Raw genomic sequence first — 70,782 nt, forward strand, 5'->3', positions numbered from 1 at the left:
CACTGCTCAGAAGGTAGTGATGTCTTCACGGCCAGGTGTCTGCTCACAGCACCTGTCATGGAGGCTGGAGACCGGCTATGTCACTGAGCGTGTGGACTCCTAAGGTGATTTGCTGGATCAGCATATCTAAATTCTGGAAGTTTTGGAGAGTATGGTGAGACGGCTGGAGATAACAGAGCGCTCCTCACTGTGGGCTGACTCGTGTTCCCGTGGCATCAGTGTCCCCTGTCACGAACCCTCATCCACTCATGTGCCCGCTGCCTCAGGCACAATCAAAACCTGAAGGCCTCCTGGCTTCCAGAGCAGCTGCCCCAACAGCCCAGTGAGTTCTGGGGGGCAGAACAGGGGGTGGGCAGTTTGGCAGTTGAGGGAGGCAGCACCTTGGTGACTGCACTGCCTGCAGGACCAGACAGGATCCCCCGGCCAGAGCTCTGCTGGAGTCTCCCACCATCCACTCAGACTCAGACTGGGAGGGCAGAACAGGATTGCAGGGGAAGGAGAAAGAACGGCTGGGGATGGGAGGTGGGGGAGAAGAGCTGGCTCTCGGACCTCGCATCAGCCTCGCCACCTCGTTCACAAACTCCCACGCTGGACTCGGCCAAGCGCGACGGTTAGATACACATGTACTCCAATCTCCTGACCACCCAGCCCCAGGATTCAGTGGTTGGAGGGGCCGTGCCAGTCTGACTCCTCTATACCTGGTTTTCCTTTAACCAGCAACACTTCGGCCTTCTTATCTGCCAACAGTCTTTATTTGCTGACTCATCATTAATTGAACTTCTACTATGTGCCACATTGGGAAGACTGAGGAAGGAGGACAATGAGAAAGGAGATGTAGAGAAAAAGTTCCAGTAGGAATGAGGATATAAGTGTTTGCAAAGTGCTCTCTGAGCCCAGAGCATCCATGGAGGAGGTGACCTGGAACGGGAGAAAAGAGGGGCAGAGGGAAAAGTGTGAAGGCCAACGCAGAGGCCGGGGTGACCCCGGCGGGTTCCGTTGGCTCGCAGGTCCTCCTCTCTTCCATCCCCTTCCGTCTCTGCCAAATTAAATGTGTCTCAGTATCCTCCCCCTACCTCGCCCCGGCTTACACGTACCTTTTATCACTTCAAAAAGGAGACTGAGTTGGAGGACAGTGAGGACGGAGTCCCAGAATACAAAACAGCTCCAGGGGCAGATGACAGCTTTGTAGAATTCAGTTAGTGAGACGGAAAAATGGGGGGAGATTATAGACCTATGTACATAAGGGGAGGTTTGGGGGTTAAAAAGATTCTTGGGTATTTTCCTGAGTGTCTGGATTAATGCACACACACGCACATCTCTGTGCGCAGACGTATACCTTCACATACACACATATAGATGTACACACACACATTTCACGGGAGAGCAGTGACTTAAACCACAGGGCCATAGGGCTTCGCACTTGACCGACACACATTAATGTTTGCTGAATTGGAGAAAACTGCCGCTATGCCCAGCCTGCTGTTTTATCTATTTTTTTTTTTTTCCTTTTTTATCATTGACCATTGCTCTCAGGAGTTAATATTTGAACCTGGTCATAAAGGAGTCGACACCTACTGACCTACGGCCAACACTCGAAGCAGAAGGAGCCCCTATAAAACAGCCCACGCTGGCACCCGGCCGGCAGAGCTGTGAGCAGCTGAGGACGGACCCTCGTCGCCACCATGAACTTCTCCGGCAAGTACGAACTGCAGAGCCAGGAAAATTTCGAGGCCTTCATGAAGGCCGTCGGTGAGTGCTGGGCCGGGGGCCGAGGCTGCGGGCCAAGGGAAGGAGGGTCCGGCCCTGCAGGTGGAGCCCAGGCAGGGTCTCCATGTAGGGATGTGGGGAGCGGTTCAAGCTGTGCACAGACTAGGGGGCCTTGGCCTGCGTGTGGCTTTCACAGCAGGGCTGTTCCTCCCTGGACAAGGCCACGTCACAGGCGCGTGGAAAGAGCACTGACCTACGGTCTGATCTGGATTGAGGCCACCTCTGCTGGTCCCTCATTGTGTGACCCTGTCCATTCACTCACTCATTCATTTCTTCATTCTTCTAACAAACATCGATTCAGAGCTAACCATATGCTGAGCTGGATGCTGTGCTGGGCAGACACCAGGGAGACAGGTACAGTGAGCCCCACGCTCAAGGTCACAATTGAGAGAGAGAGAGATGAAGAAATAAATGCACGAAGTATCTCTGATCGTGTCCTGAGTGCTGCCTTGGCCCCAAGCCCTGGGCTCAGCCCTCCGTAAGGCAGCTTCCTGTCGACTCCTCACAAAAAAGGTCTGAGTTGGGTACAATTATTTTTCCCATTGTGCAGCTGAGGCAACTGAGGCCCGAAAGTTCAGGTAGTCCCAGCTGAGGTCACACAGGGAGCAATCCTACCTGAGTTTGAAGGAGGAACTAGTTTCCACAGACCTTGTTTTAAATGCCTGTGAACCGATCTGACCCCCATTCACCTCGCCCCACCCAAGTAACATCCAGGAGGATGTGATGCTCCCAGAAGGACCTCAAGGGAAGGCTTGGTGGTGGTCAAGGCGAGCCTTGGCTGAGTCGTGGAAGATGAGCAGGTATCCACGAGGGGACAGGGGGAGGGGAGCATGCTCCAGGCAGAGGAAGCAAAGGAGCAGAGGGACCAGGAAGGGAGCTGACAGGGAGAGGATGCAGAAGACAGCAAAGGCCGAGAGAGGAGGCCCCTTCGAGCCGGCTGAGAGCTTGGATCTTCTCCTGTAGGGCAGTCACGGCCCCACTCTGGGCCTTGCACCGCTCACCTGTGCAACAGGACCCTCCCCGCTGCTGTTAATGCACATGGTTTTCAATCCTCAATTCATGTGATGGAATAAACATGCTCCGAAATTTGTAAAGCTCTGTCCCGAGTCAGGGACTCGGGGCACATCTGACTCCAGGGCCCTGGTGGCAGAGGACTTGGCAGGGGTGGGGCACGGAGGTGTCCCAGGCACAGAGCTGGAGGGTGCTTGTCGTCTGGGCGTGATCATTAAGAGCTCCCTCTTCCACTCTCACGAGGGACCTGGCTTGGGAGATGAGCTGTAAGGTCACCCTGAGTGTGCAGGACGAAATGCTAACACTCAAAGAACAAAGTCTCCTGGCATAAAGGAGGAGGGGTGAAGATGGAGAGCGAGTAAGAAGGAGGTGCCGTCAAGAGGAAGGCTTCCTCGGGGCACAGGAGTGGTTTTTATAGACCAGCTGGCAAGATGCCTGGTGTGGGCAGTCAGGCCAAGTCAGGGCACTGACCTTCCCTTCAGAGGTCGAAGCCCATGTCACTCACAGGACGCCAGTAAGGGCCATGGTCTCCGCGAAGCACAGCACCTCCCTCCCCGTCCAGGCTACAGAGTCCCTCTTGTAACCACCGCCTTCCAGCTCCCACCTCTGCCCACCTTAAACCTCAAATGATTTCCACCAGGTCTGCCCGACGACCTCATCCAGAAGGGCAAGGACATCAAGGGGGTGACGGAAATCGTGCAGAATGGGAAGCACTTCAAACTCACCATCACCACCGGGACCAGAGTGATCCAGAATGAGTTCACCCTGGGGGAGGAGTGTGAGCTGCAGACCATGACCGGGGAGAAGGTCAAGGTAGGAGCTCCCCTCTCAAACCCCCCTCTGCTTCCGGAACCTTCCCTGGAGCCTGGCCCCAGGGCTTCCTCCCCCAGGGCTCCCACCTCACAATTCCCACTGCTGAGACCCTATCTCTGAACCCACTGCTGGAGGGAGAGGCAGAGAGACAAAGCTCTTAAGAAAGATGCTCTTCTGGGAGATCCCAGTTTCCTGAGACTGTCTGGGGGCACTCTGGCCCAAGAGTCTGAGCTCCCCCATACGGAGGGTGCTGGGGAAGCAGGCACACAGCAGGAATCTAAGACTCAGATTCTCCCAGGCCCCGCAATGGGCCAGGGGGCGCCAGTGCAAAACCCCTAAAGGGCTCTAAGGTCATCCTTGAGCTAAAAGAAAACAGCCTTAGAGCTGGTGGTCACAGGGAGAATTCCTGGAGGAGGTGCGAGCAACGCCAGAGTACCCAGGCCCAGGCAGGCCCTCAGACCAAGCCTTTGGGGATGCTCACTGAGTCCCTGGCCTCAGCTGCCTCAGCTGTGAAATGGGTGCAGTCCCCCTTCCCAGAGCAAAGGCAATGGGCAGGGCAGCATCACCTCCAACGGGCCGTGTCAAAGGTGTGTAACGGGAGGTGGGTGCTGGCCGTCTGCGGGGTTGGCAGGCAGAGGCAGGGAGATCCAGGCAGTCGGGCCCCTCACCAGGAGCCCCTATTCACCCCTCCAAAACTCAGCACACCCCAGCACAGCCAGAGCCCCTGAGCGGCGTTTCTCCTCCACACCCCCCACCCCCGGCGATAACCGTGTGCATCGGGCTCAGCTGGCTGGTCTCCCCCTCCCCTTCGGACGGCTCTCCGTTTCTGCTTCTCCAGACGTAGCAGCACAGGTCGGAGGTCGGTGATAAATCTGAGGAGGGACATTCCCTTCTACACCCCCAGTTAGGGGGGGCAGGTCCTCAGGGGTTTCACCACAGGCCTTTCCTGTTGTCCATCTTGGAGGCAAATTGTTAACCTTGGCCAGTGTCTTCTGCTCCCTGCTGGCTTTCTGTTACTCTTCCTGGATGCACAGAGCTTGAACAGGAGAAAGATAAAGGTGCTGGAAAGAGCAATACAAACCAGAGCAAAACCACGTGCTCGCCCATCTGGCCGGGATTTTGAATTTAGCTGCTCCCTCCCTCCGTGGACTTGGAGAATTGGGACTTGCAATTTTATCTTAGTGTTTGCATTCGAAACACTCAGTGGTCCTATGCTGATTTCTGGATCACATCCCAGAAGTGAAAAGTCTGACAAAAGAAGCCCTGGTTTTTTCTTTAGTTCTTTTTTTTTGGAGGAGTGGGAATGATTAGGGTTACTTATTTAATTGTTTTTTAAAGGAGGTCCTGGGGATTGAACCCAGGACATCATGCTTACAAAGCACATGTTCTACCACTTGAGCTGTACCCTCCCTCCTTTTCTCTAGTTCTTGAACGCACCTCACTTCTCTTTAGAGCCAGACGAACGGGGGGAGTCAGGGACGGTTACACATAGATGAACAGTTAGGTATCTGTAAGCAGAGACCCCTGCAGGGGAGTCAACCCCATTAGCAAGGGTTTCACCCCCTCCCAGACCCTTCCCCTCAGGCCATTTCTTCTGTCCCCCGTTGCAGGCAGTGGTTCAGCTGGAAGGTGAGAATAAACTGGTGACAACTTTCAAAGGCATCAAGTCTGTGACTGAATTGAATGGTGACACAATCACCAGTGTAAGTTGGCCCTCGGATTCTGTATCTCCTAGTGCTGGGGTTGAGGGGCGGGGAGACAGGACATGTAGCCCTCCCTGCTGCCTTCCCCGTGGCCAGTCTCTGCTCCCTCGTGCCCTGGCAGTGGCCCCAGCTGCTGCTTCCCCGCACTCTGGGTTCCTTCCGGTGGTCCCTCCATCACCACTTTCCTGCCTGGAGTCCATCATTCTATAATCCCCACCCCCACTTCCTCCCTCCTCATTGCCATCCCCTGCCTCCTCTCCCCTTCCTTCCCTAGCACCCGAACAGGATGGGATAAGACAGGAGCTTGTAGGAGACACAGGGTCCTGGGGAGCCACCAGCACAGCTCACCCTTCATGGTCTCCAGCAGGATGTTGACACAAGACTCACTCACGGGCGGGAGCATGGAAATCCGTTCCCGCCTCCTGTGGTCCTCTGATTCATGGAGCAACCCTCCCCGTGACCCAACCAGCCCCCCCCCCCACAGCCCAGGAAGGCTTTGGCCAAAAGTTGGGCTCTTTCCTTCCTTTTTCTATTTTGTGACTTTGCACTGCTTGTCAGCCATAACCCTTCCCTTCTGCCTCACTCACCAACGAGCTCCAGGGGCCTCCACCTGCCCTGCCAGCCCAGGGCACTCAGTCAGTGCCTCTGCCCTTTGGCATCTATAAGGAGAATGATGTTCTTGGCCATTTCACGGCAGCTTTGGAATCCGGCGCTCCGGTGGTGCGTGCGGCATCATCCTCGGTGCCTGGCTGTCGGCCGTGTCCTGCCCCCGTGTGGGGTGAATAGTACAGCGTTTCTCCTGCAGTTATGCCCCCCTGGCTCTTCCTTGCCCCCAGGCTGTGTTTTGAGGAGCAACAGAAAGCAGAACACTGCCCAAAGGGCCTGTCATCTCCCCGTTCAAGTGGAGAAATCCCTCAGCTAGGGAGAGACGGAGGGTCAAGCATGAAACCCGCGGTCCCCAGCCCCCGTCCCGGCACGGTCGCAGCGGAGGAGGGGCACCTGCAGGGCAGCAGGAAATAAGCCGTGCAGGACTGCCCAGGCCTGGCCAACGTCCTTTGATACGTCCCATCGCCCCTCATGCTCCCACCTCTTGTGAGGGAGGCAGGATGAGGGATGCAATGGACAGGCTGACCTGTCCTAGGTCACCCAGGGAATGAGTTGTGGAACCAGGGTTCAAACCTTGATCTTTTCATCCCATTGCGACACTGCTGAAGCTATGGGGCTCCTTTTCCACCCTGATGACATTGCCCTCCCTCATTGCCACAGTCGTGTTCCCGAGAACTAGCACGAGAAAGGGACCTGGGGGAGAACAGAACATCCCTCAAAGACTCAAAAGTGTATGAATCTCAGGAATCTAATGCTTTCATATGCTTCACAGCTTTGGGAGGAGAATTACTGTGTCCCAGGCTGGGTGCCTACGTGTTTCCACATGCATGAGTCCTAGGTGCTCAGCACATATTGGTTCATAGTAGGTGCTCAATGAAACTTTGAGAAATTGGGTTGGATTGGCTGGTTGGGATGGTCTTGCTCTAACAGCCATTGACGTAGAAAGGAATTCAGTAAAGGGCGGACAGCTCTCCACGGGAGGAAGCAAAGTGACAAAGACCTGGCGCGGGAATTTAGAAAAGATTGCCAGCCCTTCCTCTGGTCCAGAAGCAGAGGAGCCTTTGAGTTGCTTCACATGTTAGCTATTGGGGGCTTCATCATCATTTACAATTCAACATCACGGTAACATTTTATGATGTTTTTTCTGACTTGCAGACCATGACTTTGGGCGACATTGTCTTGAAGAGAATCAGCAAAAGAGTTTAGACTAGTCTGCATTTCATATTCTTTCACTGTGTAAAATTAATGTAATAAAGTAAACTTTCTTTAAAAATACGCCTTTTTTCCTTGATGGGTTTTCATTGGCGGTGCTATTGAGCACTGAGCAGTTCTGTTTTTGTAAGCCCTGACAATCTGCCTGTTCTGTCCTGCTGGGTCAGGTCTGAAGAGTAGACCCCAGGCTGCCCACTCAGGTGACCCTATGAGGAACACATGATGCGGCTGGATCTGTGGGGCAGCCCTGGAATGACCACATGGCAAGGAGCTGGAGCAAGAGGGTGTGCCGTGTGCTGGTCCTGAGGGTGACTCCTGCGGGGACAGAGAGAGCAGGAATGCTGGGCAGGCAGAGGGGAGCTATGCCCACCAGGGCGGCCACAGTGGCCCCACGCAGCAGGGGACACGAACAAAACAAGCGGGCGCTGACCCACCAGATGAGCAGGTCTCCGTTCTAGAGGAGGAATGGTCAAGCCCCGTCTCTGCCACAGCTCCCCAGTTCTGCTGTCGTAGCTCGGAAGCAGCCATAAACAATACCCAAACAGATGGGCAAGGCTGTGTTCCAACAAAACTTTTATTTATGAACACTGAGATTTGAAATTCGTATCATTTTCACATGTCATAAAATATTCTTCTCTTGTTTTTTTTTTAAACCATCAAAACACAGAAAACTCTTCTTAGCTCACTTATCATATTGAAAGAGGTGGCAGCCAGATCTGACTCATGGTCGTAAGTTGCCGACCTTCGCTCCATCATAGCCTGTCCCCTCTTATCTACCTTCACACCTTTTCTATAATGTACATTCCAATCAAGCTAAACTATCTCTCATTTCCCTTGTAATTTAAGTGCCACCTCCTTCAAGACAGCTTCCTGAATTGCACAGCTGGAGGGGTTCCCTCCTGCTGTCTGGTATTCTGTCTGCAGCAACCTAGCAGGAGAAGGTCTTCCTGCCTCGCACTGTGGCCTTCCCCATTCGTTAGCCCTCCTTCTTCCATGTGGAGCAGGATCTTGGAAGAAACGTGAGACCGTTATTTCAGGGACCAAGGAAGACCTAAGGGCTTCAGAGCTTCAGTAAGGACTCTGAGTTGGAAGACACAGGGGGAAAACCAACCAATAGCACAGCACGCTACAATGGACCAGTCAGAAACATACATTCGACATGAACTAAAGAGCTAAATGAATAAATGTGAAATATTAGAAACACACATGGCGATAGGTTAAATAACTTGAATTACAGGAGACCTTCTTAAACAAGATGCAGTGACCATAAAGGAAAAGATGATTTCATTTTACTACCTGAAAAATTTTAAATTTCATATAAAAAAGACACCATAAGCATATTCTCTGCCTCAAAAAAGAAAAAAAAGGAAAAAGAAAAAACAACAATGTGGGAGAAAAGATTTAAGGGTACATAACAGAGGTTAATAGAATATAAAAACCTCCCCTCAAATCAATAAGATCAACAAGACAACGGAAAAGTGAGTTGTGGACATTTATAGGGAATTCACAATATGAAATACGCTTAGCCTCATAGCAATCAGGGAGGAAGGAGGTAAGATGCGATATCATTTTGCAAATCAACCTAGTAAAGAACAAAAAGATGGATCACATACAGTGTTTGCAAGGATGTGATGGGTGACTCTTCTACCAGTTGGTGGAGATGGAAACTGGTACAGCCCATGTGGAACACCCATTAACAGCACCCATTAACATTTGCAACATCAATTCCCTCACACCTAGCCATGCCGCTGTTGCACATCTCCCTAGAGACGTGTTTAAACACATGCACAGAGAAGTATATAGAGAACGCAACAGCCCGAAACTGGAAACAAATGCCCATCGGTTAAAAAAAAAAAAAAGAAAAAGATTAGGCAAACGGGGCTCTGGCCACACCCTGAAATAACCTGCAGTAGACAAAATAAATGAGGTGGATCTATATGTACTTTCGTGGGACTATTTCTAAGACCAAGATGTTAAAAAAAAAAAAAAAAGAAGTTTCAGAACAATATCAACAGTATAATTGCATTCATGTAAGTTTTGTTAAAATGTGAAACGAAATGATTGATTTTTATTGATATACATATATGTCTGTGACCATGGATGGATGGAACATCAGATAACAGCCATTACCTCTGTGGTGGAAACAGGTCAAGGGAGATTTTGGCATTATTTATATTATTTGAATCTTATGAGGAACTAACTTTGTGGAACCATTTTTTTCTAATGAGCAATGAGTTTTTAGAAAGCAGAGGATTTCAAGTAACAACGGTGGGCTTGAAGACGTGGTTCTAATTAACCAATCCGTAATTTTTACCTCAGTTTTCTCATCCGTAAAAAGGGCAATGAAATACCTTCTCTTATGGGTTTTGTAAGGAGCCCATGAAATTGTATCAGTGTTATCCCAATGAAACACAGATGTCATCATTACCAGCTGGATCCCTGGGGAACTGCATTTGGGTTTGACGTGCAGACCGTTAGCGGAAGCTCTGTTACTGCCCAGAGAAATTAACCTCTCTGAGCAGAAGAAGAGGCACAGAGAGGAAAAGAGGTTTGCTTAGGACCACCCAGCTGATAAATGGTGAAACCAAGGTCCTTTGACCCTCAAGTTACAGGAGGAGGAAAGTAGTAGAAACAAGGTCTTCTCCACTAGGAATCTGACAAAATCCCCGAAGTCTCCCCCTAACTGGGGACAGCTCTGGTTTAGGAGGTGACTGTTTGTATGCTTTTGCCTGAAAAGAAGAATTCATTTCAGATGCTGAATTTGGATTTTGCACAAATACCCAGAGAACTTTGGGCCTGAAGCCTGCTTTAAATAAGCTGAATAAACAGCTGTTGATGGTATGAAAAATAACATGAAAAGGAATATATATACAATGGAATCACTATGCTGTACACCAGAAATTAACACAACATGTTTAACTGATTATAATTCAATTTAAAAAAAAAAACTACAGCAAAGTATTCTCTACAACTGCACTGTCGAATACAGTAGCCACTAGCCACATTGGCTATTTAAATTGAAATTAATTGAAATTAAATACAGTTTAAAAATTCAGTTCCCCACTCATACAAGACACATTTTGAATGTTTAATAGTCACATGTTGCCAGTGGCTGCTGTATTGGACAACACAGATAGAAGACATTTCCATCAACACAGTGAGTTCTGTCAGATAACACTGCTGTAAACAGATGGTCAGGAAGAAAGAAGCCATGGGGGAGGGTATAGCTCAGTGGTAGAGCGTGCAGGAGGTCCTGGGTTCAATCCTCAGTACCTCCATTAAACAAATAAATAAGCCTAATTACCCACCCCTCCCCCCCCAAAAAAAAACAAAGAAGAAAGGAAGAAGCCACACATATTGGCTTGGAAACACAGAAAATTTAATGGCCTTTGTGGACTGCTGTAACATCAGAACCCGAAGATACACAGTTTCATGTCTCGCCTGCTTTGATCTAAGCAAATTCATTCACTTATTCATTCATTTGTTCAATACACATAAACTGAGCACCTACTATGTTCCAGGTGCTAGGTTCTGGGAATAGAAAGATAAATAAAGGGTCAAAGCTCCTGCCCTCCAGAGGCTCACAATCTGATAGAGGAGGCAGACAAGTAAAAAGGCAATTATAATGCTGTGAGGAGAGTGTTATGATGGGAGACTCACGGGTAGTATGACAGACTCAGACATGCAGCCAGCTGAATCTAAGGCTTGCAGGGAAGGCTTCACGGAAGGGGTGATTTCCAAAGTGGGTGCTGAAGGATGAAGAGGAGTTGGCGGGTGTCAGGTTTTTAGACAGAATGTTTCAGACCTCAAGGAGCACACAGGGGAACATGGGTCACCCAGGGACCTGTGAGTGAGTGGGTCTGACTAAAGTCTAAGATGCAGGAGACACTCCGGAAGTGACCAGAGCAGAAGTCAGACGTTCTCCTCGGTGGGGAGAACGGTCCTGAGGAGGAGCAGTGTGGGGATGGAGAGAAAGGAAAGGGAAAGAGCTTCTGCTGGACATGCTGAGCTTGATGTGCCTGAAGAACACTTGAGAGGGTGCATGGCGCTGGAGCTCCTACAGTTTTAAGGACATCAGCCTCAAGGTAGGGATTAAACAAAGGGTCTGGCTGAGCTCATGGGGGAGGGTGTGCAGAATAAGATGAAGATGGATTGAGAGTGACCAGGATGAACAAAATCAGCTCCAGGAAATGCCAGCCCATCAGGGTAGGGAGAGAAGCGCCATCAGAGGACCATTGCTAAGAGGTGGTGCCCAGAATCAAAGGCTGCAGTTCCGACTGAGGCAGAGAAGCCAAATAACATGAGGGCTGAGAAGCACGCATGGGAGTCGACCTTGGGAAGAGCCACATTCCCGGATTCAGGAAGCCAGCCTGCAGGGGTCCAAGAAGAAGCAGAAAGCCAAGAAAGGCAGATGATAACTATGAGAGACAAAGCCTTTAAAAAACTCAGCCGTGAAGATTATGATCAGAGTCCTCAGCATGTCTATTAATTGCTCTGAAGAAGCCAGTGGACAGAGAAGTGTAACGAACCCAGGGTGAGAAGAAATATCAGTGGAACGAAGCTCTGAAGACCGAGGAAGGGACGGGGTCCAAAGCCCAGGCGGAGAGTCTCGCTCTGGAGACGGAAAGGGCTCCCATCCCACTGGTGTGAGAAGGAGGGGAGGGAAGGATGAGCACAGACGCGATGTGTGTAAATGTGGGAAGAGGAAATTGAGGGAACCCCATCTCCTGTATCTGTTTCCTCCATGAAGCAGGAGATGCAGCTCTGCTCAAAGCAGGGGACTCCAGGACAGGAGTGAAAGCCTGAAATAACTATCGGGCAAAGGGAGAGCCAACAAGGGGCATATAACGCATGCACATCTGGGCTGCACCCCAAGGTCAGCTGAGGCTGCGGAGGAGAAGTCCGTGGAGGCGCCTGCTACTCAGAGAGGTGCTGTTTTCCTGGCTGTGCTCAGCACCTCCGGGTGCAGCAAAGGAAAGACAAGACAACTTAATTAATGCAGGCAGGGGCTCTGCTGAGCAGAAAGTGCGGAGAGGCAAAAAAAAAGGAAGACAGGCTGATGCACTGGTTATCTGGAAGGAAGTGGAGACGGGAGGATGGTGACACACATGACGTCATATAGCAGTTTGGGGCGGAGGAAGGAGACAGAGGGGTGAGCAGGCAGAAGGCAACGACCAGCAAGTTAGACATTAAAAATGGAGGAATTATGGGTGATGGCAGTGTCCAGGGCAAGGCCAAGAGAGAGTGAATGGAGGAAATGGAAAGACATCTGGAGCTGAGTAAATGAAGAATCTGTGAAGCAAGAGGTCTCAACGATTTGTGAAAGTGGACTTTGAAGACACCAAGTTTGAGAAAGAGGGGATGGAAAACAAGACCATGGTATGGGGGAATGACCAGCCGATTAGCAGTGGCAAAGAAGGGAAGAGGTCTGGGGGAAGGTTTTATATGGGGGTGCAAGAGTGATTGTTTGAACTGGCACAGCTGGGTCCCTGGGAGAAGGCTGGTGCCCTCTGTAGACACGTCATACATTGGCTTGGAAGAACTGTCACTCTCCCTGTGCAAGTTCTAGAGAAGCAGGTGTCCTCAAAAAAGAGCCAAATGCCAGGAGTATTCTGTACGAGGATTCTGCAGAGAAGTGGAATCTTTGCAGAGTTTTTGGACAGTTTTTGGCACATTGACAGAGCTGTTGGTCAGGTTACGAGGGAGGCAGTGGGTCATTCTGAGAATGAAAGGATGAGGATGGAGGACCGAACACCTTAGGCACCGATGACAAATATGGGGCCCGGTGGGATCACTTGACTTCAAGATTTCAGCTAGAGCTATGAGGTCAAGGGTGGCCCCAGATGGTGTAGAAGACATGGTGACACTCTCAAATGGGGGGTTTCAGCCCAGGATCCCCCAAAACATTGGTGAGACATCTGGGATCCCAGAAGATAACAGGACAACTAGATTGGTTGATTTCCAAGACCCTTACTCTTGGGTGGAAACCAGAGCAGCCTCCCAGGAGATGAGGGTAACTTGGTCACACCCCTCAAAGAGATCCTAACCTAGACGTGTGGAGTCCAGATAAGATATTCCTTCTGGCAAGAAAAGCAGCGGCCTGGGGGCGTGGGCAGTGAAAGAAATTAAGCAAGGAAGGTCATAATTATTCATCACTAAAAATAGAGATTTCCTGGGGGCTGGTGATGAAGTGTAAGCTGGTAAAGACCAAAGGAAACACCCAAAGGCCAAGTCTTCTGGACCCATGACCATTAGGCATCTCTTTCCTTGTTTCTCCCTCTACTTCAATATGAAGAGACGTCTTCAATCCTAGGAGGCCAATGGCCAGAAAAATCACAGATACTGTCCAAGGAGCCCCACGTCACAAGAATCACAAGGCTTGGTGGCAAGGGTGGGGAAAGGACACACCCCCTCTCTGTGTTCTGGAAGTAATTTCCGAATAATGCTTGGAACCCAGACTTTAAACAGAGGCCTCAAATGGTTTGGGCAAAGCCCCCTCCTCTTTCTGCACAGGTTCCCTTCTGAAAAGGTTTCCGTTCTCTGAGTAGGACCTAAATGGCTCAAACCCAGCCCCTTCTTCATAACTCCACACTCACTGGGGAGACTGGACATCACCCACCCCGGTCAGCCAAGTCCTGAATATTCCAGAGACACCTGCACAGATGGATGAGCAGCCATCTGAGACTCCAGGCACCTTCCACCCTCAGCTCAGATGTCATCTCCTCCATGACACCCCTGCGACCACGCACACGCACACACACACACGCCAGACACATGCCCACCCTCCCTCCATATAGTTTATACCATTACATCCATTATTACACTGTGCTTTAATTGTTTGTTTATATTTAGGGTCCTTTATCCCTAGGGCCTAGCACCCAATAAATATTTGTAGGATGAGTTGGGCTGGGCTGGGCTGGGCTGGGCTGGGCTAGAGTTGAACTGAATGGAACTGAGTTGAAATGAACCAAAACGACCATGGGGGACACAGAACAGTACATTCTCACAGCAACAAAGATGAGCATTACCTTGACTTCCTCATCAAAGAGCTCCCCCAGAAACCCACTGCCTCCAGAATGTCTCCCCTGTTCCCCAACCACGACGCATCCCCCATCCCCTACCCCCAACCCCCACCAGGCAGGTCCTCATTGCTTCTTATGGAACAGGGCCGGCGCCGGCTCATTGCTGGGCTCCGCCATGACCTGCATGGGCTGGTTGCTGAGGGCGGCCTCGCGCATCTTGTGGTACATGAACTCGTTCTGGCGGAACATGCGCAGCTCCATCTCCGTCTGCATCCGCATGGCCTGTGGGACCAGATACACTGTGAACAGCGCTGACAAGCCCCCAGGATGTGTTGGTCTCTGACCCACCTTGGCCCCTTTGGAAATGACAGACAATGGGACAGTGACTCCCAGCCACGGAGATTTCAACTGCATCCCCTCAGAGGATGCACCCACACACACACACACACACACACACTGACACACACACTCTCTCATCCACTGGGGGCCTGAGGTCCTGGCAGCGGGCTCCGTTTGTTAGAGAGAGCGAGTCAGACCACTGAGAGAGCAGCTTGGGGAACTGTTCTCAGCAGGGAATGTGTCTTCTCAGGAACTGCCAGGTGGGTACCTGGATTTGAACTTAGGTCCCAGTTAAGGTTGCAGGATGTTAAGCAAATGACTTAATCCCTTCCGTCCTCAGTTTCCTCATGCATGAAATGGGTCCCATTCCCTTGTACTTCACCATGGACAGGGAATATTCCAGCGTAAGACCTACAGAAAAGCCCCTATTCTCCCACCGTCCCTCTGGGAGCTATTTATCACGGGCCAGGCTTTGTGGAGGGGCTGGGGTTACAGCAGTGAATATGATGACAGAGACTCTTGTTTGACAAGCTTAATATACTCACATAAAGTCAGTCTTCTCATACATTCAATGACACCAAAGTCTGTCCTCTTGGACAGGCCTTCGAACCCTGTCACTTTCAAATAAACCAGCACAAAGCACAGGGGAGGCCAGCAGCGATGAAGAGCGTGCCGCTTGCCTAAGTGCGGCTCTGAGTGCTCCGCTCGCAGTAACTCACGGAACTCTTGCCACAACGCTAGCCTTTTTCTCCACGTCACAGCTGGAAAGGGCTGTGTGACTGGGGTTCAATCCCAGCAGTCTGATTCCAGAGCCTGCGCTCCCTGAGTCCTGTCCCGTGGGCCACGGGCTGCACACACGTGCACATCATCGTTTAGGTTTTCTCAGCCCAGGCTCTGAGCCCCTCAGGGTTCAAGTCTCAGCTTTGCTGGCCACTCACTCTGTGACTAAGGACAGCTTACTCCCCTCCCCTCTGTGTTCTCAGATGTAAAACCCAGGGAGTGGGCTCGGCATTTCTGAATCCCCTTCTGGTCCAGCAGGCCATCTCTGGTCTTTCCAAAAGCAGGGTCTAGAACTCAGCTTTCACCCTTAGAGCAGGCAGGGAGGCCCAGCCCCGGATGCCACTTGCCTCTAGGTCCTTGGTGATGGGGTGGGAGGGTCCGTGTGTCACGAGGAGAATGGCGTAGGCTTTGCAGATCATGCTGTGCCCCACCTCAATGTTGCCAGCGTGCCAGTTGGTCAGCCCCGCCCGCATCACAGCCATGCCCAGCTGGGCGTTGTTGGGGTGGTAGAGCTTCCTGCGGGGCAGAGAAAATCATCATAACACGGGTTCCCAGCCTGCTTGTATCCGCACGACCTCCGACAACTTACAAGGTAGCCTCACTGATTAAGTCCATCTTCTCTCCCACCAGCCCCTTGAGGCCTTCACCCTTGAGCTGTATTTTCACCTCCTTGGCACCTTGCTAACAGGGCTTCCTTTTAGCATGTTGTACAGTTTCCCCGGGTTTTGCTCATGAGTAATATCCACTCAAAAAAACGAACCTTCTTGTGCCAACATACCCAGACATACAAATTCTGAATTTGCCCAGAAATACACATTCACATGCCCATGTGGACACAGAAGGCAAGAGAGGACATTAGCAGAGCAAAGGCAGGGGAGTTGCAGTTTACAATTTATAAACAAGGAGGGCTGAAACCTTTTTTTTTTTTTAACTTAAATAAAATCTAATGCTGACAAGGTTGCCTGTGTTGATTGTTAGGGGAGAAGAAACCTTTCTAAGCACTTAAGATCAAGCTACATTTAGCCTTCTGGAAACCACAAGCGCAAGATGCCACTCAAGTAACAGATGAGCTAGGGGATTTGAAATAGACCAGAGACGACAAATAGGTTTCATCTCAGCTATCAGATCTGATTATTTGGACATTATTGCTTGGAACACCATGATAAAAAGGCTCAATCATAAGGAGGTCTGTGATCGATTACTGATGCCTGCTGTGGGTGCAGGAGGGAAGAGTAGCAACAGGTGTGCCGTCCCTGGAATAGACACATTTCCAGAAGACTATCCAAGACTCAGGATCGGACATACATATAGCCATCCACCATCCTCCTGGCGTAGTGTGAGGCCTCCCCATAGGCCTGCAGGTAGGACAGGACCTCGGAAACAATGCTCAGCATCCGCAGCATGTAGATGTTGGTGTCGGTAAATACTGGCTCCTGCTTCTCCAGACACTCCCGGCATAATTTCACAACCTAGGAGACACAGGCCCTGCCCGTTACCACTGCCCCAGAGCTCATGCTTAATTCACCTGGGGAGCATCACGGTGGCGTTGGACACTCATACTCTGAAGGCTGTGGAAATTGCTGACAGAGGTGGGAAAGTGCCAGTTTGCGATCTGAACAGCAAAATGGTCCCATTTGGCTAAGATGTAGGCATGGGAAAAGTAACGGTGGGAGACGCGGCTGACGTGGCAGAATAAGGCGTCATCACGTAAGCCAGTAGGTAGCAGAGAGTTAGGAAAGCTGTATTCATACGTGGACAGTTAACCAGCACAACAGTGCAATGAGCTAGGTGCCACTAATACTCCCATTTTACCAGATGAGGGAACTGAAGCACAGAGAAGGTAAGTGCTTTGCCAAAGTTACACAGACAGTGAGCAATGGAGCAAGGGTTCAAACCAAGCCACGGAGCTTTATCTTAATCTGCATTCCCGTGATTCTCCTCCTGGCTGAGCTTTGGAATCACCGGGATTTTTAAAATACCAATGACTGAGCTCTACCCCAGACCAAGTAAAACTGAATAGCTGGGGAAGGGCCCCTGGCATCTGCAGTTCACATATGCCCCTGGGTGGTCCTTCTGCAAAGTGAGGTTGGACAATCATGCCCTGGTGGAAGTGTCCAGGACAGATCGGCACAGAGGCCGGGACACCCACCATGAGGATGTCACTTGGCACCTGGGGAGGAAAAAGACAGGCCCGGCCCCAGGCAGCTTGGAGTCAGGCTTTTCCTTCGGATTCATTTATAGTGTAGTATGGTTTGCACCCTACGAAGTCAGATGGTCTCTGGATTTTTGTGGTTCATAGCTCTCCTCTCCTTCCCTGGCTGCTCTCCTGGGAGAAATGTCACACAATTCTTTCCATTTCAAGTGGGTGGAAGCCAATGTTCTCTGAGACTTTCCCAGGGGCCCGTTAGGCGGCTGGGTGGGGGTGTGACAGAGTGCAGGCTGGTAATCAGTCCTCCGGCAGGTAATCTTCTTAAGCCCATGGGCAGGGTCCAGCCCCACAGCCGGCCCTGCCAGGCTTCAGTGGAGAAGGGACGTGAAGAGGCAGAGAGCAGAGAGGACAGAACCAGCGGGGCCCTCCTGCTGGCTCCAGCTCCTCCCTCGAGCCTCTGCCGTAGACTTTCCATACTGCACAGCAATACTTTGCTCGTGGGCCTCTCCCCACCTGCCTGGCAGGACTCCTGGGAGGCAAAGAGCAGCTCTTGTGTCAGTCACCCCAGTAAGGGCTCAAAAACGGGCAAGGAATGAGTGAGGAAAGGAACAAAAATAAGGGAAAAGCAGATAGAAATGAACACAAATTAATCTCCCCATGGCCATGCCCTAGTGGCACCCAAACCCAGCGATACAAGTTGTTTAAAGAACTTGCGGGGTGGGGTAGGGTGGAAATACTGATTCATGGTCCCTGTGCTCTGTTGCAAATTGAATGAATCACATCTCAGGGGGTGAGACACAGGAATCTGTATTTCCAACAAGTCGGCTGGGTGAATTCAATGCTGGCAAGCGCTCGGTCAGTGTTTGCAGTGGCTCTCGATTTTAGGTGCACATTGAAATCACTTGGGAGCTTTAAAAATCTGGGTGTCTGGGTCCCATCCCAAGAGATTCTAGTGGAATTGTCCTGGGCCAGGGTCTGAGCATAAAGGTTTTTCAGTGATTTTAGAGTACAGCCAGTTGAGAACTCCCAGTGCGTCAAAAGCCAGAGTTGAATGCACAGTTAGTAGAGACTAGAACCATAGCCCCCACACGCATTCAGTTACGGGAAAGCAAGCCACCCACTGCCATCTCCATTCCTCCATCCCTGATGCCAAGCTAGATATCACAGATCCCTCCAACCCCCGGGGACACCCGTCAGGCTGCCTGTTCCCTCCTCAAACCCAGTTTCAGTGAGTTGAATAGCCAGTCACTGAGAACACGCCCCTAAAATGTGCTAAATGCTTAACAGCAAGAAGAGTCATGCACTCAACCCTAGGACAACTTTTAGAAAGACAACCTGCTCAGTAGCCTCCGCATCTTTACCCCCTGCACTCACACACACACACACACACACACTCCTTTCTCCTCCCTTACTAGAAAAACTTTCTGCCCTCCTCTCCACTTCCATCCCCTATAAAAATGAATTTTTACCTCGTGGTACAAACCCTCAGAGCGAGCCTTGTCAATTTTCTCCAGCATATCCTTGGAGTATTGTATCATCTCCTTCACCACATCCTGAGAGGGCTGGGGAAAGGAGGGAGATTGAGCTGGAGACCCCTTCATGAGGCAACCCACTGCATCTCTGGACAGCTGCCATCTTTGACATTCACTGTAGTACCAGATCAATGCCCCCCTCACTGTGAATGCTTCATTTCTGTAAATGCGGCTCAAGGTCCCCCCAACTCCTTCATCATGCTTCTGACCCATGTTGTATTTTCCATTGACCAAGCTCCAGAGCCTTGCCGCTGGCCAGTGGTCCCCACTCTTTGCTCATGTCTGGACTTTTGGACCCATTGCAGTATCCGATATGAATCTCTGTTGTGTTTTCTCTGGCATTTTGGATTCTCATTCTACTCCATCGCCCAAAAGATTTACCATTCTTTCTCTTTAAGTCAACTACATATTCTACAGGTATGTCCTTGACTTTTTGTCTTCACCCAAATCATTGATTTAATACTGGCCAGCACAGAGCTGAGGATAGAGACCAAGAGCTTGGCCAAAACCATACTCAGCCACTGGAGTTCATTGAAGAGGCCCTGTGGCCAAGGGCATTGAAACCCTCCCAAGTGTTTCAGCATCCAGCTCATAGTCCCTTGTCTTGACCAAAGGGGCATCATGAGAGAACTTGTCAGCTGTCTCTGTGAAATCTAGACCCACTTGACTTCCTGTGTTTGCCTAAGCAGTCTAGTGATCTTGTTTAAAAACCCAGGACCTTGTGCATGCTGAGCACACACTCTACCACTGAGCCATACTGTCCCCCTAGAAAGACGATGTTCTGATATTAAAATTATGAAAGGCCCACGGGTGGAGGATGAGATGGACCAGCACAGATGTGGGGCTCTGCTCACTGCTGAGGGACCCAGAACAAAAGGCTCCAGAAGTTTTATGGACCCTGAGGTGCAATTATGAGGCACCAAAATTAAGAAGCCAGTTCCCATGAAGGCACTCTAATTTTGAGGGAAAAGAGCCAAATTTCTCAAAGTCTGAAGGAAAAATTTACTTGTTGTGTTTCCCATATCAGAAGCACCCCCGAACACACACACCTCCGTGTACATGGGGGGAGATGGCCCACAGTGGGGAGATGGACCACGGAGGGAAGATGGGCCGTGGGAAGTCAGCGCCCACTCCAGTCTTAGCCTCTTGCTTTGCCATCATGGAAAGTGATAAAAGGCTTGCTACTTTAATCGGCTGCTCTGACACGTGGCAGCCTAACTCTCTCCCAACTCAGTGGAGCTCCTGACATCGCCCCCCACAGTAAGCCTTCTGTTGCTCCACGGTCTCACCATCAGTTAGGCAACAGCTACTCAGGAGGTAAGCATATTAATCATTCTCCACATTGCCCCTTGCCATGGGACTAGGAACCTCTTTGTGATAACCAGACAACACATCTCTGCTCATCCGGTCTCTCTGTATGAAATTCCCAGCATCACTTAAGCTGCCAAGGGGCAAGGAGCGGAACTAAGATTTACTGAGTGTCTACTCGATGTGCCCACCCCTTTTGCAAGCAGCATCTTGTTTCATCCTCATTAACAAGCCCGTGTCGTGCGTGCCATCATTCCTATTTTACAGATGAGGAAACTGAGTCACTTCCCCAAACTCAAATACCCAAAGTGGTGGCACCAAGACACCAGTGGGGACCTATCGGCAGTGCTCTGTCCAGCACCCATGTCGTCCTAGAGGCTGGTCGTCTGGGAGCGGACGGCAGGGGTGCCTTGGTTAGCAGGGGAACCCACTCTTGCCCGGCCCGTGGGGAAGACGGCCCCAGCACCCCAGGAGCAGGGCTGCATGTACCTTGGGGTCGTCTTTCACCCCCAGGAGGAGGTTGTCCTTCAGCCCCTTCTGGCAGTGCTCACACGTGCAGTCGAAGTAGTACTGCCTTTTCAGCTGCCTCCTGCGCTCCTCGCTGACGTTGAGGAAGTCGATATAGGATACGGTCAGCTCCTCTCCTTCTGAGATCTTGCCCAGGGCCCGGAGTTCAATTCTGGGTAAAGGAGAAGAATGGATCAAACCCAGGCTGGGATTTATGCTCCTCAGGGTTTCAAGGAGCTGAGTCTCAAAGGCAACGAGCTCCACTAGCACTCCGGGAAAGCGCCATTCCCTCCAAACGGAGGGGACATGATGTGAAGCACAGTTTTCTGGATCGTTCTGCTCTACTCATCCTGAAGTCTGCTCCCTTCAGTCAACTGCTCTGCAATCAGCGCAGATAGACTCCCGGCAGAGGGCTGGGCTTGGTCATGAAACCATACAAAGCTTCCATGCCTACCATTATCCCCGTGTAAGCAGCCACTGCTTGTCCGCAACGAGGGAAGGGAGACGAAATAAGGCAAAAACTCCAAACAAGAGAAGATTCAATGGTCACTTCTGGATAGTGCTGGGGACTGCTTCTCTCAGAAACATGCACATTCAATTGCCCACCATCTTAGCCCATTCTGTGTCTAACTGTAAGCCCCTCTTACCTTGGCCACTGGTGCAATGGGTCACTTATGTGAAGAGCCTTACACCTGGAGATCACCAAAGGCAACTGAAAGCCTCACTTCATTAGCCCACTGTATCGTTCACTTTTTTTTTTTAATGTGGGTACCGGGGATTGAACCCAGGACCTCATGCATGCTAAGCATGTGCACTCCCACTGAGCTGTACCCTCCCCCTCAACAGGTCACTTTGTGTTTATTGGAGGACATGGGTTTGGGGTTGAAGGCGGTTAGCAAGAGCAGATGGCATTTCAACCCCCTCCCAGCCTAGAACTGACCCTCCGATTACCTACAGCTCTACTACCCAGCTAACGCCGAACAAATGGAGACCAGCCCGTGGACCTCTCCTTCCACCCACGAGGCAACAGAAAATTGGTGAGCCTGGCAAACTGGCCCCTAAGCTGTGCTCCTGTGTCTCCCCTGGACTGGGGAGGATCCGGGGACCTCACTACCCAGAGGGAACCTGTAACCCAAAGAGTGAGTGGCAGTCTGCAGAGGGCTGGGGAAGCATCGGCAGAGAGGTCCCCCTGCATGTCTTTTATCCTCCAGAGAGGCTGAGTCAGATGCCATGTGAAAGGCAGGGCAAACTTAATTACCTCCCCCCGCCAAAAACAAAAAACAAAAACAAAAACAAACAAACAACAAAAAAATGAAAGGCAGGGCAAGGTCCAAGCACCGCAGGAGGGTCCCAGTCAGAAGCAGCCCCTTCCTCATGCTCTGAGGTGACAACCAAGCGAGGAACCGCTGAACAGCAGCGACATGCATGTCCAGGCATCTGAGGTGACCACTTAAGGCTAAAGAACCTTCTCTCAAATTGGGATACACGATGTACCAAATAAATTTGATAATATAATATATATAAAAACAACTGTATGGAGCCTGGCAAAATCTAAGGGCTTGTTCATCTTTTGTCCCTTCTTTCCTTTCTTCTCCACCCCAATTTTTGGCAGCAGCTGTTACCGAAGGGATGAAAGAGAGAGGTGGCAAGGTGATCCTACCCACAGCTCTGCCTGGAATCCTAACAAGTCCCAGCTCCAGGGGCTGGACCTCCTCATTTCACAGATGAAGATACTGATGCCCAGAGAGGTGACGTAACGTCCCCCCAGGTCCCACAGCTCTTTGGCGACAGGTCAAGATTAGAACTCAAGAGCCACTCGCGCTTCACCACATCAAACTGGCCTCACCTGACTGTCTGCCTTCAGTCTGCCTCCCGGGTCTGCAGTGCACAAGAAATGGGATGCATTAATGCCCTTGAGTTAGGACTTGACTCACATCCTTAACAGTGGCATTTGAGCAACTCCTGGGCCACTGTTGAATGTGATCTCTGGTGTCTGGTCCCACGGAGGCAGCTCACTGTAGAGAAGGATCCTCATTCAAGAATGAATCGGTGGCCAGTTGAGTTAGCCAGCAGGTTTGTTTGCTTCCCACCATGGTTAAGCCAATTCTTACAAGGTCTCAGAGTGGCTCAAATTATTTCAATGGTACTAGTTTCCAAGTATCACTTAGGTGTGAAAAGTGCACATATGTATGCCCCATTTTACCTAACTTGGAACTGGGGATCAGGGCATGAAAGTGACCACCACCCCTTTCCAGATCCCAGACTTCTTCCATCTCTAACACTCTGCGATTCTATAGCTCAGCCAATTGAGCCTCGAGGAGGCAACTTATTTAAGTACTTCTTGCAGAGATCAGAGGCAGAGTCCGGAGCTACAGAGACTTAGAATTAGAAAGGAAAGGTCCCTAGAGATGCTCTCATCTTGACCTTTGCTCTACAAATGTGGAACCAAGCGCCCAGGGATTACGTGAATCACCCAAAGTCACGTGCAATGCACATCAACCCTGAGTCAGATGCACCAACCAGTCCTACCCCTGCATTGCCAAAGCCCAGACTCCCAAGAAAGCATTTTGTTGTTAATCCAAAGAGCATTCCAAGTACTTTCAAGCCTGGCCTGAGAAAAAAACCCATCTGTGGCCATGCAGTTGTCATTAAGAAATGTCAAAAGTAAAATCTAACCTAAACCACTAATTCATCATTGGTCAGATGCAGTAAAGAGAATAAATATTTATCAAAAATATCATAGTTATGGGCACAAATTTCAGAACCCAGTCTGACTAAGAATTTGATGGTTATGAACAAACACAGTTTTTTAGTAGGTCAGTAATGTCAACAGTCCTCATTTCATGATAAGCAGGGTTTGGAAGGACAAAGTGGGGTTTTGCTAAGATGATGTGGACAAGAAGGGACCCTCATGCTTTGATATTGGAGGAAGGAGAGAAATAGGGAGGAAAAGAGAGGGAAGGAAGGAAATAAAGCAAAGTCATGGCAGGTAGTGGGTGAGGAACAAAATGATTAATATCAATGCATTAAAAATACAGCATTCAGCAAAGACAAGACTCTGGGGTGCAGAAGGATGCTACGAGCAGATGGCAGCCAAGGAGTCTCGGGAAGGGGCAGCCCCAGCAAACCAGGCAAGTGAGGGAGATGGGTCAGAGGAGCAGGGGTGTTTCCAAAGACTGACCCACCTCATCTGGGTGTGAAACATGGATTTCACTGCCTCATGACTGAAAAACAAAACAGATACCCGAATGGAAATCATTACCGTTGGCTCATCCTGTAGGGCTGGCAGGATGCACAGCAGTCAGGTTACACAGCCAAAGATTTGGCCATCACAACCGCCTCTATCCCAGCCCCTTCCAGGGGGGACCCTTTGACAAGATGCAGCCTGGTATAGTGGAAAGTGCACTGGATTTGGAGTGAGAAGCTCTGGGTTCAAAGGTACTCAGCCCTGGGCAAATTACTTCCCTTCCCTTGAGCCTCAACGTTCTCATCTGTAACCTGGTAATAAGGCTGTCATGAGAAAATGCATTTAAAAGTAGAGTGCTAGATTTGCAAATGTTACCCACTATATAAAAACATAGATTTAAAAAAAAACAAGTTTATTCTGTATAGCACAGGGAACTATATTCAATATCTTGTACTAACCTTTAATGAAAAAGAATATGACAATGAATATATGTATGCATATGCATGGCTGGGACATTGTGCTATACACCAGAAATTAACACACTGTAACTGACTGTATGTCAAAAATAAATAAATAAATAAATAAATAATAAAAATTTAAAATATAAAAATAAAAGTAGAGTGCTAAAAAAACACATGGGACGCTATTATTATCTCACTAACGAGCATCGTGGACAAATTAGTGTGGCCTCTTATATGATGTCCGTATTGGGAAGCGTTTGAAGTGCATCTGGAGGCTGGTCACACAGGTAGTATGTAAAAATTGCTGGCATTAGATAGAATTGGGCTCCTAAAAAAAAAAAAAAAAAAACAGAATTGGGCTCCTACCATCACATGCAGTGTTTTTTTCTCACTACGGCAGGCAGCTAGACAGGGACTGCAAAGTCACCTTCTCTTGCGCGACAGTTAAGAAGCCCAGGTAAAATGTGGCTGCTTGAAATTAGGATGCAAAGCCAGAGCGGGCACTGGCGATGATTTGAAGAAAGGGCTCCCGGGTTCCTGGGACTGGTACACATAGTGACAGGAAGCGGTCTGGGTCACCTCTGCGTAGGGGAGGGGTCTCCAGAAAGACCCGTCCCACATGTGGCTGAATTTGATCCTCTCTGTCAGCTAGGGTAACCCCAGACACCAGCCCCTCTGGGGAGGATTCCCTGAGGTCCAGGCCAGTGACCCCAAGAGGCTTAGGAAGGGGAACACAGTGCTGGGGAAAAATAACCATCCGGGTGCAAAACAGACTTCCCTGCCTTGAGTGATTTTCTCAAGTGCTTTCTCAAGTGCGTCATGCAAATCCTTGCTTCTGGAAATGGGAAGGAAAAGGGAAACCAGTCCTCGCTCTCCGGGGGCTTAGGCTTGAGTCCTGGCTGAGAACCAGAGATCATTGTCTGGCTTCCAGGAAGTTTGCAGGGAAACCTGCTCATTGCTGATGGCTTGGAGTCGACGTGCATCTGTCCTAAGAGCTTGTCTCTAAGAGCAGATGAAATATTGCTTGGGCCTCAAAGACCCCTAGCTTGAGCCATGGACAACGAGGAGCTCAGTCTGTTTGCTGATTCGTCCCCATTTGTGCCCCACCCCAAATTCCATCCTCTACCCTCCTGGTCCCTGATCTGTGCTTCCAGGGGGCAGGGGCTGAACCTCTGAGGGCTTCATCACCCAGGTTCCTTTGTCCTCTGGCTTCTGGTTGGAGTTTGGCCAATGGGAGGAGATTAGAAGGTGGGAGGAGATAGGGGTTGGGGTGTGCCGTCTCCTGGGGCTCCCTCTCTGCCTTGTCACGGTTCCAGCAGTGGCCGGGTTCTCTGCAGGCACAGCCAAGCCATTGGGTCAGGGGAGAAAGGGCCTCTCCCATGACTGCATCCCTCACCACCAGCAGGAAGAGTACTTCCTCCATTGTCCCTCCAGGTACAGAGGTGGTAACGGCTCCATGCTGTTGCTAGACCCTGGACACCTCACCATTTTTTGTCAGTTTCTTAAACTCTACTCACACTTCTTTCAATTGTCCTTTTATTAAATTCTCTTAGGGTAAACCCTGAGTGTGCCCTCTGGTTTCTGCTGGGAACTTGACCAATGCACGTCCCTGCCGAGCGCCTTCTCAGCTGATGATATTCCACAATGACCTCTAGAGAGAAAAATCTCAGGCGTCCAGTTCTAAAATAGTGGTTAGAGGTTTCTCTAGCATACCTAGGCAACTTCAAGAAACATACCAAGACTCAGAAATTGCTCATGTGGAATTCTGCGTCGTCTTCCTCATTGCATTTATCTCATCTATAGTTATTCTAGAATGAAATTTCTGTTCTCTCCCTGTTTGAAGCCCAGGCCAGTTCAGGTTCAACAGTTTCTCTCTGGGTTAAGCCGAGTGTAGAGAACACCGTGAGGTCTCCCCACCCCCATCACACGCACACAGGTTAAAGACACACTTACTTGCCATTGTTGAATATGACGGTACAGTTGGGCCAGCAGTCGTGGTTCACCAGGCCCAGGTTGGGGAAGATGCCCACGCCCACTGCCTGCAGGCCTCTCTGATCACTGAGCGTGAAGCCGTTGCAGTTAATCTGCCCAGAGGGAAAGGAAAGAGTCAGCTAACAGACATAGACGGGGCCCAGAGCACCAGCCCGCTGTCGAAAGCTTTTAGACAAATAGAAAACCCAGCCTCATGCTGGAAAAACAGAAAACCCAATCTCATGCTGGAAGTGCCTAGAGAGTCTGGAAACAAAACAGTCCTTCTCCTGTTATCTGTGTGATTCCAAATGACCCTCAAGATTAGTACCACGGGAGGGGGAGGGTGTAGCTCAGTGGTAGAGCGCTTGCCCAGCATGCACAAGGTCCTGGGTTCAATCCCCAGTACCTCTATTAAATAAATGAATAAATAAACCTAATTATCTCCAAAAAAAGTTAAAGAAAAAAAAGATTAGTACCAAGGGAGAGCCTCACATTTGCTAAACTCTGCCTTATGTGTATGCGTGTCTCCCCTGCTTCCTTTAACTACACACCCTCAACTCCTAAGCTGTTCATAAAACAAAACTGGCATCTTTTTGTGATTATTTGGTGTCTGGTGGATATCTTGTCCTCCCTGTCCACAATTCTAAAATCTGATTGAGTGCAGCATGTATCTCTGAATGCAAGGCACACCAAACTGGTCATTACTTACACGGCACTCAATTTATTTCCTTTTCCTTAAAAAAAAAGTTATTTGTTACAGAAACAGAGCCCAAATATTTGCTCTCAGGGTATAAAGAAATGTCTCCGAATAAATATAACCTAGAAGACATTAATAACTGCACACAAATTTCTGCTATATATAAAAATAAGAGCTATATATACCTGCTGTACATAGTATAACACAATATACATCGACAGATGTGTACTGATGCGTACAGCACATGGCTCTTTGTTATTGAAATTGAAGGAAGTCACGTTTTCCACTCAATCTCATCAGTCATTTAGCAACTACATGAGGTCAGGCCTGTCAATACCACCAGCAAGGTTCATTATCTTGAGCAAGATTCTTCTCTGGGCCCCCTTTTCTCATCTGTAGGTTGAATAAGCTGGACCAGATGGTCGCTGTGGGTCCTTCCAGCCCGGCACCCTGGTGATTATGCCATCCTGTGGCTGTAGCCCCCGGGATCCGGCTATGACACCCATTCACCCCGAGGCGATGGAGCATAACTGCTAAGAGTAGAAACGCTGGCATCAGACAGACTGCTTCCAGTCCTGCCCTGGACAGCAGCTCACTGCATGACCTCTGGCAGCCATGTAACCTCTCTGGGCCGAGGCCTTCAGGTCCATAAAATAGGAGCGTTAAGAGCGCAGACTTCATCTTGTGTTGTAAAGACTGCATAAAATAATGTGTGCATATACACAGGCTATGATGGCTCATTTTATGGGTCAACTTGGCTGGGCTGTGGTGCCCAGATATTCAGTCAAACATTATTCTGTATGTTTCTGTGAAGGTGTTTCTTGGATGAAATTAACATTTAAGTGTGTAGACTTTGAAGAAAGCAGATCAGCCGGCATCATGCAGGTGGGCCTCGTGCAATCAGTTGAAAGCCTTAATAGAACAGAGACTGACTTCCCCTGAGCAAGAAGATATTTGGCCAGCAGATGGTCTTTGAATTTGAATTGCAACCCTTCTTTGGGTCTCCAGTCTCCTGGCCGACTGGCAGATTTTGGATTTACCAAGTTTCCAGAATGCAAGAGCCAATTCATTAAAATAAATCTCTCTCTCTCCCTCTATATATATGTGTGTGTGTATACGAACACATCCTTCTAGTTCTGTTTCTCTGGAGAACTCTACTACAGAAGCATCAGCACATGGTGAGGACTCTGCCAGGCCTATCAGATGGAACCCCATAGCGCACAGTCTGAACCTGCTGATCCCCTGGGCTCCCACCCCACCTCCTAGACTCTCATGACCGAGAGAAGCTGGACTTGTTGCTCCAGGGCAGCAGCCTCCAGAAAGTTCCTACTCTCCTCTCCCTGGTTCCCCATTCTCGGCCCATCTGATCTGGGAAAAGGAAGAGTCTTACTTCCAAAGTGACTGCTGGGCAAGAAGGGCTAGTGATCGGGTCTGTGTTTTCAACGTGGAGGAGAGACAGTAGAGGAGGTGTGGATGAACAGGAGGCAAATCACCCTCCAAGCCTCCCGCTCAGAGCTAATGAGCGGCCTGCGTGTGAGCCGCCAACTTCAGAAGCGGAAGGCAGGACCTCATAGTAAAGCAAGACCAGAAAGGGGTGAGATCTCGTGTGAGGACTCTGTCCCCCTCCAGAGCTTCTCCTGGCTCCCCTTCATCCTCCTCTGGCCTGGCAGCATCTGGAAACTTCCTAGTTGGACCATCCCAGCCGCCCCCCAACCCCGACCCCCACCGTGGGAGAAATGGTACCACGCCGAAGATGTGGGAGATGTACTGCATGCTGAACTGCTGGCTCTGCGGCGGCCAGTACTGCAGGAAAGTGTCCACGTCCACCCGCAGCTCCTTCTGCTCCTCCTCCCCGAAGTGCTCCACGTGGTTCTGCAGGTCGTCCACGGACACCAGGCAGCCCTCCGTGAGCCCGGTGCCCTCTCTCTCCACACGCCACATGATGCGGGCCGCCAGCCTGTGCAGAGGGGCAGGGTTAGGGAGGCCGCACTGCATTCATTCATTCATTCATTCATTCAACAAACACTAGCTGAGTGCCTCATGCATTCCCATCACAGTGTCGGGCCCAAGATACGGTCTGTACTTTAATGTCACAGCCTACACGTTTGGTGCAAATGCTCCCAGCATCAACATCCCCATCGCTTCTGCTCTCCACTGCTGGCTTCATAAGCACCCATCTGCAGACTAGCGTCAGGTCCTACCCTGGCCGGAGTCTGCACGACTTGGGAGCTCTGTAACTGGGGCTCCCCAGTGTTTGGTGATGGCCTCCAGGGGAGGCCACTAATTGTTGCAAATGCAAATGCCTTTTGGGTGTAATGAGTACAAGGGGCTAGTGTACAGCGTGGGACTAGTGGGCTGTGGTGACTTGAAAAGCTGTATATTTTTATTAATTTACAATTTTATTAATTTACAATTTTTAATTTTATTAATTATAAAATTTTATTAATTTTATAATTAGGTACGGGGGATTGAACCCAGGAACTCACACATGCTAAGCACGTGCTCTACCACTGAGCTATACCCACCCCCCAAAAAGTGTGATGTTTTTAAAGGGGTTAGTTGCTATTGAGCTGTAGCTTATTTTGCCAAATCTTTACATTTTTTTAAAGAGAAGCCAGAGCCCCTAATTTTTAAAATTTTTTAAGAATTTTTTAATTGCGTTTAAGTCAGTTTACGATGTTGTGTCAATCTCTGGTGTACAGCACAATTTTTCAGTACTACATGAATATACATATATTCGTTTTCATATTCTTTTTCACCGTGAGCTACTACAAGATCTTGTATATATTTTCCTGTGCTATACAGTATAAACTTGTTTACCTATTCTATAGAACCCCTGATTTTTTTAATGTGAAATTTCCCAATTTTTTTTTTTTTTTTTTGACACGGGCAGATCAGTTTTCAAAAACTAAACACTGGGGAGTCACACAGATCAGGTCTGCAGCCAGTTCCAGCCAGTGGCTGCAGTTTGGAACGGCTGCTGCAGACACCCCGTTCTCCCTCAGAGATGGGCTCCCAGACAAAGAGAGAGACGGAATCCTGCCTGTCTGGGGTTCGTTCCTGGTGTGCCCTCAGCCCAGCTTGCCCGGGCCTGGGGATGCTGTCACTGCTGCTGTCCCCGCTTGACATTCGGGAGTCCCAAGCGCCACCCCCAGGGCCCAGCTCTGACCTGATGTTCTCATTGGGCACCTTCCCGTATCTCCTGATGGCCGAACACTCGTTCTTGTGGCTCAGCCAAGCATCCCTCTGGCAGGTGCGGTCACAGTAATGGGCAAACTTGCACTGCCCGCAGCGATGCAGCTTCTCCTGCCTCTTGAAGCAGGTGTGACACACAAAGTTCACGAGGCTGGAAACGGAGAGAGAAAACGTGACTGGGGGCTGCTGCCCTGGCCGTGGGGGCTCTGGGGCTCCGGTACCAGCTCAGCGGGCTGTCCTTGTCTTTCTAAGCTTCAGATTCCCACTTTTCCAAATGAGGGGCTTGGGTTTCCAAAGGTCCCTTCTAGGTGCAACTGTTCTTTCAGCAGATATGTTTAAGTGAAACCAGTGTGGAGGACACTACTGCACTCTGCGTGTGAGCCCTTCAATTTAACTCAGCAAGTGTGGATTTACAGCTTCTATGCATCAGGCACTGGGAATTCTACGAGTTGCCAGAGGAACCATTGAACTTGCAACCACCATGCGGCGTGAGGAGCAATGAGACAGGGGAGGCACAAGGTATTCCTGGATCACAACGGAGGAGACCCTTGAGGAACCCAGGAAGTCTTCTTGGCCAAGGGAGTGGGTGGAAATTTCTCATGGTCCTCTTGCCAAAAGTCACAGGTCATTGGCACCACCTGGGAGAGGGCCTTCTGCATGACATCTTCTCATTGTTGAAATGGAATGTCCCTTTCCCCAAAGAATTAAAAAATTCTAACTATTTACAACGCGATTAGACATGAAACATGACATTTTACACAAAATGAGGTCTACGCGTTACAACACGTGTCATAGTTCTGTGTGTTTTGCAAGCATAAGAAATACAAGGTCACTGATGTCACTGGTGTTACCTGATGTTGTCTTCTGGCTTAGCCAGAGGGTGGAAGGGATGGGTGGCCAACTCAGCAAACTGCTGTCTCCCCATGTCCTGTGAGGTGCGATGCCAGTAATTTGTTACCCATTGTAAAATACTCAAGGGCATGAAAGTTCAGAGTGTATTTATAAAGAGGGCAGATTCAAGGTTATTCCCATAATAATGTCTTGCTCACTTGCTTGTATCCCCTTAAGCTTTCCTAAGGAGAGAGGCAGAGTAGAATTACACCGGCATACTTAGAAGAGCACAGAATCCGCGGCCATTCCTAACTATGCCACAGAAGGTTTACCCTGACTGAGAATGCCATTTGTCACAAGTGCCCCAGCAGAACAGAACACACCGGCTCCTCTGGGATGCTGACCACTCAGTGGACCCCTGGAGATGGAGAGCTGTGAATTTCTCACTTCTGTCTCAAGTCAGGACTGTATTCTCTGCCAAGTTCACTGGCAGGGACTGGATTGCTGAAGAACCCAAGTAATCTGGATCCCAAGAAGGCTCTAAATCTTGTCTCCTGGCCTGTTATGTAGGGAGGCTGGGCCGGGTGGTCTCTGAGCCCCTGCTCTCACCCAGTAGCCACTAACTCCCAGGCAGCCACCAGAGAGGTAGATCTCTCAGCTGGAAGAGATCCTATAGGTAGGGGGCCAAGGGTACTTCCTTGATACAAATACATCCACTTCCTTGCTTCGCCTGTGAAAGCATCTGCAAGACATGGAGTCTTGGAGGACATTATGCTAAGCGAAATAAGTCAGACAAATACTGTATGATGTCACTTAGATGTGGAATCTAAAAAATACAACTAGTGACTTTAACAAAAAGAAGCAGATTCACAGATTAGAGAACAAACTAGGGGTGGGGGATACAGCTCAGTGGTAGAGCACACGCTTGGTGTGCACGAGGTTCTGGGTTCAATCCCCAGTTCCTCCTTTAAGGGAAAAAATTTAAAACAAACAAACAAGAGAACAAACTAGTGGTTATCAGTCGGGGGAGAGGGAAGGAGGGAGGGGCAATATAGGGATAGGGGATTAAGAGGTACAAACTATTGGGTATAAAATAAACAACAAGGATATATTGTACGTCACAGGGAATATGGTCAACGTTTTATTGTAACTATAAATAGAGTATAACCTTTAAAAATTGTGAACCACTGCATTGTACATCTGTAATTTATATAATATCATACATCAACTATACTTCAATAAAAAAATAAATAAAAGACATGAAGTCCTAAGACCACTTTTTAAATTCCAGGAGAAAGAGTGCTTCTTGCAGCCAGTTTAGCTGGTGACCTTCAGCAAGCCTCCTTTCTCCTCCTGGTCCCATTTATCCACTCTCCACAAGCGTCCCGTTTCTATAACACTTTGCAGTTTTTAAAGAGGTTTTTTGTTTGTTTGTTTGGTTTTTTTTTTTTAAACAATTCTCTTTTGTTAAACCTTCTCAACAACTCTTTTGAGTACAGGTGATCATATCCTCACTGGGATATTATTCTCATGGGGTCCCCGATGCTTGACGCTGCTCCCAGCACAGACGGCAGAGGAAGTCACCAAGCTCACCCGCTTTGCCTGCAGCCCTGAGTGTGCCCTGCCCCAGCCAGCGGGCCCCTACTCACTCTCTGCTTGGCAGCCCTGGGTTATGTCATCTGTCAGAGTCAAGAGAGATGGAAGGGCAGCTGCTGCTCGGCGCCTTGTATGGAAATAACCAGTTACTGGACAGATAAATGCATATAGAAGGTGCCTGCCCGGTGGACGAGCCCTGCAACAGCACAGCCAGAGGGCCTTTCTCAGACAGAGAAAGACAGATACTGTATGTTATCACTTATACAAAATCTAAAAAAATAAAACGAATGAGTATATGGAATGTAAAAAATAAAACAAATGAGTAAGTGTAACAAAACAGTAACAGACTCACTGATACAGAAAACAAGCTAGTGGTTACTGGCGGGGAGAGGGAAGGGAGATAGGAGTAGGGGGTTAAGAGGTGAGAACTACTATACATAAAATAAACAAGCTGCGAAGACACATTGTACAATGCAGGGAATAGAGCCATTATTTTGTAACAATTTTAAATGGAGTATAATCTATAAAAATACTGGATCACTATGTTGTACACTTGAAGCTAATATAATGTCATAATTCAATTATACTTTAATTTTAGAAAGTAACTAAAAATAAGCAAAAAATAAGGTTTAGAGAAAGTATTTATTGGGCATCTTTTATGTGCTGTCCATCGAGCTAGGTGACAGAGAGCCTTAAAAATAAACAAGATACAAATCTTGCCTTCGGGCAGTCCCCAGGCTCACATAACACATAAGGAAAATGAGGCATGCCCTCCAGGGCGCTGGTAACCAGCTGCAGGGTTCGAGGAGGTGAGATCTATCCCCCACTGAGGTGGAGGAGGGAGGACTCCCCAAAGGCTATCACCAAGGAGGGGAGGAGGCATTGTTCTGACCCTCTAAAAATGAGCTGAGTTTGTACTCAGAATGTCAACCTCTTCCATGGAGAGGCACTGGCATGAGTCAAAGGCTTCCATGGGGGAAGTAGTGGGGACAGGCTCGTATGGGAGGCAGGAGTAGCTATTTGACAAGATCCTAGGATGCACCACATCAAGAAATCATCTTGGAAAGATGACCAAGGCTGTAGGGGACCTGGAATGCAACCCTCATTAAGTCCTTATTCTGTAGGCACAGGGGAGACTTTTGCAGAGAGGAGAAAAACAAGCAGAGTTGGAATCCTCACTTTCTTTTCCCCAGTGTATCTACCTAATGTCATTTTTAAACAGCCCGTGTCAGTGCTTAAGGGGCATCGCTGGATTCACGTTTGCAAGATTATATACCTTAGCAGAAGAAGCTCGGTGGTACTGTTTCCCTCGGTCAGACCTAGGGGTTGCCCATTTATTTTTAACATCTCGTCCATTAAAATAGCAATCTCAAGATTTTCTCTGCCACAGCCTGGACGCACCTCTCACACACTAGCTGTGACCAAAGTAAATGAGTGAAGCTGACATTGTTACGGGGACAACCTGACATTTGACCTAATCTATGTTTAAAAGGCAATTATTCCCACACGTCTGCATTTAAGGATTAGTCAATAGAATTTAGCAACATAGCTCATAATGGATCACGTGGCATATCAACACGTCCTACCTCCGCGGCTAAATTAATGTGCCGAATTAAAGGCAGATTTCTGAATCTCCTGTGGTTATCCTCAGCATTAAGTGCAAACATTCAAGGCTGTAACCTGAATACTTTCAGTTATTCACTCATTTTCTGAACTAACTGTTCAGGAATTTGTCTAATCCCTTTATTAAATTATTTCCATTTATAGCATCATATATCCCCCACCAGCTACCCATCAGCTGTCACCAGATTAAAGGCCACACGTGCATTTGTGCATATGCCATGGTTAATTCTGGTGTCCCCATGGGCCCACAGAGAATTACACGGGCTGAGAGCCCAGCTCTTTCCACTGGACCTGAAGAAGCCGTGACTGGCCTGATTTTTCAAAAAAACCTGGCTGAAGTTAATTTCATTTAAAATATGCTTCTTTTTCTCATGTTCTCATCTTTGTTTTTCCCTACACACACACACACACACACATCTTTGGGCATTTTCAGCTCAATCATTTAGGAGCTGGTCAAGAACTTAAAAAAATATCCTCTATCCTTGTCACAGCTTAACATCTTTTGGGATAAATTAGATTAATAGGAAATTCATATTATTGGTTGTGGTAGGCTGAATAAATAGCACCCCCCAAAATACCAACATCCTAATCTTAGAAATTGCAAATACGTTACCTTACATGGCAATAGGGACTCTGTAGGTGTAATTAAGATTAAAGACCTTGAGGTAGGAGGATAATCTGAATCCCCTGGGTGGGCCTAACATAATCACAAGGGTCCTTAGAAGAGGAGGCGGGAGGTCGAAGGAGGAGAAGATGCTCCGGAGCTGCTTTGAAGATGGAGCCCAGGGATGCAGGCAGCCTGCAGAAGCTGGAAAAGCCTAGGAAACGTAGCCGTGTGGATGCATTTCAAATCTCTGACCTCCAGAATTGCGTGGTAATAAATTTGTGTCATTAAAGTCACTTAATTTGTGGTAATTTTTCACACTAACAGTTGGAAAGTAATATATTGGTTTGTTATTACAAGCGTTTTTTCCCTGTATAATCGCACGTATGTTTCTATTTCTCACCTAAGAGCTTCTGCATCTAACCATCCTCAGGCCCCAGAACCAGATCTTGATTCTTCCGAAATTGACGGGTGCATACTCTTTCTTTTGTTAAGGGTGAATATTATTAATTGGACTGAAAAGAACAAAAGAAAATTAAGCAGGCAATGCTGGGCCCACATGTGTGTCAGGGTGGGGAGTGGGGGCAGGGAGAAATGACTGGACGAGGTCCCAGGAGGCTCACACCTGCTCTGTGACTCACCCCTGTGTGACCCGGGGAAGGCCTCACTGAGCCTCAGTTTCCCCACCTGTAAGAGAGGATTGCATGAATTCCGTGACTCTCAGCCTTCTTCTGGGTTAAGGACCATTTGGAAAGTGATGAAAGGTGTCAATTTTCTCCCCAGAAATAAAAAGCACGCATGCACAGTCACATAAACTTTGATCCTCCAATTATAGGTGCTTCTCTTGCTAAGGATCCATAGACCCGGGTTAGGAACCCATAGGCTAGAAATACTCTAAATTTAAGACATCTGGGACTGTTAAACAAGAATAATCAAATGGTATGTTTGGCTTCTAGAACTGCCCACAAGCACCTTTCTTGTGCCATTTCTTGTGTTTGATGCTAAAATAGAATAATAATCAGAACAAGCAATATTCCTAGCACCCCTCTCTTGCTGCACGGGAGTCCTTTGCATGTACTGAAGCAATGGTGCAACCCAGAGGACCTCAGGATGGAAGAGACCACACGACCCAATTCCCTTCTACTGCTCCATGTACACCGCCTCTGCCAGGTTGTCACCAGGAAATACACAACCTTGGAAACAGCCCTTTCCACCTGCAGACGGTGTCAACAGCCCCGTTCTACCTAGCGGGCAACAGAGACTCAGTATCAAGGGCCTAAAAGCTTGCAGGTGCCCCAGGAAAAGGTTTGGGACTGGTAACACCTTTTAATAGTTCCAAAATTGTCTTAAAAAAAAAAAAGCTGCAAAATGGAAATTAACAACAATTTCAAAAACCATTCTGAAGCGGTAAGAAGAAACTACACTCTGACATGTTGTGAGTTGGTGCCTCTAAACGTAAAGATATCTAAGACCTACTTAATTCTTCAATGGCTTGAGCTCTGACTAGATCTTTTTATCCACCACACCCCCACTCCCTTTTTTTGACCTGAACTATGACTCTGTAACTTCTGCTCAAGGTGCCTTGAGTTCTCACCCTTCTGTCAATTAAAAAAGAAGAAGTTCAGAACCCTCTTTCTTGAAAATGACAGTTCAGTGTGTGTAGATGACTATTAGGAGAAGTTCTTTAATGTGACTGTAAAACATGCTTCAGATCCTGTCCCTGGTCATTTCTTCGGAATCTATGCAAGGCTGGCCACGCATCTTTGGTTGTGGCTATTGTTTGTAGGTGATGGTGATGGTGCAGATTTATTCATATTGTAGTAAGTTACAATTCATATTGTAATAAATTGTGCCTCATGGACCTTAGTCTGTGGGTCGACTGGGTTACCCCACTGATTGATTTTATATTTTGGAAAAGATGGAGGTTGTACATCAGAGGACTGGAGGAGTCCTTCCAAGGCCAAGCAGAGCAAAGATAAGGGTCTAATCTCCTGGCTGAAGGCCTCTGTCACTTTTAAGATTAAAACCATTTATCTTCTGATTCCATTTGATGTAAAATGAACTAAATAAGCTATAAAAGGAAGATGAAAGATGCAATGGCACTAAGTAACTGGAATAAAAAATAAATAAACTAAAAGAAAGAAACTTAAAGCTTAGAGACCGTTTTAAAAGCTATATGTAAGGTAAGGAAAATGGAGAGTTTTAAAAATAAGATGAAAGACATGAAAAATTAGAGAAAGTCAAAACTAATGAAGAATGATTTAAAAAATGAAATCCAAAGAGCTAAGAAACCAAAATGATACAAAACAATTCAGACAACTTAGAAGTCCTGAACATTAAGGAGTAATAAATGAGCTACAATACAATTTTACAATGAGGATATCAATAGAAAACAGAAAAATCACAAAAGGAGAAATGTAATGATCAACAAACACACTTTTTAAAGAATTTTCACCTCCCTAATAATAAAATATTCAAAACAAAATAATACTTTCCATAGTGTCTGTACCAATTTACATTCCCACCAACAATATACAACGGTTCCCTTCTCTCTACATCCTTGCCAACATTTGTTATTTGTGTTCTTTTTGATGATGGCCATTCTGACAGGTGTGAGATGATATCTCATTGTGATTTTGATTTGCATTTCCCTGATATTAGTGAAGATACTGAGCAACTTTTCATGTTCCTGTTGGCCATCTGTATTTCCTCTTTTGGAAAAATGTCTGTTCAGTTCTTCTGCCCGTATTTTAAATGGGTTAGTTGGTTGGTTGGTTGCTTTTTAATTGAAGTACAGTTGATGTAAAATGTTGTATTAGTTTCTGGTGTACGGCATGGATGGACTTGGAGGGCATTACGCTAAGTGAAGTAAGTCAGAGAAAGACAAATACTGTAAGATGTCACTTACGTGTAGAATCTAAACAAATACAACAAACTAGTGAACATAACAGAAAAGAAACAGACTCAGATGTAGAGAAGGAACTAGTGGTTACCAGTGGGGAGAGGGAAAGGGGAGGGGCATGATGGAGGTGGAGGATTAAGAGGTACAAACTATCTGGCATAAAATTAGCTAAAAGGATGTATTGTGAAACATGGGGAATATAGCCAATATTTTATAATAATTATAAATGGAGTATAACCTTTAAAAACTATACTGAATACCTGTAACATATAATATTGTACATCAACTAAACTTCAATTTAAAAATACTATATTGTAAAATAAATACATAAATTTTAAAAATAAAAAAAATAAAAATAATATAAAATAAAATTGAAGATATAGAATGAAAAATGATAATAATATTAAAATAAGTTTTAAAGGTTATGTTGAAAAATGCAAAGTAACAGATAGCTTTCTGCACTGGCCAGGGCTGTGGGGGCAGACAAACACTCTACTGCTCATGGAGAAATTAGTTTGATTCTTTTTGGTGGAGTGATTTGGAAATCTATATTAAGAGCCTTAAAGATGTCTTTTGAATCTAAAATGCATACTTCTAAGAGTTTATCTTTAATAAATAATCAGAGATGTAAGGAAAGATCTACTAGGAAAAGTAGGAAATGATCTTGATATCCAAAATACAGCAATTCTTAAATTGATGAACAACAGTCAACAAAAAGAATACTATACAGTCATCAAAAACGCTTTAGAGGAATGCCCACAGTTTGGAAAGTTGCTCACAACATATTGTGAAGTAAAGAAAACAAGTTGCACAATAATTCTACTTTTGTGTAAAGAAAAAATGTATACATGAATTACATTGAATTTAAGATATTGTCAATTATTAAGTGCACAATTTTTACCACTAAGAAACAACATTAAAGTGCTCCCAATTAAACCATAATGAGGGGAGAAGATGTAGCCCAAGTGGTAGAGTGCATGTCTAGCATGCACAAGGTCCTGGGTTCAATCCCCAGTATCTCCTCTAAAAATAAATAAATATATCAATAAACCTAATTATCCCCCTCATTTTAAAAAAAATTAAACAATATTGAGCCATAGACTGTAGGAGATATCACAATTAAAGAGATGTTAAAATGAAATACGTATTCTAGAATTGATAAAATACTATATTCTGTCATTCCTTTCATTGTGAAATAACCCTTCCCCCAATAATTTAATATCTTGAAGTTAGGGAAGCACTTTACAATCAAAATATACATTTAATATAGTGTTTCTCCCACCACCACACCCTACCTACAAATCACAGAGATTATGAAAATATTTTATATGCAACATATTTGCATAAAACTATTGTAAGAAGTCAATTATACCTCATTAAAAATATTGTAAGGACATTCTTAACAGAATATTAACAGTAGTTTTCTCTAAATACTAAGATTGCAGGGAATTTTTATTTTTTTGTTTTGGTTTTTCTGTAATTTCTGAATTTTCTAAAATAAGCTTTAAAAAAAAATCCAAACAAGACGGCATCATTAATTCCCAGATTAGCTCCACCTCATGCAAAAATGAGCAAGATCACTCAGGCTAAAGAATCACGGAGCTCCTATTCTCTGTCCTCCCTAGAACTGGGAACCCTCAGAATAAAGAGCAAGAGGGGCAGAGAGCAACCTTTAACAGTTCATCCACCACCCTTGGGGTCTCATTCACTTTAGAAGACTATGTCCGTGAAAGACAGCTCCTTGGTAAATTGACCTTACCCACCAAATTCACCTTCATCTCTTTCCAGCACCCAACCCAAAAATACCTAAAAGCCAAGCAAATAGATTTCCTTTTAAATGCCCATTAGTAGTGGCTGCCTGGAGTACTCTGCTAGAAAGAACTCTGAGGCCATGTTGGCATTCAGGAGGAAGGAGCTGCCTGATTGATTAGCCATGTCTGCCCTGGTGCAATCATGGTGCCTGATTGATTTGCCGTGTCTGCCAGGGATCATGGTGGCCCAAGTGTTACACACTTGCCAGGTCTGAAAGGATTGTCTCTACCTAATTCTTGCTCCTTTATCTTTAAGCAGACCACCTGTTTTTCCAACCAGCAAAATTAAAGAGACCCTAACCAGACTAAGGACTATATTATAAGGGCCTGGATTGTTGCTGTTAATGCGAAACCCAATCTATTCTAGCAAAGACACAATTCAGCTTGCCAGCATTATATTTTAAAACTGAATATCGCATACATGATGAACCAGTAATTCAACTCCTAGGATACACACCACGTGTATCTGTTCACTGAGAGAGAGAAACAAAAATGTCCATAGCAACCACTCAGAGGACAACGGAAGAAGAAACGGTGATACTCACAAGCTCACACAGAGCTTATTCATTTCATTAGTTACACAAAACCATATGGATGAGTAATAAAAGTACATTTGAGTGAAAGAAGCAAGTGGCATAAAACCACATATAATATCTACCTTTGTTTAAAAGCTCAAAAACAAAATATAAACGCTAAGTGATATATCGTTTAGGAATATGTACATATATGACAAAACTGTCATTCAAAAGGCAGAGGAATAAATAACCCAAAATTCAGGATACTACTGTAGTTACCTTTGGGACAAGCAAGGGGCTGGGTAGGGAAAGATGCAGGTATTGGAATATTCTAGTTAAGCAGGATGGTGGTTCATGGGTGTTCATTTCTTGTTATGATTCATAACATATATGTATATACAAGTATATATCTGTCATATATCGTTTGAAAGAAGAGATTTTCATTCAATGCCGTGCTCAACTAAAAATAGAATCTTCCTTCATGTTTGTGTTTGGAGGGTAAGACGGAAAGCCTGGCTTGCAATAACAGGGATTAGAACGTGCCTCTTTTATAGAGTGACTTTTGTGGATGACTCAGTCCTACCTCCGCAATCAGGTTTCTCCTCTATAGTGGCTGTCTCCCCAGGAGCCTAAAATGAGAGTGAGGACAGAAAGGGAAAAGCTTTCCTCTGATCCCTCCCCAGCTGTCTCAGGTACCCCGAGCAGCCCCCTCATCTTTGCAGTGACCGGTTTAGGTAAACAACTTTTTTAAAAGCACCTCTTCTAGATTTTTTTCAATCATTTTAAAGATCATTTACTCCAATCACCTTAATTTTTATTACTATTGTAATAATAATAATACAATATTTTATTAGTATTTTATCTGCAATATACACTGAAGTTGTTTTTGTAGTTATGACTTCAATTGAATGATGTATTCTTTATAGTAAAAAAAACATGTAAACAACCTAAATGGCCAGTCATAAAGGAGTGGTTGGACAGCACACAGCCGTTAAATACTATGCTTATGAAGAAAGTATAGTAACACAGAAGATACCTAAGTCATTACATAAAAAAAAAGATAGTTTATATAATAAGATCCCTGTTTACAGTACAAACAAATGAAACCTATGTTTTAAAATAAACTGGAAGGAAATAGTCAACAATGCTGAGTTGTTATCTTTGTGTGAAAATACATTTTTTTCTTCCTAAGTTTTACTTTTGTAATGGAAGAAAACCCAAACATTCTTGAAAGGGGAACTGATTGGCTATATTGGCTTTTAGGAAGTTGGAGGCACCCATGGAGGTGTCGTTCCAGGAAAGGCAAGGTGCAACTCAGTAGCAACACCACAAACGTTGTTCAGAATTCCTGTGTTTCTAGCTTTTTATGATTTAATTCTGCATCCAACTGACTCCTCAACCACACACACACACACACACACACACACACACACACACAAAGGTAAATTAATAAAGTAAGACACACTTCCCCTGAAAAGGTATTACTGTCATCTCAGTGCCATTACGTTCCTCAGCTGGTAGCCAGCCATGTACTCCATTCGCTGTCTTTTCCCTGAAGGTCTTGGTAGGCTGGATGACATGAGAATTTGAATGCTATTCAAATTATCTCTGAAAAGCAGCACCCGTTCCCTGGATGGTCAGTGCAGGGAGCCAATCATGAACCTAGATTATCAGAAGCCATCTTAATTCAGGCCCCACAAACGTCAGGCAGGTCACCTCAACTTTTGAGCTCAGGGAATACTGTCATAATTTAATCACAGTGTCCAGGGTTTTTAAATAAAGATTTAGTACTATTTTTTTCTTCTAATTTTGTTCTTTTTTTGGAAGGGGGAGGCTGTGGGTTTTTTCTCTTTTTTTTTTTTTTTTTTTGAGATTTAGTACTAATTCAAAAGTCTGGTGGTCAAGTATGGACAAGATTGTGGGTAAATGGGAATGTAAATTTAATAGAGCCACTCTGGAGAGCCTATTAAAACAAAAAACAGCACACCCTGTGGCACAATTCCTCTTCTAACCATTTATCTTAGAGAATAACCACACACGTATACAAGTGGACATGGTCAAGGATTTTAATTGCAGAAATGTTTGTTCTTATGAATAATTGGAAACCACCAAATGTCTCTCACTAGGGGAATAGATTTTTTAAACTTTATATATTTATAGAGTTGAGTACCTACAAGAGTTAAAATTGGTGATCCATATACTATATGGACCAACATGGATAGATCTACATGTGGGCAAAAAATTAAAAAGAGATCTTTACAGATTTAAAAGAAGTGGGTATAGGGGGTGAGGGTATAGGGCAGTGGTAGAGGGCATGCTTAGCAAGCTTGAGGTCCTGGGTTCAATCTCCAGAAACTCTGTTAAAAAAATTAAAATAAACACATAAATAAATAGATCTAATTATTCCCCCAAAACACTAACAAACAAATGAAAGAAGTGGCTATAGACTTAAAGTCCCCATCAGGATAAATAACAAAACATGTTTTTTGGGAAAAGAGCAAGTTCCAGAATGACATCTGAAATACGATGCCATTCCTGTAAAAAAAAAAAAAAAAAAAAAAGGAAAAGGAAAAAAGACAAGCAACAGACATACATTTTGACAGGTACGTATATAAATATATGTAATAGCACAAGAACATTCTAGAAGGAAACGCATTGAGAGCACAACAGGGATTACCTCTGAAGAGAGACAGAGGAGACTGGGATGAAAGCTGGGAAAGGTAAAAGGGGATTCCAGTTCCTTGGTGATATTTTAATCTTTCAGAGGTAAATGGATTCCAGTGTTATTCATGTGTTTACAACTTTTTTTAAGTCTCAGGAATTATTTAATCCTCTAATATATTTTTTATACCTCAGAAGCTAAAAACACGGCGCCTTCTGTAAGACAGTGTTTCCTAGGGCACCACACCCACCTCTCCACTCCCCTTGCCTCCGCCCTCACCACACACAGCGCTCCCACACAGCCAAGTTCACGGTTCACACCCCGTGCCCTGAGAGAGCGCCCCACCGCCGCCGCTCACCTCTGCACCACCTGGCCACCAGAACAATCCCCACTGGCCGTGACTCTTTGCAGAAAAAGTTACGCCAGGAAACAGTCAGACTACCATTCCTTATCAGTGGTCACATGGGGTTCATCCCTCTCCCTGATGATTTTGAGAGTCAGCTCTCTTAGAGCGTGGCACCAGCCCAGCCAACCGGAGAGAAGGCAACAAGCCACATTCTGTACCTGTCAAAAACCACCGCGGAGTAAGCCCGCTCTGCAAAGATGACATCCGAAGCCCAGAACTCCTTAGTGGCCTTCAGACCCCTGCCTTTGCCCTCGGAAGTGAAGACCTCCACGTTCTCCATTCTCCCTATAGTCATCTCAGAGTCTTCGGGCCGCTGGGCAGATATTTAACACTGAGCCAAGTCCCTTGTCCTCGCTGCTATTTCAACACCTTCAGCATCCCAAAGAGCAGGCCTATAAATGGACAAGCACCTCCCCTTCCCTACCCACTTCCAGCCCCTGGGCCCTCACCTCCCCCTCCGCCGCCCTCCCTGGCCAGGGGGATGGGGCAGGCCAGAGGATGGTGATCTGGGAAGGGTCCCATTCATCGCCCAGCAAAGCTGGCAAAGTAGAAAATGACCAGGGGCCAGTGTGCTTCTCAAATTCCTGGGAACTTTTGAAAAGTTCCTCTGCGAGGACTTAATTGAGTCCTGGATGGCAATCCGTGCTCAGCTTCAGCTGGAATAGGCAGCACTTGGTCAGTAGGGTATTTTTAGCAGCCAGATGCCTCTGTCAATCCAGAGCAGACAGCTGAAACGGTCCAGGAGAAGAGGTGAAGTGATGCTTGCTGCTCTGGGACCCTTCAGCTGTCAGGCTTGGACTTTCTCAAGTGAAATGGGTCCCTTGTTCCCCTACTCCCTCCCCCACGGGCAGACTGTTTGCAGAAAGCAGCTGATGCTAAGCTGACTCCTTTGTCACTATTTAGGCTCCGAGGGGCACCCCCATTTCTCCAATATTACTTGGGGCTCCCACAGCACTCCCACCCAGGGTGTGGGGGTCTGATAGTAGGTATGCTGGACACAAGCTATATTCAGAGAGGAGACAGGTCTTGAAAATGATAACCTTCATGTCCATCATTCTAGCAAATCTCCCTTAAACACGTGTCTGCTGCTAGAAAAATATCAATACCTTCTTTCCCAGAAGGGAGGACACTGGCGGGATTATTCTAAAATCTCCATTGAACTAAATGGCCACTCTTTTTCTTTTTTTAAATTTATTTATTTTTATTGAAGTAGAGCCGATTTACAATGTTGTGTTAGTCTCTGATATCCAGCATGGTGATTCAGTTACACACACACACACACGTATATATAAATATTCTTTTTCAGTATAGGTTACTACAAGATACTGAATATAATTCCCTGTGCTCTACAGTAGGACCTTGTTGTTTATCTATTTCGTATATAGTAGTTAGTATCTGCAAATCCCAAACTCCCAGTTTATCCCTCCACCGCTGTTTCCCCTCTGGTAACCATAAGTTTGTTTTCCATGTCTGTGAGTCTGTTTCTATTTTGTAAATAAGTTTGTTTTTGTCATTTTTTAAGATTCCATATATAAGTGGTATCATACAGTATTTTTCTTTCTCTTTCTGGCTTACTTCACTTAGAATGACCGTCTCCAGGTCCATCGATGTAGCAGCAAATGGCATTATTTTATAATTTTTTATGGCTGAGCAGTATTCCATTACTTTGTATGTGTGTATGTGTATATATATACCACAACTTCCTTATCCATTCATCTGTTGATGGACATTTAGGTTGCTTCCACATCTTGGCTATTGTAAATAGTGCTGCTGTGAACATTGGGGTGCATGTGTCTTTTCGAATCAGAGTCTCCTCTGGACATGTGCCCAGGAGCAGGATTGCTGGATCAGAGAGTAAGTCTATTTTTGTTTTTTAAGGAATCTGCATGTTGTTTTCCGTAGTGGCTACACCAAATTACATTCCCACCAACAGTGTAGAAGGGTCCTCTTTTCTCCAGACCCTCTCCGGCACTTATCAGTTGTAAATGTCACTCTTCTTGGTCTCCAGGCAGCCAGCTCTCACCAAGGTTGAAAAGAAAGACACTTGCAGATACGGAGCTATGGCTTATCCTCCAGGTAACATTTTTAGTTTCTGGGGTGCATCTATTTACGGATTTCTGTGCTCAGGGTTTCTGTGAGTGTAGTAGTTCACAAGCACTGGCTTCTGAGGCAGATAGATCTGCATTTAAATTCTAAGCCTACTAGAGCAACTTTGAGATCAAACCTGTAAAACAAGGGTGGTCACTTCTACCTCACTTTATTGTAGAGAGGGATCAATGAGCTAACATGTACGAAGGACACAGCATGACACTTGGCACTTCATACTGAACTTAGTAAATGTTGGCAAATTTATCTTATTTATCCTGTCACATTATCTTCCCCAAACTATCAAGATAGGATAGGCTAGAAATTCTAACGTGTCTTCAACCAAATTGCATCTCCTGAAATTTCTTTGACTTTTGGAAGCAGCTCAAAAATCCTGTCAGAATATACAACCTGATTTTTTTAGGTCATAACACATAGTTCTTGGAGCTAAAAAAATAACTCAGTGCCTTCTGATGTATCTTGAACAGCAGAACAACTTAAGACAATTAAAGCTGGGTGCTCCAAAAAGTAAACATCATATGCTCTCGGGGGAAAAAAAGATTTTAACAGGGGTACTTCAAGTTAGCTTCAAAGTAATGCCTGCACCCGCAGAGCATGACAACAACCAGAGTCCTCCCTCGGGACCAGCAACTCAGCCTGGTGGGTTAGGCTGTTCTTCTCTAGACACGGTAGCCCTGGAACAGGTGCAGCCCAAGCCAAGGTCAAGGAAGAAATCTACCTGCCCCAAGTCAGAAAGAGAGAGGGAGCAGTGCTTTAGTTTTAACTGTGAGTCTCACCCCTATCAGAACAAGAACTATTAAAGTGTGATAAACAGAATAGTCTCCCAAAGATGTCCAGGTCCCACCCCCCCAGACCTATGACTATGTTACCATATATGAAAAAAGGGACTTTGTAAGTGTGATTAAGTTAAGGATCTTAAGAGAGGGAGGTAATTCTGGATTGTCTGGGTGAAATCGTAAGACTCCTTCTAAGAGTCAGAGATGGAAGCAAGGAGGTCCGAGTCACAGAGATTTGAAGATGCTATATTGTTGGCTCTGAAGTTGGAGGAAGGTCCTGTGAGCAAAGAAATGCAGGTACCCCCCTAGAAACTGGAAAAGGCAGGGGAACAGCTGCTCCCCCCAGAGTTCTCAGGAGGGTGGCCCTGACAACACTGTTATTTAAAGCCAGTGAACCCCATTTCTGGCTTCTGACCACCGAACCGTGAGATAATAAATCTATGTTATTTTAAGCCACTAAGTAATTTGTTACGGCAGCAATAGAAGACTAACACATAAAGTATTCTCCTTAGTTTCCTGTTATAGGAAATATTAAATAATACTTCTTTTGCTGCTCTGAAGTGAAATTCATACATAATATAATTTATTAGTACTTATATCTAAAAAACATAAATTACCAACTCCTATAGTCTGAGTGTTTGTGTCTCCACCAAAAATTCACATGTTAAAAGCCTCACCCCCACAGGTAACAGTATTAATAGGTGGGGCCTTTGGGAGGCACTTCAGTCTTGAAGGTGGAATCCTTATGAATGAGACTAGTGCCTTAGAAGAAGCTCCAGAGAGATTCTGTAGGCCCCTCTCTTCTGCTGTGTGAGTCACAAGGAGAACTCTGCGTCCTGGAAGAGAGCCATCGTCCAAACATGCTGGCACCCTGATCTAGGACCTCAAGCTTCCAGAACTGTGAGAAATAAATTTCTGTTGTTTACAAGCTACCCAACCTATGGTATTTGGTTATTGCAACCCAAACAGACTAAGACACTGACCTAACCTAACAAGGGAGAAGCAAAACGAAAGTTAACTATAACGAAACAATATATATTCACTGTAAACTAAATATGTCAACGTGCTCACTAGACATGAGCTTGGGTACAACTACACTAGAAGAACTGATCCAGTGGCCAGATGTGTGCACCTCTAAGTAGAATCACTGTGATACTGAGAGCTAAAACTGCAGATTGGTTTTGGGGACACAGATACCACACCACACATTGTTGTCTGCGACCTGATTTTCTGACATGGTGCATCACTCTTAGTCAAGTTCTGAATGAAAGAAAGTATAATCTTCCTTCAGTTAATAAGAAGCTCCATTCCTGGAAAATTTAGTGTATATTAAAACTTTACAGAAACTACTCTATGATTATGTAAAACAGAGTCCTACACTCAGATAATTAGAAACAAGATTTTACGTCCGTCAAATGCACATCTGGATGTTTGAGGATGTGTAGGCGGGCAGAGAACTGTTTTTTTGTTTTGAAGATTAATCTTTTTTTTTTTAATTGAAGTATAGTCAGTTACAACATGTCAATTTCTCTACAGCATAATGTCCCAGTCATGCACATATATACATATGTTTGTTTTCATATTCTTTTCCACTAAAAGTTATTACAAAATATTGCACATAGTCCCCAGTGCTATACAGAAGAAATTTGTTTTTTATCTATTTTTATGTATAATGGTTAACCTTTGCAAATCTCAAACTCCCAAATTTATCCCTTCCACCTGGTAACCATAAGAGTGTTTACTATGTCTGTGACTCTAATTCTTTTGTAGATGAGTTCATTAGTGTCCTCTTTTCTCTTTTTTTTTTTTTTTTGGTTTTTTTTTAAGATGCCACATATGAGTGATATCATATGGTTTTTTTCTTTCTTTCTGGCTTCAATTAGAATGACAATCTCCAGGTCCATCCATGTTGCTGCAAATGGCATTATTTTATCCTTTTTTATCTCTGAGTAGTATTCCATTGTATAAATATACCAGCACTTCTTTATCCAGTCATCTGTTGATGGACATTTAGGTTGCTTCCACATCTTGGCTATTGTATATAGTGCTGCTATGAACACTGGGGTGCATGTATCTTTTCGAATTAGGGTTCCCTCCCAATATTTCGGGCAGAGAATCTTTAATGCACAAGGCTGTCCCTTGCTCCCCAGGACATCTAGCATCTCTGGCCAGGACCAGTGAGACAGGGATGTTGGATCTGGTTAGCAGGCTGGTGGTGGGGAAGGGAGCACAGGGCCCTGCTCTATTACATAGCAACACAAATCCTGTGTATAATTTTTTTGTCCATCTGCCCTGCTCCAGCTCTTTTTTTTTCCCCACTGGGATCCAAACCTTTCTTGGTGGCCCTGTCCCTGGCCACAGTATGCCAATAGCATCCCACAGTCATTCTGACAACCAAAAGTTCCCCCCACATTTCTAAGATGCCCATTGAGAAGTGCTGGTCTTTGTCATCAGGAAAAGCACATCTAGGGTTTTGGAAAGATTTCTTATTGCCCTGTTGGAGATGTTTAGCCAGGGAAGAAAAGATTCAAGAAGGACATAAGAGCTTTCTTCAGTGTCATTCGTCAAAGTATGAACGAAGTAGATTCATTCTGCATTTCCTGGGAGGTCAAACGAGGGGCCAGAGTGGACACAACCACGTGGCAAAGGGGTGGAGTGGTTCAGATCATAAACTTGAGCTTCACAGACCTTCACAATCATGGTGAGCCCTTTCTGCTCCCAGAAGATGGAAACGTTTTCCATTGTTAATAATTTTAATAGCTGTCCAGTCTCTTTTTTGTGTGTCTGGATAAAGAAGGGTGGTGAGAAAGGCAGAAAAATGAGACTGCTCAAGTCAAAGGAGTCCTGGTCCAGGAGAGTGGTCTGAGCTGGGAAATTCCAGACAAGGAGGTGACAAGAATGACCACTGTGGTTCCGTCTACCTCTGTTTCAGCTGAACTTCCCTCCCACCTGAGGCCACACACACACCAAGGACATTAATGGCTATGAAGCAGTACCCCCACACCCTAAAGGTGTGGGGCAACTCTTGCAACATATGCAAAGCAAGGGTCATGCTGGGTCCCCAGTCGTGCACCTTAAAGGTAGAAGGTGACATGAAGAGCCCCAGAGTGGCGCTGTTTTGGAGAGAACTATTAGCATATCATTGCAAAACTAGACAGAGGCTTCAAGTATCCCTTACTGTCAGCCCCATTGCTTAACCTTCATCTCGGGTGGAATCTGTACCCAGATTCCACATTGCAGCCCTCAAATATTTAACCATACCCTGTGTTCATAGTATTATCCTGAACCTTTGAGCAAATAATCTCAGAGGCCTTGAGAAAGTGATTATGTGACCTTCAGTTGGATATATTGCAATTCAGGGAATATGCACAAATAAGTGTGAAGGTGGAGATGGAAATAAAACCCAGAATAACGGTTCTGAATCACTGACACAGTTCGTGTTAATATTGCAGGGGCTGATCTACCACGTTCTGGAAAATCTCCAATCATCCCTTCCGTTCCAAGATTTACTGAGTCTCACACCTGCAGGGACTGCCACCTACTGGCAAATCAAGGGAGCTGCAAGGTTTTAAAGCTTTTTCTAAGGCCTTTTTTAAAGCACAGCCCTTTATCATTGGATTGGACCTTCCTTTGTACCCAAGAGCTAAGGTTCATTTAGGCCAGGAGTCAACAAGGGTCCTTTGGGCCTGTGAACTAAGAATGATTTCTACGTTCTTTAATTGTCGAGGGGAAACGTCAAAAGAAGACTACTATGTGACACATGAAAATTACATGAAATGCAAATTTCAGCGACAATAATTAAATTTTACTAGAAAACAGCCATACTCACTTGTTTACATATGTTCTCTGGCTGCTTTCACAGTACAACAGCAGAGCTGAATATCTGCAACAAAGATCATATGGCCCAGAAAGTCAAAAATATTTACTGTCTGGCCTTTTACAAAAAAGGCCAATCCTACTTTAGACTAATAATAGCTCAGTGCCTAGCTGTGTGAAGTAAGCCAGGGGTTGCTCACTGGTTTAAGTGCATCCACTGGCTGATTCATTCATTATTTCATAATCACAGGATCAAAGAAGTTCTTGGGCACATCTAGCACTCACATTCCAGAATGACAGGGCAGATTCCCTCCTGAACAGTCCATTATCTCCTGCATAATTACATCACATCACAGAACTTTACCCCCCCCTCTCTCGTCTCTGTGTTCTAAAATAGCATGCTTGCTTCCATCTTTCTTCCTTTGGCTCCTAGAAATCCTCTGCTGCAAGTTGCTTTCCTCCAAAGAATTCCTAAATTCACTCCTTCCACATGCATTGATCAGCCCATGTATTAGGCAGTATCCTCAGTGCCTCAGTACAAAGATGGTTAAAATGCAGACCCTGTCTTTAAGACATGGACCATTTAGAGAGGATGATGAAAGGGCATGTAAGGATGGTGAGAGAGATAAAGGAAGCAAAGAGCAGACAGTATCTGGGGTAGCCAGATGAGTCAGGGAAGGCTTCAGGGAAGTGGCAGACAAAGATAAGTGGGGAGGGAGAGAACCAGAACTTCAGGAGACCATTTCAGGCCCCAGGATACAGCAATGTGAGCAGAGGTGTGGAGGGAAAGAAAGAGCATGACACACGTAGACAATTATACTCAGTTGGGTATTCTGGGAGCTACAGAAGCCCATGTGTTATACTTCTGTTAATCATTCTGGCACCCGACTATTGCCCGTTAGGTCCCAGTGTTTCGTATACATTTGAGTGATCTTCTAACAGCAAGAATAAATGTTTGAGTGCTTGAAACGGTGCTTTATTTGCATTACCTCATATGTTTTCACAGCACCCTTTGAGGTGGGCAGTATTGAAACCTCCTACTTAAAAAGGAGCAGCATCTCCTAAGTATAAGCCCCAGAGAAACTTTCACACGTATGCACAAGGAGACTGCACAAGGATGTTACAGGAACGCTGTCTGTCAGAGCAAAAACGGGAAACAAGCTCAAAGTCTCATGATAGGAAAATGGATAGCTCATGTGCATTCATGCAATGGATGTTACAGAGCTGTGAAAGGTAATAGATTAGAAACTCACATCTCAGAAGTATATAAAAGAACAATGATGAGTGAAAAAAAGCCAATTGCAGGGGAATAAACAGTATGTATAATAACATTTATGTAAAGTTTAAAATCATGCAAGGCACTAATTCACGTTACTTAGGGATACATACATATGTAGTAAAAAAATATGAAGAAATGCATGAAAATGAGAAATGCTGAATTTAGGATAATATTTACTTCTGAGGGGAGACAAAGTTCATCAGGAAGTAGGGAGAGGACATTTCAGGAAGAAGTAGCAGATATAATAAATTGAGTTATGCAATAGCTCAGTATTTACAGGAATCAATAAAGGTTTAATGTTGGTGAATCATAAAGTGAAAGCAGGGTGGGGAGGTGAGAACAGTAGGAGATAATGAGTTCAGGGAGGTGCCCAGAAGCCCAGTAGCAGTATTCATGTTTGACTTTCTCGAAAGGACATTGGGGAGCCAGAAATGACTTCTTGATAGAACCCTCTCGCCGTGTGGAGGGTAGACTGGAGTGGTGAAATCAGAGAAAGGATTATAAATTAGGCAGTAATTACCATGGTTCTAACAAAACCATGACGAGAACCTGAAATTAGGCAATGGCAGTGTGACAGGAAAGGAGAGCACACCCTAGAGAAACTTTTGCACTGTGTACCCGGGAACACACCCATCAACGGGAAAATGGAGCGGAATACTGTACAGCAGTGAAACGAATAAATAACACGCATATGCAACAGCTTGGATGAACCTCAAAACGTTGAGCAAAACAAGTCTCAGAATACTGCTAGAAAAAGACATATATCTTATGAAATTCAAAAACAAGCCAAACTTTTTTTTTGCACCACGCATATATGTGATAAAGAGATATACATGTGAAAGGAAATGGTGACTACAAACCAGGGCTGTGACTTCTTTGGGAAACGGGGAATGAGAGGATGAGATGAACGTGTGTGTATGCATACACACAGACACTGAAAGAGCCAGGAGGAGAGAGGGAAAATGTCATTTATGGAGCAATGATGACATACCAGGACCAAGGACTCTGCTTAATCTACTCTGTGTATTAAAAGCTCTAACAAAAGGAAAACAGAAAAGTACGTGTCTTTCAGATATTTTGGAGGTAGAATCAGTAGATTTCCACATCTTTTTTTTCTTACTTGGTGTTAGAATCACTCGCCCGAGGCGACCGGTCCCAGGAGCTTTTCCTCCGCTCCAACGGAGGGTCGCAGGGGCCGCAGGAGAAAAAGGCGCGAGGTCGGACGAAGCTAGCGAGAGGGGCGGGGCTCGAAGGAAGGCGGGGCTCGAGGGAAGGCGGGGCTCGGAGGAAGGCGGGGCTCGAAGGAAGGCGGGGCTATGGGGGCTTTTGGGAAGGGGCGACTGCGCAAGCGCAGTAGCGCGCCTCGCCGCCAGGGTGGCAGCGACCTCCCCTCAGGAAGGCAGGTCTCCGCCTCCTCCTCCTACCCCGCCTGTTTGGCGGCGGCGGAGGCGGCGGTGGTGGCAGCGGTTGTCCCTGCCTCTCCGCCACCTCCACCTCGGCCTGTCCCCTGCTGGCGGCGTTGGCGGGGAGGGGGACAGTAGTTGTAGACGGCTGCCCCTGCCTCAGAGAAGGTGAGTTCCCGCCCCGGCGGCGGGAGCGGCCCCGGCCTGCAGCGCCTCGACTCCGCCGCCCCGTGGAGGCCGGGCGCGCCCGGGGAGTGCGAAATGGCCGACCGGGACCCAGGCCGAGGCCCTGCGCTTCCCTTCCCACCCGCCGCCCCGGGAAAGGGGCACCAGGGCCCCCACGTGGAGCGTGGAGGGAGAAGGGACGCCTCAGCTGCCGGGGAAGCTGAGGTTGGAGCGGGAGAGAGGCGGCCGGGCCGAGGCTGTGGATCTGAAGTGTCAGGGAGAGGGGTTTGATGGGGGCACTCGGAGATCGGGGGCACTCGGAGATCGGGGCCACAGAGCCGGGGAGAGAAGGCCCCAGACACGGAAGGGACTAGACCTGCACTGGGTGAAATTCACCATCCTGGAAAGTAGAGACCTCACACGTGGGGAGAAGTGGGTTAGGGATGTGGGGAGAGTGGGCAGTAAACACGCAAGCTGAAAGTTGCAGGGGCCCTGGGGGAAGAGAAGGGGGTGAGGTTTTTAGGGATCACTTTTAGAGTTTTCCTTGGTTCTTGAGATAACACCCTATAAGACAAGCCTCTAAGATTTACAGGCCTGTCTTGACAGTGATCCAAGTTTTAATGTGTATCTAGCAGTGTCAGAGATAATAAAGCGGGACATCAGGGCGGTGAAAACATTTTATTCAGTAGGGAAAGAGCTGAGCTCCATTCCGATTTGTAGAGGTGACTGGGGGTTTTAAAGGGAAAATGAAGGAATAGGGGAGAGGTGGGGTTCAGGTAGAGTCAGGGAAGTGCAAAATTACAGAGGGTTGGCAGTGTCAGTGCATTAGGCCTGCTGTGTCTGCTTGCTGGCAGTTATGGAACTGAGGATTCTGTTTCCCCACGGAGACGGAAGCCCTCTTCTTGATGACCACACTCCAAATGAACGGCTTTCACATCCTTGAGAGAGACACTCCTGAGTTGTAGGAGGTACACATACATCTCAAAGGGACAGAGGAAGTATTCACAATTGTAAACCCTTTTTATTAAGTACTCTAAAAGAGGTCGGGGTGTTGGCTAGAACAAACAATAAATGTCTTTTGACAGCCGAGCTTTTCCAAGTCTGAGCTCAAAATGGGGTTGGGTCATCCAGGGGATGCAGCCACAGGCAGCTCAAGGCCATGTTAAAGTTTGGCCAGGTCTCTTTGTGCAGAAGTTTGGAAAGAATGTACTTGTCTATAGAGTTCACAGTTTTCACCAACACATTTTCCCTAACACTAAGAGCTATTTCTTGATTGTCTCAGTATGAGATATTTGAGTTCTCACAAGTCCTATATACCTGCAGACAAACTGCTTGTTCCAAACTGTGAGTTTACGCTTCAACAGTTTTAGAAATGGTTTTAGACAGTGAAGCTTGATCCCACTGCAGAATATCTAGTAAATTACTCAGCCACCTTCAGTTTCACAATTTTTAGTATTTACTGTGTTGCCTTATGTTGCATTTTGTCTCCAGGGTGAAAGATGATGGAAGCCAGAACATTGTTGGACAATTTAATTGCCTTTTTCCTGAGAGACACTAGTAAATACAGTAGTTTCATAAAAATTTCATCTTCATCCTCTTCCACAATACACTCTATTCTTGTGTGCTAGTCTATAATCTGTTATACCATTCACTTTGGAGGAATGGCAAAACAGTAAAGTATTATAAATTTCTTTAAAAATTTTGTAACCACTTTATATAAATTCCATTCACTAAAAATGGGAATTAGAAATTCATTGCAGCCAAATGATGTTCCATTAAGTCCCTTAGTGAAAGCAACCTTTGGAAAACTGGATTTAGCATCTTCAGTCAGCCTGGGTTAGTATCACTGTTTGAGATAAAAAATAAAGTCTTCTGAATTTCCTGCTTTCATACCAAACTTCCTGCCTTTCACTGACAAGTAAGCCTGAGCAGTTTATAGGCGTCAAGACTACAATTCATCTTAGCTCCCATCGTCAAATCACAGGAAGAGTTAGAAATGATTTCTCATGAAAAAAAACAGCTTTCTGCCAGACTTTTTTTATTTGTTTGTTTTTTGCAATGACTTTGAACATGTGCAATTACTGAAGACTTTAAACAAAATCAGTTCACGCTATGCTAGCAGTTACCTCTCTATACTGCTTCAAGGTGGCATGAGAATACTGGAATAGGAGTCTTAACTATTAATAGGTTCTACTGCTAATTTCTCAACCAGCTGTATGGCCCATAAGTCCCAAACTTTCTGGACTTGAGTTTTGTCATCTGTGGGGAGGATAGTTGGACTAGCCCAACTGAGTGATTCTCAGCCAGGGGTGCTTTTGCCCCACCCCTCATCCCAAAGGACATTTCACAATGTTTGAAGACTTTTTTCTTGGTTTTTGCCACTGGACAAGGAAGGGCTTTGTGAGCACAGGTGTAACTGGCCAGAGATGCCACAGACAACCTAAAACGCACATGGCATCAACACAAACACACAACAAACACAACAAAGGATTATCCTACCCAAAATGCCAGTAGTGTCCAGTGAAGAACTCTGCACTAACCAGTTGAGATCCTTGACAGCTTTAACATTGTGAACTGATTCTGCAGTTCCATATTGGTATTCTTGCCATGGCTTAGCCATGTACTAGGACAACAATTCATAAAACATGAAACTTTGACCTGTAACGGCCGTCAAGTGACGTTCAAAGAGTAATGAAATCTCTGTTGAGTTACAATTGAGACTATTCACTACGATTTCAAAACCAGAATATAATTTGTTACCTAAAAATTACCTCTTGTCACTTTAAGTAAATACTCTTCATTAACTGTTCAGTTAAGGGCTACTTAACAGATGGTAAATATTTGATATACTATTTAAAACATTAGTAGTGTATTTTTAGTTTAGATATTTATAAAAGCATAACATAATTGCCACTTATGATCGTACATGAACAAGAAGAGAAAAAAGAATGCTTGGTACTTGGCCAGTATCTTTTTTTTTTTTTCTTAAAAGACTTTGTTAGGAGATTCCTCCAAAAGATACCAAAAGAATTGTCATGCTTCCAGTTATTAAAAGTCTGCTTTCACTTTCAAGATCCTGATAGGACCATTAAAACTGCTGATCCATTTTCACCTATAGCTGTAACATTTTTACAAGGAACTCGTAAATGCTGGGCTTGATAATAAACAAATGTCAGTAAGGATTAAAAATTAGCAAGCAGAGAAGATATTGAATGTGTAACATAACAAATAGGATATTGAGAAATTAAACTCAATCACAAAACCCAAAGAAATACCACATGATCAGACTTACATGGAAAGAAATATATGTTGAATTTACGGTCAAGGTGTCAAGATTTTCCAGGACACTTTGTAATTCATTCAGTGAAGCTTCACAAATATTTTGACAATTAAAAAATTTTGACTGAGTAATAGTATTCCTGAGAAATCAGTAAAAACAAAACCACAGCAAACCCTGCTTATCTGCTGCTTTCTAAGAGAAAAAAAAGTAGGCTTATTTTTAAGAATGAAGGACATTTCCGGCTTCTTACTGAATCATAAACCCATTTACATAGCAATTGCCAAAAATGTTCCTTTGTTTTCCTTATAGTAAGCAGAGATTCAAGTGAAATAACCAAAAAAAAAAAAAAATTAGCTAACAGTCCTTACATTTATTTGGAAAAAACTTGGAGCTCCTACTGTGGACCAGGTACTGTTCCCAGTACTAAGGATATTGATATGAATTAGGCACAGCCCTTTTAAATGGCTCAGTGGTAATGTTTGATAGTGAAATGGAGCAGGGTGGAGAGGCCGAAGACAGAGTAAGTGGAGAAAATTCAGTTTTAAATATGGGCTAACCAGATCCTGATACCAGGAGTAGTTCTTTATTCTGTATAAATCTGTGCCCTGCCAACAACGTGTTTGCTACAGGCTCACAAGAGCACATTATGTTGTAAATCTAATGTTGGCAGCTGGGAAGAATGGTTGGGGGAGGAAGATGTCTGGTGAGACATTAATGATTATTTTAGTTTCAGATCCACTGACTTTTTTAGGTGTTAATATGTGAAAATATTGACTAAGCATATTAGAATGACTTAAGATCGCCCCTACTATGTCCATCAGATGCATGAGCATTCTTACAGACCCATTCACATTAACTGACCTTTCAGAAGGAATGGCATGTATTTGATAGCATTCTGATGTAGGGTGTCTGCCCTGGGTCCAAGTAAAATTAACTTCACAAGCAAGATCCTTGAGCTAACCATATTTTAAAAACCTTTATGCTGTATTGTGTTTGAATACCATGTCACAACACAAATAATGTGCTGTGAGAATGAAAAATTTTATTAAATTGAATTGATTTACTCATCAAACCTGTTAAACTGGTTAAGGTGTATTAAACATGTGTTTCATACAGTGCCAAAGGTAAATTCAGGTTTTTCAGTTTCTAAAAGGGTGTTTGGAATATACCAAATTCTCCCAGACAGGTCTAGAATTAGGAAAAGTTGAGTGGTTCTTGGTACTTTGTTAAGATATGAAGCTCTTTTTAAACAATTTTGAAGTATGAGCAATTCATACTATTAATGTGTCTCCTGTTTAACTCAGTAGTTGATGTGCTATGTTTACTACCTTAGCTTTTGTAACGGTTTTGCATACTACCCTGAAATAAAAAAGACCGAGCCTTGTACAGCTGTTGAATAACAATGTGCATAGTTTCATTTCTCCAAAATAAAGGACTCCATATTCTTTCTCTTTCCACTATATCTTCAGTATATTCTGTCAGGACAAACTACTTCTTGCTTAAGACCTAATACCAGCCTGTAAATAGCCTGGGTATTTCTGCTTAATATTCCATACCCTTGGATATTAAAGTACACGTAGCAGACATTAACACAGGACATAAACTGAAATCTTCAGAATTAGTTTAAAATCAGAGCAATCAGAAAAGATAAGGATCAAGTCGAACTTTCAGTTTTCATTAAAAAGAAGTCCCTCTGAAACATGAGTTAGCTTGAAATGCAAGGAATTAGGTACTCCTGTCAGGCACTCTTGCTCTATTTACACATCGCCTTTTCTCTTTTTGGCTTTCTATAGTTACTGGAATAATTGGTTGGAAGAGCATTTCATTCTATCAGTTAAATAGAAAAAAATCCTGAGTAACAATAAAAATAGCTCAGTAATACTATGTGCCGTGCACTTTTCTAAATATTTTAATTTCTTTAAGACTCACAACAACTCAGATGTCTGTTACATCCCATTTTAGAGATGAGGAACCTAAGGCACAGAGAGGTTGAGAAACCTGACCGAGCTAACACAACTAGTAAGCATCAGAACTGACTCCAGAGTCTCTGGGTCTGGCTCCAAGAAGCAGTGAGGTAGTTAACGTAATATGACAACCAGTAGTTCTGCACAGGTGACTTGACCTTTGTTAGGTGAATGATCCCTCTGGAAACAAAGCAAACATTTAAAAATCCAGTTTAACAAGTGAAGGTAGAATTTTTCCAAATATTCATTGCAGATCTTTCAGCCCCTCTAGTACACTCTGAGGTACACTTACCATGAATGGCATCTACTGAAAGTGTACAATTCAGACATGTCCTCCCATGAAACCACAATCAGAAGCAAAATGCCAAATATTTCCACCAACCCCAACAGTTTCCTCATCTCCCTTCGCAATCCACCTCTCCCTCCAGGCCTGTCCCCAGCAACCACTAATCTGCTTTCTATCACTGTAGTTTGCATTCCTAGAACTTTTTATAAGTAGAATCATAGTAGGTACTCTTGTGTTTTTCACTCAGCATGATGATTTTGTGATTCATCCATGTTGTACGTACTGCTATTTTGTTCCTTTTTATGGCTGAATAATTCTATTGTATGGATATACCACTTTTTTTAACCCATTCCCCTGTTGATAGACATTACGGTTGTTTCAGTTTTTGGCTGTTACAAATAAAGCTGCATGATTTGGGGGTATTCAGCAGTGTGTTAGGAGGTACTTGAAGTTCAAATGATACTTTTTATTTAAAGATTAAATAAAAAACTTTTATATAAAATGGATTTTTAAGGCTAGAGTTCAAGAAGTTCATGTTTTTAAGGTAAAACATGAAACTTGAAATCCATTTTTTTGTGATTGGTCTCTAAGCTCTATGCTCCCTAGACCTCCAAGCGATAAGAGTTCACTTGTCCGTCTAGATAGAATGCTTTGGTCAAAATGATCGAGACTGAGCAACATTCCTGTAGAAAGAAAAATTGCAATTTAGGAAGACATGTCATCTATTTTTCAAATATCAATAAAATGGGAATGTAAGACTTCAATGTAGTATAAATAGATTTGAATAATCAGACCCCTAAGAAGGAGGGTAGTAGGGAGCAGAGTGGAGAAGCATAGAGTATTCAAAAAGATGCTGAATTTAATTTTGGAATAAACAGATTCTATGAAATTCTTTATGTCTTTCTTATTGGGAATGAATAGATCAATCCTAGATGAAAGAAAAGGGTCGATTCTTTGTAGCATGCCATAGGTGTTACCTTGCTCTCTTCCTGCTTAAATTTTTCGCCAGTAACATGGATGAAGACATAGACTGAATGCATATAAAAACTATGTGAGAAACATAGCAAAGGTCGAGATTAAAAGAATTTGAATTTTAAAGATCCTCATAGACAGGAATGGTGGCCTAAACCTAAGATGAAGTATAAAGTCATTCGTTTAGAAAAATAAACCACTTACATTAAGTACCAGATGGGAGAAGACAGCCAATATGGAGAGAGATGCTACGTCTGGGGTTTTAGCAATTACAAAGCTCAGTAGAAGTCAGTAATATGTCTGCTATAAAACACAAAATACCAAGGCTGGATGCCCCAGATCATTTCCATGAAGTTCAGAGTCTTACTGGTGCCCCAGTAACATTTCCTTCAGAACGGTATTTTCTCGACTAAAAAATATATTATGAGATTAAATATTAGAGGCTTATTAAATGTTTTCATACTGAAATTGCCATTCTAATGAGCAAAAATTAGTACTTTAGCCTTGCAAGCACTCAGGAAATTAAGAGTTGAGATGGTATATGAAATGATATCCAGGTGAAGATTGAAAATAGAACCTTAAATGTCTTGTCTCCCTTTATTTTATTCATAGATACCACACTGAATGAACAAAGACTGAATACGTTTTGTAAAAGGCTTGTAAGGAGTAATGCCATAGTTTGAATCACAGTGGGTTTCACGTTATGAGGTAGGTGGAAAATAAAAGGCTTCTAATTTGTTAGCATTATGTATACTGAAGCTTGAAAAGCAAGCCAAAGTCTACAACTCTTAGTTCAGACTAAATATATTTAAACTCATGAGTGCTATCTTCAAAGTCAGAGGTGTAAATTTCAGATCACTGTTTTTCTAAAATAAACAATACTACTTATTTTTCAAGGGTAAAATACATACTTCAAAAGTTTACTTTCAGATTTACAGGAAGCAAAATAAGAAGTTGAAGGCAGATTTTGTGAATTTTCAGATGATTGATCTATGTTGATCCAATTCTAAACTTTGAATTATTTAATTGTCATAACAAAATTGTGCTTAGTTTCAGGTGAATGGGAGTAGAGTATTGGACAAAAATAGATTTTGTAATCTCTGCATCATTGTTTTTAGCTCCTCAGTTGTTACACAGTCTTACTACTTGGGGAAAGTTGATGCTGAAAAACTGAAGCAATTAAAGGGTGAATATGATCAGATTTCTCCACCAAGTTCTGATGAGGGTAAGGTTCCATTCATCTCTTCATTGATCTCTGTCTGCAGCATCTGTGGTCTCTGGGGACTGGCTTCTTTGACTCAGCATGTCTTCAAGTTTCATCCATGTTGTACCATTTATCAATACTTCATTCCTTTTTATTGCTGAATAATATTCCATTGTATGAATTGCTACATTTTATTTATCCATTCATCAGTTGATGAATGCTGAGTTGTTTCTACTTTTAACTGTTAGGAACAGTTGTGCTGCTGAGAACATTTTTATACAAGTTTTCATGTGGACATAGATTTTCAGTTCCCTTGGGTATATACCTAGGGGTGAAATTTCTGGGTTCTGTGATAACTCTATGTTTGACATTTTGAGGAACTGCCAAACTGTTTTACAAAGTAGCTGTACCATTTTCCATTCCCACCACGAATGAATGAAGTTTCCAGTTTTACCACATTTTTGCCAACACTTATGATTGCCTGTCTTTTTTTTTTATTATAGCCATCCTAGTGGGTGTGAAGTAAAATCTGTTTATTATCAAAGATGTTTATACACAGAGGTAGAGAAAACAGTATTATGAACCCCCCTGTACCTATCATCTAGTGTTAATAATTATCAACATCTTTTTAATCTTACTCGTGACTTTTCAGAAATAGCTTTATTGAGGCATAGTTGGCATACGATAGACTGTGCGTACTCCAAGTGTACAGTTTGGTAGGTTTTGACGAGTGTGTATACCCATGAAGTGATCCCCACGACTAAGATAGCAAACACATCCATACCCCAGCAAGTGTCCTGTGTAACAGCTCCCTCCCACTTCTCCCTGCCTCGTCCCCAACCACCCGTTATTGCTATAGATTAGTTTGCACTGTCTAGAGTTTTATGTGTGGAGAATCCTATATTATGAACTCTTTTGTCAGGCTTCTTTCATTCAGCATAATTATTTTGAGGTTCATCCATTTTATTGCTTTTTATCATTGATAGTACTCCATGGTCTGGATATACCACTGTTTGATTTATCCGTTCACCTGTTGATCAACATTTGTTTTTGCTTTTGCTTTTCCCTTTTCTGGGGCTATTACAAATGAAACTGCCATGAACATTCACGTAGAAGTCTTTGTGTGGACATACGTTTCCTTTCCTTTGGGGTCAGTATCTAGGAGTGAAGTAACTGGATCACGTGGTAGGTGCAGGTTTAACTTCCTCAGAAGCCACCAGACTGTTTTCCAAGTGGCTGCACCATTTCACATCCTCAGCAGCAGCGTCTGAGAACTCCGGGTGTCTCACATCCTCGCCAGCACTGGTATTGCCAGGTCTCCTTAGTTTCAGTCGATCTAGTGAGCGCATGGTCGTATCTCTGTGTGGCTCTAATGGACACTCACTCGATGACTAGTGACAATGAGCATCTTTCATGTGCTTATTGTATATATTCTTTTCTGAAGTGTTCAAATTTTTTGCCCATATTTAATCAATTATTTGTCACTTTATTTTATTCTAGTCAGAATTTTTATACTGAAGTTGAATAGGGGCTAAATTTTCTGACTCACTGAATTCGGCTTCATTTAAACTTTCTTTTTTATCTCAAGTTGCCAGTAAAGACAGCTATCTTTAGTGACTCTAGATTGCTGTCAGGCTTGTTCCTGCTGAAGGGAAGAAATCTTTGATTCTACGTGGGTTATGCTGCATCCTAATTTTTAAATAAAATATACCACCAAAAATATCTAGGACATTATCATCTCCTAGTTAGTATATTATCTGCTGTTATTTGTACCTTTGCAGGATTTGAAGTGGGAAAAAGAAAGAGAAATAGTTGTTGCTGCCCCTACCCACCCAAAAAAAAAAAATATATTAAACAAGCAGAGACTAGTATACCTAGTTCAAATTTCTTCTGAAACTTTTTTCTCCGTAAATCCTACCCCATCTCAGCTCTCTTCTCCATTTCCTCCTTAACCTTCCCACCAGTACGTTCTGTAACAGAGAGAGAACAAACCAGAAGGAATTCTAGAATGTTTTTTTCACCAATCAGAAGCAGCAGACTGAAATCCAAGCTCTGTGCAGAAGATACAGAACTCTGTTCCCTCGTCTTTCCTCGTGCCCTGTACCGCAGAGTAGTTTTGTCTCACGGCTGAATTTCTCATTTCCAGCATTCCCAAACCATTTTACAAACGTCCTTTTGTTATTAAGTCTTACAATACTCTGGTCAGGTGAGTATTTTATGTTTAGTTTATTTTGTTTGAGTATACAGAAGATTTTAAAGATCAAATCATTCCTCCATAGTTCATTAACTTTCTTAGAAAACAATATACAAGAAACTGATTAATCAGAACTTTAGAAATTATCTGAACATTCAGACCAGGCCACTCGCCATGGATGTGGAAGTCCATACATTTCTACATCCCTTACATTTTTAGCCCTACAAAATAATTCTGTACATCAGCTCCTTTCTGCCTTCTTCATCCTACTTCTGAGAAGGATAAAATGATTTGTGAGTGGCCTAGGCAGTGTTTGGCCCCCCTGATGCTCCTTTTTGGCGTATAGTATCACGGTGCTTAACTTTTATGCCAAAGTCAGTTTTAATTTGTTTGGGCTTCTTTATTTTGTCTTTTGAAATTCTTTTCAAGAGTAAAGGAAATATTCAGAATAAAATAATCTAGTAAGAAGAATTTTCTCCCATCTCCTCTACAGAGAATCCCTGGTTGTCAACCTAATGAAGCATTCAGAGAAGATATATGACTCTTTTCAAGATGAGCTTGAAGATTATATCAAAGTGCAGAAAGCCAGAGGCTTAGAGCCAAAGACTTGTTTCCGAAAGATGAGAGAGGATTATTTGGAAACCTGTGGGTACAAAGAAGAGGTTGATTGCAGACCCAGGTACAGAATGTTTGATCCGAGACTCCCGTATGAGACCGTCCAGACCTCCCCAAGATTGCGCAGTATCTCGCACACAGTGGAAAGGCGGTTACCGCAGTGGCCACCAGCCGGTGACAGCAGGTGGAGCCTGGGCTCCCTGAGCTGCTGTCAATCCGCCAGGGACTGTTTCTCAGGAACCACAGTACCCCTGAGCCTTAGTCAGCAGGAGTATAACTGTCGCTCACACAGTGTAGAATCTGGAGTTTCCAAGCACCTCTCCTCAGAAAACGGAGCCAGTGCCCATCAAGCTGGTTATAAACAGACGCATCGGAAGAGATCAAGGCGCCCAGAGGAAGGCAGAGGACAACCAGGGGAGGAGCGGCCCAAGCATAAGAGGAAAAAGGCTTGTGAGGAAGTAGATTCAGACAAACACAGGAGCATCCAGAGAAACGAAACAGAGCTGGAAGCTGTCAAACCCAGTTCAGAAAAGCCTAAGAATCGAAAGGAGAAAAAAAGCCGAGATGTAGCTTCTAAGAAAGAGGGACGTAAGCGTAGGAAAGAGAAGAAGGAACAAGGCAAAGAAAGGACAGAGGAGGAGATGCTTTGGGACCAGTCTATCCTCGGGTTTTGAAGCTTTTGAACTGGTCCTCCCGTGGTTAAACTGAAGATCGCTGAGGGGCTCGGCTCTGTGTCCGTGTTCCAGCACACTTCCCGTGTGAGCAGGTGCGCAGGCAGGGTGAGCAGGGAACATTTAGCACGTTTGCTCTCCAACGTGGAGACGGCTGTTCTTCATTTTCTAAAATCAGCGCTACGTTGCCTTTACACATAACGTAATTCCCCTTAACGAGAGTGGCTTCGCTTTTGTTCGTCAAATTGCTGTGATGGTGGAAGTGTTTTTCTTGGAAGGTCATTTATTTGAAATTGGAGGATAGGCAGGCTTTGCAGAATCTATTTCTACATTGGGTTTTAGTTTGGGGTGGGGTATTTTTATATTCATCAGTTTTCCTTATGAAGCAATTTAGATTCTTTTTCCTTTACTAGATCTAACTTGCAATATATTTTCTAGATTGGAAAGTGGAAAATGCAATAGAGTATATAATAAGCTTAGGTTACATACAGTTTTGAACATTTCAGAGTCTTATACAAAATCAGTTTATATTCTGGAAATGTTTATAATATAATAAAGTTATAGTTTCTACAATTTTTTGGTTCTGTGTCAGTGATCTGTTCCTATTCAATGATGATTTTCTTTTGGAAGAGCAATAACTAAGCATATTTAAACCCACTTTTTAGGATAGAAATGTATGAATGATCACAACTTTTCCAAATAGTTGAAATTGGGACATTTATAAGAAATAAAATGCCGTTAGCTTATTCTTTCCTGACTAGTGTTTTCGTTATGATGATCCCCTCCCCCTTTCTTTGAGGAGGAGTTGCGGATGGGGGTGGAATCCAGAGAGGGCCTCAGCTGGTTAAGTCACCTCGCTTACCAAGCCCAGTCTCCCCACCCGCCGATATCAGGGAGGAAAAGGCAAAATAGGGGATGCTTCACGAGCTTGCGTTTCATCCTTGCATGGAGGCCGTGCTCATCATTCCAGCTGTAGTGTTTGTGCTGCCGAAGCCAGCGCTGATAATCCCCTTTCATGATAAGCATATCAAGTATTTGAGCTCCACTGTCTTGTTGTAGAGTGATGGCCTGGGAATCCGAATCCCAGGATTCTAGTCTCAGCTGTGCCATCAAGTTGTTGATTGAGTTTGGGGAAGTCATTTGATTTTCCTCTTTAGCAAATGTTACCAGAAGGACTGGCCTCTAAAATGCCTTGAATAGCAACAAGATTCTGTGATATGAAAATTCTGCATTCTACAATGTTGTGCTTACATGTTTATTATAATGTTAACTTTCAAATCATCTTTAATTAGATGTATTCCCTCCCCCTACCCCAAGTCCACCTGCTGGATCCGGTCTCCCTACCCCTGCCAGGCTACTGCCTTTCTCAGCCCTGGCCCCTCTCTGGGTCACCACCTTGCCTAGCCTCCTACCTCAGTGGGCCCCAAATAGCGAAGAAAGGAAGGACAGGGAGAGGGTAGGTGACCCATTTTATTTTAAACTATGACCACAAACCTCCAATCCCTCAGGTTTCCTTAGGAAATTTCCCACTCTCAGAGATGTCTTTTATATTCTCCCCTCTCTCCTCAAACCTTCCCCTCCCTGGTGCCTCCTTTCTCTCAGCTGATGACCTCACCTCACACTCTAGTGAGAAAAACAGAAGCCGTCAGAGGGGGACTTACTCATTGCCCTACCACTAGGTCTACGGGCTTCCCTCAAGTACGCTGTTCTCTGTCTTCCCTCCTGGTGCAATAACAGTGCCCCAGCTCTTACTAAAGACAAACCCCTCCCTCGTGCATTGAGTCCTACGCCCATTTACCTTCTCAAGGACTTCCTCCCTTTCCTGCACCTTGACTCTCTCCTCCTTTACTGGGTTATTTTATTATATGCAAACAAGCTTCTGTTTCCCTTCTTCAAAAAACAAAATAACAAAAACTCCTTTGCCACCGTACATCCTCTTTCAGCTGTCTCTTTTCTCTTTCACATCAAGCTTGTCTACACCTGCTTGTCTACGCTTTCCCACCGCTTATTCTTGCCCCCACCTATTTTAATCTGGTTTCTGTCCCTACCATTTCTCTGAGGCTAAAATAAAATGGCCAGGCAACTATACAATTGAAAAAGACAGTAACTCCAAGAAAAATAAAGTATAATGCAGTAAAGAAAAAGTAATTATATTTTTCAGTCAAAAATATTCGTTGAGCATCAAATTGGAGCCAGACATGGTTACTAAACAATGACCTTGCAGACATAGGAAAAAATTAGTAAAAGAAAAAAAAAGTCATTTCAAAAGTAAAATTTTAAAGGAATACAAGAGAATACAGACACCATAGAAAGAACACGGAAATAAAGAGTAGAAAGGAAAGCAGTGACAATAATTCAACAAAAGTAAAGAAAATTGACACCTTGCAAGAAGGTGATGAAAGATGAACAAAGGAGATCCAAATGTACTTGGAGTCTCTAAAGAAGAAAACAAGCAATAAAGCAGGACACACGTGTAAAACCCTAACTTGTGTTTATGAATGACAACAATATGTGTACACACTTGCAAGACAGTTGCAGGTGTGCAGGAAAAAGGTTGTTGACTTGGGTAATCATGGGGTGTCCTGGATTCTCAGACCCTGGGCAATAACTCCAAGACAGCTGAACTTTCAAATCTGACAATTTTGATTTTGAATTGGGCACTTAACAAGCTACGTGTGGTAGATTCTTTGTTGGGGAAAATGGCAGTAATAATTCTCCCTTCCTGTGTCCACTCCCTGTGTCCCATCCACTATGCCTGGGCTTGGCCATGTGACCTGCTTTGGCCAATGGGAGAACAGCAAATATGATGCAGCTAAATTTGGAAAGTGTCTGTGCTTGCCCTCCTGCTACTTTAGGAACTCAGCCACCTTGTGCAAGGCCTTCTGAGTAATGAGAGACTTGTGGCTGTGTCACCCAGCTAACCCTCCTCCTCACCAGATGCAGAGCACCTTGGCCATCAACCAGCCCCCACTGAGCCAGCCCAGCCAACTCACAAAATTGTGAGAAATAAATGTTTGCTCTTTTAAATCCTAAGTTTTGGGAACGTTTATAATGCAGCAAACACTATATACTATGTGATTTTAGGCAAGTTTCTTAATCTGAGTCTCAGTTTTCTCATCTGTAATGTGGAATTAAAACAATTACCCTCGGAGGGCTATTTTGAGGATGAAATGGGAAAATATATGTGAAGTTCTTGGCACAGCACAAATCAACATAATAATATCAACATAATAAAAACAGCCAAACTCCACAGGCTGGGGTGCACTGTTTTAGAGCTTTGTAAGCTGTCCTCAAATCTAGAATGCCGGAGGGGAAGCACAGGAAAGCAATGGAAGGGTGGGGCAGCAGAAGCCAAGATAGGAGGGTGCATGCCCCAGTGTATCTCTATGGTTCCATTTATATAAAGTTCAACCAAACAAAAAAAAAAAAAAAAACAGGAAAAATGATTATCTTTTGAGATTTATACTTAAGTGATAAGCTATAAAGAGCAAAGATGAGATTACCATAAAAATCGTGACACCTAGGGACGAGTTGGGGAATTAAGATTAGGAAGGAAATGGGGGAGGGTGTAGCTCAGTGGTAGAGCACATGCTTAGCATGCACAAGGTCCTGGTTCAATCCCCAGCACCTCCACTAAAAATAAAATTAAAAATTAAAAATTAAATAAGTAAACCTAATTACCCCCCACAAAAAAAAAAAACAAGATTAGGAAGGAAAGGGGTGTGGCAGTGTTTTATTTACCAACCTAAACAGTGGTTTGGTAGACATTTTCTTTGTGATAAATCATTGTGCTGTAGATTTCAGTTTCGTGCACATTTCTGCATGTGTGCTATATTTTACAATTTGAGAATGGTGTGTTTTATTTTTAAAATATTTCAAACGAAACTCTTTTAACAGGATATGATAATACAGTTTATTAGACTGTATCCCAAGGGGATGAGCTTAAGTGTTCCGAAGCTCCTGAAAAACTGTGATTGGATTTCTTTCTCCTGAGAGCCTGGAGCTATGAGATGGTGAAGTTCTAAAACCCAAAAGCCGGAGACAAAGGAAGAGGTGTGGCTTCCTGCTTCCTAGCTCTCTGGCTCCCAAGGGCCTGGCGGAGCAGTTTGAGCTGCGAAGAACTTGGGACTCTTCTCCTGGAGCTGAGTTAAACTTCCACCCATGCTAGGGCTCCTTCTTTCCTTCCTCTTAAGATTCTAGGCAGATGAACCTGTTCTCTGTGGGTCCACAGGACCTCTACTTACACAACCCCCAAAGACTTGCAGGCTTGAGGAAGCAAGGGTTCCATCTGCTGGTGGAAATTTCAGTAAACTAGTGCGTGGTGGCGATTCCAGGTAAGAGGGGAACCAAACGTGTTGCTCTTCGGCGCCACTGTTTGGCTGGTGGCATTTGGGGCGCTAGCTGGGAGGGATGATGGCTTGCGGGACAAACAGGGGGAGGCGGGGTGGGAAGGAGGGCTGAGGCAGGTGGGACTCCTTGGATCCAGGCTTCCCAGGGGACCTGGACCTGTGGAGATGAAGTGTGGAGAGAGCCCAGGGCCATTCTTCTCGCCTGTCTTCATTCAGCAAGTGCATATTAGGCGTTTACGTCAAGCACAATTTGATATGATGATGAGATAGCAGTGAATAAGGAATCTGCTTGGTGAGGAATTTCAAGTGTGGTACGATGGAAAATAGACCAAATTTTTCAATGAAATTGTATCTCAGCTGCAGCATCACCTGGGACAACAGTAGAAATGCAGCATCTCAAGCCCTGCCCCAGACCCACTGAATCAGAACCAGCATTTAGCAATCTCTGGAAACGCTCTGTTAGGTGACAGTAAGTGCCATGGAGAAAACCAAGTCAGGAAAGGGGCCTGGGGTGTCCCGGGGGTGGGGTAGGAGGAGCCGTCAGAACTGTGAGAAGGTGATATTCCAACTAAGGCATGGGAAAGAAGGGTCTTACTTAAGAGCTTTGCGGGCTTAGAGAACTGGGGCTGGAAGGGAGGAGCAAGAGGAAGGTCATCAGAGAGGAAATGGAGACCTCAGGACATTGGCACAACCAATAAATAGTGTCTGGGCTTTGTAGGTGGGTTGCGGATTTGAGCTTCCTTCTGAATGAAGGAGCAAACCTGATAGATTTTGAGCCGAGGAATGATGTTAGCCAGGATTATACTACATTAAAAGAGTCATTCTGGCTGCTGGTTTGGAAACAGAACCAGCGAGCAGGAGCTGGGAGACCAGTTAAGAAGGTGACAGCTGTGATTCCGCAGAGGGGTGGTCTGAACCCAGTGGGAGCAGTTTGGGTGGAGAGAAATAGTCCAGTCCTGAATGCATTTTAAAAGTAGAGCAGCCAGGACCTGCTGATGGCGTTGCCTGTGCGGTGTGAGGAAAGCAGGGAGCAGTGAGTGTCTCTTGGGGTTCTGATCTGAGCAATGGAAGGGAAGACGGGAGTTGATGGAGATGGAGACATTTTTCTATTATTATTTTGGTTTGTTTGTTTGTTTGTTGCAAATTTTGCTTTCTACCCCATAGTGTCACCAAGTTTGTCTTATTATAGAGCATCTCAACTAAAAACAAAGTGGGGGGAAGGGGTGGAGTGGGGCGGAGGTGAGGCTGCGAAGTAGGCAGGGAAGCGATAACCTAGCAGACTGTGAAGAAAGATAGAGGTTGATGAGGAACAGGGTTGGAGGTGGTGGCCAGAGGGACCATGAACTCTATTGAGGCTGAAAAAAATTCCAGGCAGCAGTTGTGGCTGGCACTTGGAGACTGGGGAATAGGAAGAGGCCAGACGTGGGTGGCATGGAGGACCTACCAAGGATAACGAGCAGATGGGCTTGGCTGGAGGAGACATCCCGTCGTCCCTGGCATAGGTGGGAGTTGGTCCCAGGATGCCACCACCCCGGCGCTCAAGTGCCTTAAAAATAGCGCAGTCCGATGAATACAACCTGGCTTCGCAGCCGCGGAGTCACAGCCGCAGATAACGGAGCACGGAGTGCCGGCTGTCATCAGATTGACTTTTAAAAGATTCCACTGGCTGCTTCCTGGAGAAGGGCTCAGAGCGTGGGTGAAAGTGGATGGAGGCTGACCTGTGGCCCAGGTGAGAGGAGACGGGGCTTGGAGCAGGGAGGCGGCAGCCAGGCGGGAGGGCAGCGGGCAGATTCCAGGGGTGTATGGTAGGTAAAACAGGCCAGGCTGGGTGGATCTCACGGTACATGCATGTTCTGCGTCTGAGCCCTATTCGAGCAGCGCCTGCTCCCGCCACCATCACCCCCGTCCCTGCCCCTGTCTCCTCCCATCCGCCCCCGAGTGGGACAGCCTGGAACCCCCTCCCCTCCCCCCTTACCAGCACTTGTCGCGGTTGTTTTGCACATCTGCTGGGCTAGGGGAGGGAGGCGTGTTTATTGTCCGGCCATCACACTAGACTGTAAGTTTCCCCGGGGCAGCAAACATGTCTGTTTAGGTCACATATGTGCCCAGGGCAGAGCAGAGCACCTGGCTCGGGCTATGCGCCCACTGAACACGTGTCACGGGCGGGCGCGAATACATATCACATTCAGCTGGGCCTCACATCACAGGGTTGGCTGCACACCGGAAACTGAGACCCCGAGCAAATAAGACAGGTAGGCAAGTCAATGCGTGAGTGAGTGGCCAGCCTGGCTCCAGATCCACGTCTGCCCGCGGTTGTGACCTGCCCAAAGGGGCTTGGACCAGGAAGGGGCGCTGGAACCCAGCTCCGACGCGTGCCTGTAGGGTGAGTCCTCCCAGGGGACTCTGCACCGGGGGACCTCCTCGCCCAGGCTGGACACCCGGAGCTCTTACCCACCATCCGGTACTAACAAGTCCTCACTGTCCACACTGTC

The 70,782-nt window shown here is 45.3% G+C and overlaps 3 protein-coding genes across 9 annotated transcripts; 2 read left to right on the forward strand and 1 right to left on the reverse strand.

Moving 5' to 3' along the window:
• The first annotated feature begins 1,565 nt into the window (after window positions 1–1,565).
• On the forward strand, window positions 1,566–7,175 carry FABP1 (fatty acid binding protein 1). The gene is made up of 4 exons (XM_010958960.3): window positions 1,566–1,749; window positions 3,419–3,591; window positions 5,202–5,294; window positions 7,056–7,175. Exons 1-4 carry the CDS (start codon window positions 1,683–1,685, stop codon window positions 7,104–7,106), a joined length of 384 nt encoding a protein of 127 aa, XP_010957262.1. The 5' UTR covers window positions 1,566–1,682; the 3' UTR covers window positions 7,107–7,175.
• A 3,294-nt stretch (window positions 7,176–10,469) lies between these two features.
• SMYD1 (SET and MYND domain containing 1) lies at window positions 10,470–43,585 on the reverse strand. Of its 4 annotated transcripts, none has more exons than XM_010958956.3 (10): window positions 43,369–43,584; window positions 30,235–30,411; window positions 28,809–29,022; window positions 26,351–26,481; window positions 23,935–23,973; window positions 20,732–20,921; window positions 18,872–18,964; window positions 16,559–16,722; window positions 15,601–15,769; window positions 10,470–14,416 (listed from the first exon to the last, which is right to left on the reverse strand). In XM_010958956.3, the coding sequence occupies exons 1-10, from the start codon at window positions 43,503–43,505 to the stop codon at window positions 14,258–14,260; spliced, it is 1,473 nt and encodes a 490-aa protein (XP_010957258.1). In that variant the 5' UTR covers window positions 43,506–43,584; the 3' UTR covers window positions 10,470–14,257. The 4 variants fall into 4 exon arrangements, with proteins under 4 accessions (XP_010957258.1, XP_074210500.1, XP_074210499.1 ...); XM_074354399.1 differs by lacking the exon at window positions 43,369–43,584 and adding an exon at window positions 41,608–41,648; XM_074354398.1 differs by lacking the exon at window positions 43,369–43,584 and adding an exon at window positions 31,112–31,188.
• Window positions 43,586–52,570: 8,985 nt separating this feature from the next.
• KRCC1 (lysine rich coiled-coil 1) lies at window positions 52,571–64,514 on the forward strand. Of its 4 annotated transcripts, none has more exons than XM_074354478.1 (5): window positions 52,571–52,758; window positions 59,870–59,965; window positions 60,376–60,482; window positions 62,426–62,667; window positions 63,149–64,514. In XM_074354478.1, exon 5 carries the CDS (start codon window positions 63,171–63,173, stop codon window positions 63,942–63,944), a length of 774 nt encoding a protein of 257 aa, XP_074210579.1. In that variant the 5' UTR covers window positions 52,571–52,758; window positions 59,870–59,965; window positions 60,376–60,482; window positions 62,426–62,667; window positions 63,149–63,170; the 3' UTR covers window positions 63,945–64,514. The 4 variants fall into 4 exon arrangements, with proteins under 4 accessions (XP_074210579.1, XP_074210580.1, XP_074210581.1 ...); XM_074354479.1 differs by having other exon boundaries at window positions 62,608–62,667; XM_010958955.3 differs by lacking the exon at window positions 62,426–62,667 and having other exon boundaries at window positions 52,572–52,758.
• The last annotated feature ends 6,268 nt before the right edge of the window (window positions 64,515–70,782 follow it).

This window comes from Camelus bactrianus, chromosome 28, assembly GCF_048773025.1.
Source record: "Camelus bactrianus isolate YW-2024 breed Bactrian camel chromosome 28, ASM4877302v1, whole genome shotgun sequence".
NCBI lineage: Eukaryota > Metazoa > Chordata > Mammalia > Artiodactyla > Camelidae > Camelus > Camelus bactrianus.

Excerpts from the sequence above, each read along its gene's own strand:
- FABP1 (XM_010958960.3), top strand. The coding sequence starts at position 1,683 with ATGAACTTCTCCGGCAAGTACGAACTGCAGAGCCAGGAAAATTTCGAG. Across the intron at positions 3,592-5,201 it reads TGACCGGGGAGAAGGTCAAG|GCAGTGGTTCAGCTGGAAGG; the intron begins GTAGGAGCTCCC and ends CCCCCGTTGCAG. Across the intron at positions 5,295-7,055 it reads ATGGTGACACAATCACCAGT|ACCATGACTTTGGGCGACAT; the intron begins GTAAGTTGGCCC and ends TCTGACTTGCAG.
- SMYD1 (XM_010958956.3), bottom strand. The coding sequence starts at position 43,505 with ATGACTATAGGGAGAATGGAGAACGTGGAGGTCTTCACTTCCGAGGGC. Across the intron at positions 30,412-43,368 it reads TCCGCGGTGGTTTTTGACAG|CCTCGTGAACTTTGTGTGTC; the intron begins GTACAGAATGTG and ends CTCCGTTTCCAG. Across the intron at positions 15,770-16,558 it reads AGGATGGTGGATGGCTATAT|GAAGCTCTACCACCCCAACA; the intron begins GTATGTCCGATC and ends TCTGCCCCGCAG.
- KRCC1 (XM_074354478.1), top strand. The coding sequence starts at position 63,171 with ATGAAGCATTCAGAGAAGATATATGACTCTTTTCAAGATGAGCTTGAA.